Source organism: Pleurodeles waltl, chromosome 10 (assembly GCF_031143425.1).
Source record: "Pleurodeles waltl isolate 20211129_DDA chromosome 10, aPleWal1.hap1.20221129, whole genome shotgun sequence".
Taxonomy (NCBI): Eukaryota; Metazoa; Chordata; class Amphibia; order Caudata; family Salamandridae; genus Pleurodeles; species Pleurodeles waltl.
In genome coordinates this window covers 525,241,841-525,313,929 of record NC_090449.1, presented here as the reverse complement: position 1 = coordinate 525,313,929, position 72,089 = coordinate 525,241,841, and positions in this window count along the sequence as shown.

The window sequence follows — 72,089 nt, the reverse complement described above, 5'->3', positions numbered from 1 at the left end:
CCAAGCAGCCATTGAGGGGATAGATCGTTTATATGTAGGAAGGTGCCCCTTTCTGCACATAAACAATCGTTTATGGCAAGGTGGCATTTCTATGTGTGCTGCAGGATGCAGCACACATGAGAAGGGCAACGAAACAAGAAGGATGGAAAGCATTTTGCCTTTTTGCGCCATCCTGACACCACTCCTGGGGTGGTGTTGACTTCAGTCATGGTCTCTGGTGAACATGTTGTCTTGGATCTGGTGCAATGACGATATGCAATGGGTGTTGTTGTGGCACAGCCACACTAATTGCACATCCCTTAAAGGCAATGTGCTGCATATTTAAAAGGTGGTGTGGTGAAAAGCCACAGTAAGTGGCTTAAGATCACATTGTGTATTTGTCAGAGTGCATTGTGCCACCAGAGCGTCACTACAAGTATGGCTTGAGTGGCGATGGGGCATTTTGATTCAGGGCCTATGTGTCCGGATGCACCCCCTTTAGCATGCATTGAGTGTGCCCTATGTGCCTCCCCCTTCTGCCATTTGTGAGGTTCCAGATAGTCCCCCCACAACTTATTTTGCATTTGTGGTAGTCTGCTCTGTCCTGCAATTCTAGTGAGAAGCTCCTCTGGGATGAATGCTACCACCATCTCCTCAAGCTCATCCAGGTCCTCCTGTGGTGCGGGACTTCCAACTCCAGACTGCAGTACTACCTTTCGGTTCCTAGCCAGTTTCTCCATAGTTCTGTACTTGCAATTGTGCCAGCTCTTCTTCCAATCGGTGCCAGTCCTCTTCACCTGAGGCAGAAACAACAGCAGAGAATCAAATTTAATCCCCAGGTTTCTGACAACCTCCACTGTGGTGGGGGTGAGGGCTGCAGCTGGCCATTAAAGAGAGGGAATAAAGCCATTTGTACTGCCAAGTAGCATGATCTCGGTTTTATCTGAGTTACACTTATGGTCAGTAGCATGTATCAACTTGATAAGGGCAGTCAAGCAATTTTTAAAGTTCAGCCCTGAACCCAGAGAAGATTAATCTAATGATAATACCAACTGGGTATCATCTGCATATGAGATGGCATCTATTCCAAATTATGTTACAGGGGAAATTAAAGGAGCCATGTAGATATTAAACAATACCCAGCTTAGTGAAGAGCCCTGTGGAATGCCAGAGGTGACTGTGGTTTCTTCCAACTTTTAAGGGCCAAAATTCACCAGCTGTTTCCTTAACCAAGAAAAGGCCACCCCTCCAATCCCACACTCTCTGGTATGATGGAGAAAGATGTCATGGGAGATGGTATCTGTTAGAAATGGGATCCGTAGTTGGCAGTCAGTTTACACCCTGTCCAAGTAGGGACAATCATTCTAGTCAAGGTAAGGGAAATACCCAGCTCAGGTAACCTCTGCTCACCCCCTGGGTAGCTAGGTACGAGCAGTCAGGCTTATCTCAGAAGCAATGTTTAAACCATTTACACATAACACACACAGTAATACAGTGAAAACACTACAAAAGGACACCACATCAGCTTTAGAAAAATAACCAATATTTATCTGTGTAAAACAAGACCAAAACGAGAAAAATCTAGCATACAGTAATAAAGATACGGATTTTGCAAGAATGAATTAGCAATACAGTTCCTTGCAGTCAATAGCTCTGTCTGGAGCTATCACGGCATTGTGAACAACAAATCGAACAGTTTAGGCCGACTGCGGGGTCTCCAGATCACGGTGCAGGCAGCGGTATGACATGGGGTGGGTTCTGTGCAGGCCCACAGATCAAGGTGCAGACAGGGGCATCTGTTGACGATGCTGGAGTCGATGGTGCTGGCGTCAGTGGGCCAGGGCTGGAGTGCAGGATAGGACAGTGCTTCTTGTACCTTATGAGCAGTGTCCTCAGTCGACAGTGTAGGCAGTGGCATTGGTGTCAGCATTGAATAGCAGTGTCAGGGATACCAGGGCTGTGGTGTGAGCGAGATGATGTGGAGTGTGGGGCCCACAGGCCACGGTGCAAGCAGCAGCTCAGTGATGGGGTCAGGTGGCAGTGGAATTGGCAGTGTGACCAGGGTTGCTGTGGAAAGTGGGGCACGGCTCCGTGCGGCCTCGTAAGGTCACGGTGCAGGCTCTGGCATAATTGACGGCGTTGTGGTTTTTCTTCTGTTGCAGCACAAAAAACATAGGGGGTCATTACGACCCTGGCGGTCATGGACCGCCAGGGCCGGGGACCGCGGATGCACCGCCAACAGGCTGACGGTGCATCCAGGCCTATTCTGACCGCGGCGGTAAAGCCGCGGTCAGAAAAGGGAAACCGGCGGTTTCCCGCCGGTTTTCCCCTGGCCTGAGGAATCCTCCATGGCGGCGCTGCAGGCAGCGCCGCCATGGGGATTCCGACCCCCTTACCGTCAGCCTGGTTCTGGTGGTTTTGACCGCCAGAACCTGGTTGGCGGTAACGGGTGTCGTGGGGCCCCTGGGGGCCCCTGCAGTGCCCATGCCAATGGCATGGGCACTGCAGGGGCCCCCTAACAGGGCCCCACCAAGATTTTCAGTGTCTGCATAGCAGACACTGAAAATCGCGACGGGTGCAACTGCACCCGTCGCACCCTTTCCACTCCGCCGGCTCCATTCAGAGCCGGCATCCTCGTGGAAGGGGGTTTCCAGCTGGACTGGCGGGAGGCCTTCTGGCGGTCGCCCGCCAGCCCAGCGGGAAACTCAGAATTACTGCGGCGGTCTTTTGACCGCGCAGCGGTATTCTGACGGCGGTACTTTGGCGGGCGGCCTCTGCCGCCCGCCAAAGTCAGAATGAGGCCCATAGTTCTCAGTGCTATAGGGAGATGAACCTGAAGTCTTTGATATCCCTGAGACTTCCAACAGGAGGCAAGCTCTACTTCAAGACCTTGGAGAAACCTCACCAGCAGGATACACAGCAAAGTGCAGTCTTTTTCCTCTTTAATGCAGAAGCAGCAACTACAGGCCAACCCAGCAAAGCACACACAGCAAAGGGTCAGTATTTCTCCTCTAGCTCTTCAGCTCCTCTCCTTGGCAGAGGTTACTCTTGATCTAGAAGTGTTCTAGAAGTCTGGGGTTTTGGGTTCACTACTTGTACTCATTTCTGCCTTTGAAGTAAGCAAACTTCAAAGGAAAGTCTCTGTTGTTCCCAAGATCCTGCCTTGTCCAGGCCTGGCCCCAGACACACTCCAGGGGGTTGGAGACTGCATTGTGTGAGGTGCCAGCTCCTCCCTCCCTACTCTAGCCCAGGAAGACTCATCAGGATATACAGGACATACCTCAGCTACCTTTGTAACACTGTTTAAAGGGAATTCACAAACAGCTCAACTGTCAGTCCATGGATTCCACAGGCAGGCAGAGGCACAGAATGGTTAAGCAAGAAAATGACCACTTTTTAAAAGTGGTATTTTCAAACAGACAATCTAAAAACCAACTCTACCAAAATATGTATTTTTAAATTGTGAGTTCAGAGACCCCAAACTCCAAATCTCTATCATCTCCCAAATAGGAAGCTACATTTAAAAGATATTTAAAGGTAGTGCCCATGTTAACCTATGGGAGTGCAATAGTAAAAAATTTATTTGGCAGTATTTCACTATCAGGACATGTAAAACACACCAGCACATGCCCTACTTTTTAAATACACTGCACCCTACCCATGGGGCTAACTAGGACCTACCTTAGGGGTGACTTACATGTAGTAAAAGGGAAGGTTTGGGTTCTGGCAAGTGAGTACACTTGCCAGTTCGAATTGGCAGAGCAAAATTACACACACACACAGATACTGCAATGGCAGGTCTGAGACATGTTTGAAAGCTACTCATGTGGGTAGCACAATCAGTACTATTGGCCCACTAGTAGCATGTGATATATAGACCCTGGTTACCTCTAGTGTATTTTACTAGGGACTTACTAGTACCTCAAATCTGCCAATCAGGGATAAACTAATCACCAATACAAGTTATACAGGGAACATGTGCACTTTAGCACTGATCTGCAGTGGTAAAGTGTGCAGAAACAATAAACCAGCAAAAACCAAGTCCAACATACCATAAAAACAGGAGGTCAGAAGGCAAAAAGACTGGGGAAGCAGGCCAAAAGATGCCAGGACTAACAGTATTGAATGCTGCCGATAGGGCTAATAAAATCAGAACAGCATTCTTCCCCGCATCAAGTGTTAGTTTTAAGGTGTCTGCGATTTCCAGCAGACCTGGTTAGTTGAGTGCTTAGGGTAGAAACTTGATTGAAGGGGATGAAGTACATTGGCCTTTTCTGTAAAGGCTATTAGTTGGATGTTTCTCAATTATTTTACTCATAATTGGCAGCAAAGATATAGGGCATAAATTAAATAAAGCTGTGGGGTTTGCAAGAGGTTTTTTATTTATATGTTTGACTGCTGCCAACTTCCAGTCCTCCAGGACCTCTGTTGTCACCAGGGAGTTGTTCAGAATTTGATTTATCACTGGGTTAACTATGTATACCAACTTGTAAACGATCAAGGGGGGACAAGGGTTGTTGGGCAATCCTGATTTACAAGCCAGAATGGCCTGACGGGACCGGGCCAATGACGTTGTTTGAAAAGTCGTCAATTTGCTCATACTTTCACTCAACGGTTTATTTGCCTCAATACCTATAGAAGGGGGACCAGGTGTGATTAAATTGCTTGTGTTATGCTGTACTTTCTCGATAAAGTAAGATGAAATCTGGTTGCATAATGTCTGAGATGGTGGGATCTGCTTGTCCAGTGTCTTCGGTTTAAGGAAGTAGTTTGAAATCTTAAAAATAAGCTTTTGATCAAATTTGGCATCCTCTATTTGGGTGGAAAAGTAGGCTTTTTCAGCATTGTAATCTGCTTATGACAGACTTTCAGTGCTGTTCTGAATTGCACTATGACTTCTGAATCATATGCCTTATGCCATTTCCTTTCAAATTGCTTACAGACCAAATGTTGCTCTTGTAGGGCTGATTCAAACCAAGGGGCTGAAGGTTAAGAGTTTGGCATTTTCTTGTGTGGTATAATGGGTGTTAATCTGGTGGCTGCTTGACATATTCACCAATTGAAGGATTCAACATTATCAGAGGTTCAACCTTGTAGTGTGGGAGTAGATTCAAGTAGAGATTTCGAGTATCTGGGATACATAGCCAGCTTTCTCCACCTTCAAGTAGTGGAGGGAACCATGTAAGGGTCTATGGAGGGCTGATTGTCCTGCTCAAAGGTGATTTTAAAGGGAATTAACACATGATCTGACCAGCTGAGCTGAATAGAAACTTCTGCATCTAGATTGGTGTTATTAGTGCAGATAGAGCCTAGCGTGAGGCTGTGTTCATGAGTAGGTCCTGAAACCAGATTGCATAATCCTAGGGTGCTTAGGATATCAAGGAAATTGCTTTCCTCCAGGTCATTTGCATACTCAAGGTGAAAATTAAAGTCTCCAAGAATGGTGAAATTAGAGTATCGAAGAACCAGGGGAGACCAAGCTTCACCAAGTGAGGCCAGGAACATTGAGCCTGTGCCAGGCAGATGATAGATCAGAGCTAACGCAAAGGGCTGGGAGGGGCTGATCCTAAAACAGAACACTAAACTTTCAGCTCCTGATAGGGAGCTTACATTGAAAGTGTCTACCTGGAAAGTGTCTCTGAAGATAATAGCAAGCCCTCCTCACTGACGACCAGGCCTGTCGTGCCTGGAGATAGTGTAACCTGGTGGAAGAGCAAGAGCAATATCAGTGTTACTCCATTCCTTTAACCAGGATTCAGTAACAAACAAGAAGTAAACCTGCAGCTCTGTGATGAGGTTGTAGCCTTCTTAGGTATGTTTACTGAGGGAACGGGCTTTAATCAGGAGACCCTGCAGTGTGCATGTATTTTGAACCAACGAAGGTGTTGGAATAAGGGATCTAATTTCCCAAAGTGTGCTTTACATTTCGTACAAGAAACAGGACGCTCTGGTTCACTTAGGGAGATAGTAATATCACTATGTAAAGTAACTTTATGAAAAGTTTTTTTAAAGTTTGTTGACATAGGAATACCTGGTAGAAAAGGGGCACCGTGGATGGCGTTGGTCGCATCCGGTCGGGGATGGGCGCAGACAGGCTTGCCTTTGCGCAGCAGCACACTTCCACGTTTTTTGGCAAATTAAATAAGGAAGTTTCAAGCATTTAGGAAAAGGCTAGAGCACCCAGAACCAATATGGTGGCTCTTCACGGCTTCCTAGGGAATCAGGAAGTGAGGTAAAGGAGTGGGTGCAAAGTAAAAAATGTCAGGTGGCCAAAAACATTCAAAAGTGACTTTCTTTTTAAAATAAAATTCTTCCACCATAAAAATCCCAAAATGTCTAAAGTTATCACAATTGTCAGGGATTTCAAAGTTAGGGGATTGTTTTAGCAGCGGGCTCACCAGTTAAAAATCAGGCTGTCCACTGCACGTCCATAGCATTTGGGAATTTAAATAGGGAAGTTGAAAGCACTTAAGAAAAGACCAGTGTGCTCAAAACCAATATGGTGACTCTGTATGGCTTCCTTGGGAACCAGGAAGTGAGGTAAAGATGTGTGTGCAAAGTAAAAATTATCAGGTGCCTAAAAATACTTTAAACTTACTTTCTTTTTAAAAGGATTTTCCCACCATCACATTCCAAAAATTCACATAGTTATCACAATTGTCAGGGATCGCAAAGTTAGGGGATCATTTCAGCAGTGGGCTCACCAGTTAAAATTCAGGCTATCTGCTGCTCTTCCACATCATGTGACAATTTAAATAGGGAAGTTGCAAGTACTTAGAAAAAGACTAAAGCATCCGAAACTAATATGGCAACTCTGGGGGTCATTCTGACCTCGGCGGTAAAAGGCGCTTACCGCCGGTCAGAAGACCGCCATAACACCGCCGCGGCCGCGGGAAACCGCCACGGTCATTCTGACCCGCAACAGGCAAAACGCCAAAAACCCGACATCCACAAAAGTCCGCCACACCAACGGCCAGCGAGAAACTGGCGATGACCAAACCTCCACCGTCACGCCAACAGAAATACGCCCATTCCATTCCGCCCCACGAATCCACGCAGCGGTCTTTCAACTGCGGTATTTCATTGGCGGTACACACCGCCGCGGTCAAAATACACACACAGCTCCAAAACACTGCCACATTGGTCATTTTGAAACACACACACCTGATACACATACAAACACCACTCCCACACACCCAACACAATATAAAACACACACCCACATCACCCACAAACCCCTACGACCACCATTTATTGACTAAGGCCAGAGAGAGACACCACCAGCTAGTACAGAGCATTCACAGGCACATAACACCATCACTCACACAACATCCACGCACAAAACACCACACACCACCACACTCACCACACTCATCACCACAAACGCCACCCCACACCTCATCCACACCACCCCATGGCACCCCAAAGACACCCCAGGTTTTCAGACGCTGAACTCAGGGTCATGGTGGAGGAAATAGTTCGGGTAGAGCCCCAGCTCTTCGGGGCACAGGTGCAGCACAACACCATTGCCAGGAAGATGGAGCTATGGCAAAGAATAGTGGACAGGGTCAACGCTGTGGGACAGCATCCACGAAATCGGGACGACATCAGGAAGCGGTGGAACGACCTACGGGGAAAGGTGCATTCCATGGTATCCACACACAACATCGCGGTGCAGAAGACTGGCGGCGGACCCCCACCTCAACCCCCAGAATTTACAACATGGGAGGAACAGGTCTTGGCATTCCTGCATCCTGAGGGCCTCGCAGGAGTATGCGGAGGAATGGACTCTGGTAAGTTTAATCTCAACTACTTCATCCCCCCACACCCACCGGCATGCCAAATCATACCCCCACCCTCCGCCCCCACCCCCATCACACATCCTCCTTGCTAATGTCTCACCATCACAACCCACCCATCCCAACACCAAGCCCTGCATGCGACCACAAACCATGGACACCCCTCACCTAAGCATGCCCACTGCACATACCCATCCCCCCCAAACCACTGTCACAACAGCCCCCACAAGGGAATGCCAGCACTGGGGTACACGGGCACCCACCCATTGCACGCTATGGCACACATAGAAGCAATAACTATACTCTTATACCCCTGCAGGACCCGAACGCCACGATACCGCCCAGGAGTGTCCAGAAATGTCCATTCCACCCCCAGAAGAGGCCCACAGTGATGACAGCAGCTCTGTCTCCCTTGACCCAGATGACCAGCCCGGCCCATCGGGGACCTCGAGACAGTCGGTTCCCCTCAGACAGCCACAGGCCACAGCAGACCTACCCCCCTCTGGGAACACCAGCACAGCACCCACCCAGCGGGCCCATGCCTCTGTCTCCAGGACACGTCAATCAGCGGTGTGTCCACCACTACAGGGCACCCAGGTTAACCCACCACCCCAACAACAACAGGGACCTGGGGGCAGTGGTAGTGGGCACACGGTCCAGGGGACAGAGGCCCAGGGAAACAGGGCAACTGGGAGGGCTACTGTGCGACAGGGGGAGGACAGGCCAAGGGAACCCACTCTCCACGAGGCCCTATCCTCCATCATGGGAGCATACCACCGCTCCCAGGAGACGATGGCGACGGTCCTGGCCAGGTTCCAGGAGATCCAGGTACTGCAGGAGGAACAGTTTATGGGGTTCAGGGAAGAACTCAGAAATATCAGTTCCGCAATGGGCACCATCGTTGTGGCTCTCAATCAGATTGTCAGCACATTACGGGACCATGTGGCACCACAAAGGGCCCCTGTCACTAGCATGGACCAAGAACAGGCTACCACCTCCGCCGGCGCTAGTGGACAGGAGGCCCCGACACAAGAACAACAGGCCACCAGAACCCCACCCCCTGCAGAAGGAGAACCACCCCGCAAGCGGTGCCTGAGATCTAGGAAGAAGACAGAGTAGGATGCCAAGACCCCCGCCAGAAAAGGATACCCCCTGATTGTCATCCCACTGTCCCACATTGTCACCCTGTCCAACCTTAAACTGCCCCTGCTCCACCTTCAACAGGCATATGGACAATGCACCTGTGAGACTCAAAATCTGGACTCTGCCATGGACATTCCTCCACCATCACCCATCACCGAATTGCAACCATTACCCAAAATTGAGCAATTTAATAAACACACTTATTGCACAAAAATAATCTGGAGTCTGTCTGTATTTTTGAACAAATGTATTACACAGAACTGTGCCAAAATGTCCAGTTACATTGTGATGACAATATACCACTGTCACACAGCTGTAGTCCATGGGGAAACAAAGCAGAGGTCACGGAGTGGGGCCCACATCTCTGAAATTGGAAGGGAAAGACACAACTCAGTGAACATACACTGGGTGGAAACTCAGACAGTAGAGAGGCAGGAGACTTTAAGTAAATGTAAATTCCGGTGTTGATTCTTACCTGCATGTTATTGGAAATACTGCTGTATTACTCTGTACCTGTTGTCTGTGTCGTCCTCTTCGTCTTCCTCCTCTTCACTCTCCGCAAGCTCCACTGCTGCCACAACACCACCATCTGGACCATCCTCCTGCAGGAAAGGCACCTGGCGGCGCAAAGCCAGGTTGTGAAGCATACAGCAGGCCACGATGATATGGCACACCTTCTTTGGTGAGTACATTAGGGATCCACCTGTCATATGGAGGCACCTAAACCTGGCCTTCAGGAGGCCGAAGGTCCGCTCGATCACCCTCCTAGTACGCCCATGGGACTCATTGTACCGTTCCTCTGCCCTTGTCCTGGGATTCCTCACTGGGGTCAGTAGCCATGACAGGTTAGGGTAACCAGAGTCACCAATTAGCCACACACGGTGTCTCTGAAGTAGTTCCATCAGGTAAGGGATGCTGCTATTTCGCATGATGTACGTGTCATGCACTGACCCAGGGAACTTGGCATTTACATGGGAGATGTACCGGTCAGCCAAACAGACCACCTGGACATTCATGGAATGATAACTTTTTCTGTTCCTGCACACCTGTTCACTCGTGCTGGGGGGGACCAAAGCAACATGTGTCCCATCAATTGACCAATGATGTTGGGAATATGTCCAAGTGCATAGAAATCACCCTTCACCGTAGCCAAATCGCCCACCTCAGGGAAAACAATGTAGCTCTGCATGTATTTCAACAGGGCAGACAACACTCTGGACAACACCTTGGAAAACATAGGCTGTGACATCCCTGATGAAATGGCCACTGTAGTTTGGAATGACCCACTTGCCAAGAAATGGAGTACTGACAGAACCTGCACTAGAGGGGGAATCCCTGTGGGTTGGCGGATGGGTGACATCAGGTCTGGCTCCAGTTGGGCACACAGTTCCTGTATAGTGGCTCTGTCAAGCCTGTATGTCAGTATGACATGTCTTTCTTCCATTGTCGACAGGTCCACCAGCGGTCTGTACACGGGAAGATTCCTCCATCTCCTCGCAAGTCCCAGCGGACGGTGCCTAGGGAGGACAACATGGAGCACAGAGTCAATCAACCCACAGGTACGTTCCCACAGCTTGCACAGTACACGATTCTCAATGCATTGAATGGCTTGTATGAGTGTTGATGCAAGGCCTAGGTATGTGTGACGCAGTAGATTTTAAGCCATGTGGGCCCTTGAAATGGCGGCTGCCTGACCTGTGAAGTGCGACAGTGGGATGTCAGGTCAATGCGCTGGCGTGGCACACCGTGGCGGGAGGCTGTCGAAGACCGCGGCGCAAAGCCGCATTGGTTAACATTGAACCCTATGGGTCTCAGGAGCCAATGACGATGTGCGCCGGCGGTCGCAGTACGCACCGCCGCGGTACGCACCGCCGCGGGCGTGACCGCCATTTTCTATCTGCTTAATCACTCGATACCTGATCATCCACAGGAGAGGACCTATACTGCAAGTGCTGCTGTGACCTTGGTCTGGAAGAGACAATGGCTGCTGCGATTGGGAAAGGGCCCCTACCTTCACTTCTGAAGAATTGGAGAAACTCGTGGATGGGGTCCTCCCCCAGTATGCGCTACTCTACGGTCCTCCAGACCAACAGGTAAGTACACTGGGACCATGCTTTGTGGCCAATGGCTGGGTTGAGTTGGGTGAATGGATGATGGTGGGGAGAGGAGCGAATGAGGCATGCATCAAACGACAGATGAGAGCATGTGCCACATGGCAAGGGTGGGGATGGGGGCCACTCACATCGAGCATGCAGAAAAAGATTGTTTATTTTTCTCCCCCTGTACATGTCACATAGGTCAGCGCCCATCATTAAATCGACATTTGGCGTGCCATCGCCAAGGACGTACGGACCCTGGGGGTCCACAACAGACGGGGCACCCACTGCCGCAAGAGGTGGGAGGACATCCGCCGCGGGAGCAGGAAGACCACGGAGGCTCTGCTGGGGATGGCCTCCCAACGTAGGAGGGGTGGCACTCGTCAATTGATCCCCCTGATGTCCCGGATTCTGGCGGTGGCCTACCCCGATGTGGATGGGCGCGTGAGGACATCACAGCAGACACAAGGGGGTGAGTACAAGCACATTCTGCTGACTTTGCGCGCAGTGGAGGTGTCTGGGTGGGGGAGGAGGGCTGAGGCTAACCCTAGGCCAGCGCGATTTCCGTAGGCTAGGCCCCTCCGTTAGGCATGGCCCTGTGCCCCCGCCCCCCACCTCTGTAGGTTGCCTAGTACAGCTAATCATGGCCCTGTGTCACCTATGTGTGGATTTGTCATCCATAGGCTTGTAGGCCATGTCCCACGGATTGAGTAGTGTACCCCAAGTGCGCGGCGTAGTGCAGGGGGCTTCTGTGTCTGTCCTCTCTGCCAACTGTGTCGCCAATGCATGCACTCAACATGCCTTTATTTCTCCCCCCCCCTTCTTTTGGTGGTCTTCCTGTTCATGTGTGCATTTGCATCATCAGGCGGAGGAGAAGTGGCATCGGAGCACGAGGGAGCTGCATCTCACATGGCCATGGAGGGCCATGCAACCGACTCGGAGTTCACCAGTGAGACGGAGGGCGATGGGAGCTCCACAGCGGGGACACGTGGTGACACCAGCGACACAGACACGTCCTCGGAAGGGAGCTCCCTTGTGGTGGCGGCAACATCCGTGCCCACCGCAACAACAGGTACAGCCGCCACCCAGCGCACCTGCTCCGCCCTCCCAGCAGCCCCTCAGCCTTCGCCCCGTGCCCTCTCACCCAGGAAGGTGGGCATCTCCTTCGCCCCAGGCACCTCAGGCCCTGCCCCAGTTACCCCTGCTGCCCTCAGTGAGGAGGTCATTGACCTGCTGAGGACGCTCATTGTTGGGCAGTCTACCCTTTTGAATGCCATCCAGGGTGTAGAAAGGGACATGCACCGGAGTAATGCATACCTGGAGGGCATTCATTCGGGTCAGGCTGCCCATCAGCGATCGTTCAACGCTCTGGCCTCAGCACTGACGGCAGCCATTGTCCCTGTCTCCTGCCTCCCTCCTCCAACTTCCTCAACCCAGTCCCACTCCCGTGTACCTCTGCCTATCCCAGACATACCTACAGACCAGCCTGCACACACCTCAACACCCAAGGGAAGCTCATCCAGACATAAGCACCACACATCACACAAGCATTCACCCAAGCAACATCCACATGCAGACATGCCAACAGCCACTGCCTCCTCTGTGTCCCCCTCCTCCTCGTCTCCCTCCTCCCTCCTTGTGACGTCTCCACTCACACTTGCATGCACAACATCATCAGCCACTACGTCCATTACCAGCACACCCACCAGAACACTCCGCACACGTGCAGTCACCACCCCCACTACCATTTACACGTCCCCTGTGTCCTCTCCCAGTGTGTCTGTCACCCCCTCTTCCAAACCACACAGACGCAGGCAGCCACCCACCCAACAGCCATCCACCTCACGACAGCCTCCAGCACAAGCACCTGCACCCAAAGACACCAGACTTGACTCACCTACAACCACATCCTCTTCCTCCACTCCCATACCCACTACACCTACCCTTCCCACTGCTCCCAAAAAGTTTTTCCTGTCCAAAATTAACCTCTTTCCATCACCTGACCCACACCCCATTTCTCATAAGACTCCAACCAGCACCTCAGCCACCACAAAACCTGGACCTACAAGGACAATAGTCCAAGGATTTTGGAGTCCACCACCTTCAAGGCCAGCTACTTCGGCTAGCAGTAAAGATACAGCCAGCCCACCCCCTGGAAAGAAAGCCAAAAAAGCCAGTGCCCCGCGCGAGAGGCCAGAGACAGCAGGCTCCAAGGGCACTACCCTGGCACCATCAGGAAGTGGGGTGCCACCTGGCACACCAACAAAGGGAGGAAAGGGCCACAGAGGAGCAGGGAAGGGTGGGAAGGGCAACACGCCCGACAAGTCCGGCAGCAGGCGAGCTGCCCAGGAGGGCCCCACCAGCCCCATTCCAGGGGTGAAGGAGGACACCCACGGGCCTGGGACGGCAGCACAGGAGGGCCCGCAAGCGAGAAGACAGATGTGTACGAAGGGCACGGCAGCCACATGTCGGGTGGCGAGTGAGATCCATGTCATGGCCGGATCGGTTGCCCTGGAGACACATGTCAAGCACCGCTGAACAGGGCACCGCCGTCTCAAGAACCGCTGAACAGGGCCCTTCAAGACAAGCACCGCTGAACAGGGAACCGCCGTCTCAAGAACCGCTAAACAGGGCACTGCCGTCTCAAGAACCGCTGAACAGGGCCCTTCAAGACAACAACCGCTGAACAGGGCACGGCCGTCTCAAGAACCGCTGAACAGGGCACCGCTGTCTCAAGAACCGCTGAACAGGGCCCTTCAAGACAAGCACCGCTGAACAGGGCACCGCCGTCTCAAGAACCGCTGAACAGGGCCCTTCAAGTCAAGCACCGCTCGGCTGGGCACCGCCGTCTCTGCACCGCTCGGCTAGGCCCTTCAAGTCAAGCACCGCTCCCCTGGGCCCTTCAAGTCAAGCACCGCTCCGCTGGGCCCTTCAAGTCAAGCACCGCTCCGCTGGGCCCCGCCGTCTCTGCACCGCTCCGCTGGGCCCTTCAAGTCAAGGACCGCTCCGCTGGGCCCTTCAAGTCAAGCACCGCTCCGCTGGGCCCTTCAAGTCAAGCACCGCTCCGCTGCGCCCCGCCGTCTCTGCACCGCTCCTCTGGGCCCTTCAAGTCAAGCACTGCTCCGCTGGGCCCTTCAAGTCAAGCACCGCTCCGCTGGGCACCGCCATCTCTGCACCGCTCCGCTGGGCCCTTCAAGTCAAGCAGCGCTCCACTGGGCCCTTCAAGTCAAGCACTGCTCCGCTGGGCCCTTCAAGTCAAGCAGCGCTCCGCTGGGCCCCGCCGTCTCTGCACCGCTCCGCTGGGCCCTTCAAGTCAAGCACCGCTCCGCTGGGCCCTTCAAGTCAAGCACCGCTCCGCTGGGCCCTTCAAGTCAAGCACCGCTGGACAGGGCACCGCAGTCTCATGCACCGCTGGCCCATTGGCAGAAGGGGCAGGGCCGGATCTGTGTCGGGCAGGGCTGCACGAAGCACTCTGGGCACCATGCCTCCTCCAGAACCAGTGGAGTCTGTAATCCACTTGATTGACTTTGGCTTTGCACTCCCCAGGATGGCACAGTGGGCAATCCACCCACTGTAGAGACTTGTGAGACTGTGGCTTTGCACTCCCCAGGATGGCACAGTGGGCAATCCACCCACTGTAGTGACTTGTGAGACTGTGGCTTTGCACTCCCCAGGATGGCACAGTGGGCAATCCACCCACTGTAGAGACTTGTGAGACAGTGGCTTTGCACTCCCCAGGATGGCACAGTGGGCAATCCACCCACTGTAGAGACTTGTGAGACTGTGGCTTTGCACTCCCCAGGATGGCACAGTGGGCAATCCACCCACTGTAGTGACTTGTGAGACTGTGGCTTTGCACTCCCCAGGATTGAACAGTGGGCACGGAGGCCCCTCGTGGATCTGGCGCCGTGGACTCATCTGGCTGAGGTGCCCCCCCTTCCCTTCCCCCTGAGGTGCCTGTAGTTTTGCTATCTGATGCCCCTGCAGTGTTCTCTCCAATGGATTCGGGTATCGTGTGTGGGCTTTGCCCATGTGTTTAGGCCCATTGGCCCACGAACAATGGCTGATACCCAATTTGCACAGGACAATTTACATTTGCATATATGGTTATAGATGTTGGATATATTTTTTTACTTAGCCGTTCAATATACTTCAAAATTCATGAACATTTTATTTTGGCTTTGCATTCTTCCGAGGGGTTTGGGGGGTGTCACTCTGAGTTGTTGCTCTGCATTGATGTGTATGTAGTTGTGGGTGAGGGTGGGTGTGTCGTGTATGTGTGTCCCCGTAATTTTTTCCCTCCCCTGTGTCGTAGGTGCAGTACTCACCGGTGTCTTCTGCGCCGGCGTTCGTGCTCCTGGTAGAGGAGCAGGAAGACAATAGCTGGTAGGATGTGTAGTTCGGGTTCCATGCTGTCCAGATTCCTCGTGGAGTGTGTAGAGGTGTGCGTTTTCCGTTCGTAATGTCTGTTTCCGCCGTGTTTTTATCGGCGGGGCTACCACCCCGGAAAAGGTGGCGGATTGGTGGGTTGTGATAGGGTGGGCGGTACATTGGCTCCCGTCTGTCTGTTGCCGGTGACCGTCGCGCTGTTTGTTTGTCCCGCCGTGGCGGTCGGAGTGTTAAAGTGGCGGTCTGTGTTGGCGGATCCCGCCAGGGTCAGAATTCCATTTTTTTTACCGCCTGCCTGTTGGCGGGTTGGCCGCCGCTTTAACACCGACCGCCAGGGTTGGAATGACCCCCTCTGTATGGCTTCCTGGGGATCCAGGTAGTGAGGTAAAGGTCTTTTAGGGATACCTACTGACAACAAGGAGAATAATAAATCCCCAACATATATGTTGCCAGAAGTCATGTATTGGAGTGTGTAAGAAAATGCCTCTTTTTGTATGGTCACTCCCATTTTTTTTTTCTGATTCTGCTGATTTGTTTTAACTTTTTCAGATAGGACACAATACAACTTTCAGCAGGTGGACCTAACAGTGTTTTGTGCCAGAGACCAAAGAGCTATAGTATATTATTAATTCATACTAGCATGTAAACTGGTCTTTCTACATGGTACAAGGGTGTTACCAGTGAGCAATTACTTAAGTTATAATAAAATGATTATATGAGAACATCATTCTTTTGGCCCTGATCACCCCCCCTTGTTTTACTGATACCGGTGGTTACTGACTCTAACTGTGCCCTGGGCTCAGCTAAAAACAGGCCCAGGGCCAGTGCTCTGTTTAAAAGGTATATACTAATTAGGTATAATTATAATTGACTCTGACAACCCAAACAACCTGTAAGTCCCTAGTATATGGTAGGGCATGTGGGCTTAAGGACCCCCATGGGTGCACTGCTGTGGTGTCTTGTGTTATTCTAGAGGCAGACCTGCCTTGTTTTCTGCTTTAAAAAAAGGTTAAGCCCTAATTCGACTTTGGAAATAAAGGTACGTCCTAAGTCTTAAACTACCTTAGTTTTACATATGTCACTCCTAATGTCTGCCCTAGGTACCCCAAGTGTAGGGTGCAGTGTAAATATAAACAGGGACATTATACAAGTTGTTTTATAGGTCTTGGTGAGGAAAAAACTGCAATTTTTGTTTTTCCTCATTATAGTCCCTTAGCTTCATAGGCTAACATTAGAAGGCTTTGTTGTAAATTGATTCAGTTTTATTGTGGATAGGAATGAGCTAAATATGTCAATCAAGATACCTAATTCATGGTTAGACTATATACACCAACTTGCCAATGTTGGATTTATCATAACTATTGTAGTGAAAGAGTTTAAGATCTCTTTCAAAAAGTCACCTAAATCTCTGTAGTAGACTTTTCTGATTGAGCTGAATCAAGCTACCTTAATGAGGTGTGAGGTGGCCTGGGCTGTGACAATCGAAGGATCTGTTGGGTAGATATCTGCAACAGCAGGTGGCAGAGCAGGAAGGGGGCTGGTTTGCCAAACTGGTCTTCACAGGAGGGAGACACATTCAGGAGAGAAACCAGACCACCCCCATTTCGTGCCCCCTGGCCACATGGGAGCCCCCATAATTAGATTAGGAGAGGGGCTGAAAGAGAGTGTTAGAGAAAGTTAGCCAAACCAGTGGGTGGGCCTAGCCAGACCTGCACCTCCAGGAGAGATTTTCTGCATCTTGGATTTTTAAGGAACAGTGCTCTCTGGGAATGAATTTTGACACAGTTGACAGGAAGTGGTCACCCCATAGGGTGGCACCCTGCACCCTATTGGTCTGGGCCCCCCGCTGCTTGTGAACCCAGAAGGATTAATAAATATGTGAGGGATGCCCAACAACTCAAATCCCCACAGGATGAAAATCATAAGAAGAAGGACTGCCTAGCTGAACATCTGGCTGTTACCTGAAGTACTATGCTCACAGGGACTGCACCAGCTGCACTCTGGGCTTTTCTCACAAAAATAACTTTGCCTTGCTTCTAAAGAATGAGGAGTGGACTCCTTGTAAGCAACATGTACATAGGAGCTACCAAGAGTCCTCTGTATCAAGTCCTGCAAGAAGAGTCCATCTGACCAGCGTCCAGTGGCCTTTTGAGGATTCTGAGCAGGTGCAATCGGGGAATTATAGTCCAAACTCCCAAGGAGCAACTCAGAGCTTCTGGAACCTTGAACCAAGTTTGTGGACACTGCAGGACCCTAAAAAGGACTTCTGGAAGAAGATCTAGAAGTTTGGAGCAACTTTGGGAAAAAGCTCCATAAGGTGACCTACCTGTTGACAAGGATCAAGCGTGTGACGTAGAACCGCGACCCAGCCTGATTTTTCAGGTTCATCCCGCTGAAGCTCTGGAGCTTCTCCCCATCAACTTAACTTCCAGGAGTTGACAGGGACCTCACGCTGAGCCCAGCCACTGTCGTCACATTGAAAGCCGACCTGGAGAGAAGCCTCACTCAATGACAAGAGAAAAAGCTCCAGAAAAAAATTGATGGTTATACCGCTGTCCCGCTGCCACCGCAGTCCCAAGTACTCTATCAAGCTGAAGGTGTTCTGACCACTGTATTTAGATCGAATGGCTGTTTAACTGCCATCCAGATTGACAGAGTGTACTCCATCATGCTAGCTGCATCCCGCAGCTGATGTGGCAGACTCTGATGCTGGTGAATATCACACTATCGCCGTCAGGACGGCGGCATTGCACTGACCATATTTAGATAACCACAATTGTGCTGGTGGTGTACCAGCGGTGGTCCCACGACAACGGCAGGCCGTTGTGGGATCCATTCAACATTTGTCTCTGACTGTGGCTATTGGATGGATGTTAGCGGTCCTCACCTGATGTATATTGGACCATTGTGAACACCTTCAAAACACACTATAAAGAACACTCCATTTCCGACTATGATCCTTTGTCATTCCACTGCTGACCACCAATCCGAGGATGACCTTGCCACTGAACAGTCAGGTTAGTTTCTTTTATCACTTCTCCCTCTGTTTTTTTCACTTTTTTCACTTTTCACTTTTTTATTTTTTCATTATTTTACAAATCACTTTAGGGGCAATAGTATATATTTTTGTAATCACTATAACAGGGAGGAGGAAAACACGTTTTTACAGAAGGAGAACTGACAGTCATGGTGGATGAAACTATTAGAGTAGAGCCACAACTGTTTGGAGCATAAGTACCAAATAAGACCATATCTCAGAAGAGGCAAATGTAGGCCAGAATAGTCAACACAGGGAATGCTGTAGCTAACAATCTGCGCATACAGGAGGAAATTAGTAAGAGGTGGAACAACCTGCGGGGAGAGTCTGCTCCTCAGCCTCCAAGTGTCACCAGGAGGACTAGAGGATGGGTGGTGGTTCTCCCATCTCCCATTACAGCTCTTTCCCTGGGAGGAGAAGGTCTTGCAGATCCTACATCCTGGTGGCTTGACAGGAATCACTGGGGGGGTGAAGAGTAGTATGTTACACCTATGCATGTCTCACCAGTCACAAATGGAGGCCTTGCCCTTAACCTGTCTGTTCAGAATGTTTCTAGACACCTATCAAAACATATATATATTTGAACTTCAGTTTCAAATATTTCTTGTTATCCAAATTAGTAGCATTACGGTTGTTTCTATCGGATCTACCTTATGAGGTTCCTGGCGTACATATGGGAGAACCATCTGATACATTCTTTCAGAATTAAACACTTTGTTGGACTTATTATTCCTGCTTTGATGTCTCATTATTTTCCTTCATGGGCATTCAGTACCCATGAAAGACATTAGAATCTTGCTATCTGATTATCAAGTCCTATTTTTACTGAGGTCTCCTCCAATGAGGAACCCCCTTCTTTAGATGTGGATTTGTTGAAGAGACTGTTAGTCAAGATGGTGTTTTAAGTTATGCTGCTTGTAGGATATTATGCTCTGGGTTACAGCCTCCATGTGTATTACCTTTCTATATCCGTTAGTGCCCTGAAGAACTTGGCTCCCACTGTGCGGCTCCACCAAAACGTGTGCTGTTTGACACACGGGATGAAAGGATCACTAATTATTTATTGGTTGTTGTATCTATTCCATGCATATATATACCAGAATAGGACCTGTACCTAAATACGTGTTATATTGTCTAGTTTTTGCTATATGGACTAAATTAATTTTAAAATGTGTACATTATTCACATTGTGATTTTTTGTTTTTGTGGATGTATTTGTCTTATATGCTATATTGTTAGACCTGACAGCCTTAGGGTGGTCAACCCCCAACTTTTTACCTACCTCCCTCCCTCCCTTTTTCGGACCCTATTTTTGCTGGTTTTAGGACTCTGCGCACTTTACCACTTCTGACCAGTGCTAAAGTGTATGTGCTTTCTCCCCAAATACTGTAACATTGGTTCCTACCCAATTGGCATATTTAATTTACTTGTAAGTCCCTAGTAAGTGTGCACTAGGGGTGCCCAGGGCCTGTAAATGAAATGCTTCTAGTGGTCCTGCAGCACTGGTTGTGCCACCCACATAAGTAGCCCCTTAACCATGTCTCAGGCCCTTCATTGCAAGGCCGGTGTTTGCAGTTTCACTGCCACCTCAGCTTGCCATTTAAAACTACTTTCCAAGCCTTAAACTCTTTTTTTTTCTGTATATAAGTCACCCCTAAGGCAGGCCCTAGGTAAACCATAGGACAGTGTGCTATGTAAGTAAAAGGCAGGACATGTACCTATGTGTTTTACATGTCCTGGTAGAGGCAAACTTACAAATCCATTTTCCACTGCTGTAAGGCCTGCTCCTCTCGTAGGTCAGCGTTACAACTGCCCTTATATACTTTTAAGTGGTAGATTCTGATCTGAAAGGAGTAGCCCTGTCATGTTTATTATGGCCAGAATGGTAATAGAAAGTCGTGCTCATTGGTGAAGTTGGATTTAATATTACTATTTTAGAAATGCCACTTATGGAAAGTGGACATTTCTCTGCGCTTACTGCCATCTGTGCCTTACAACACAGTCTACAATCCACGTCAGGCCAGTGCTTGTTGACAGCACTCCTTGTGCATTCCACCCAAGACAGCCATAAACACAAGATACTCAGTCGCTTCTGCATTCATTTGCATACTGAATGGGTCTCCCTGAGCAGGAAGGGTGGAGGGTCTCTCTCTTACACTTCAAAGGTCAGTGGCCTGTCCCCCCACAAAGGACTGATATCCCCGCCCAGGGATCCTGGCAGACAGGACTGGGATGAAAGGGAAAGTTGTGTACTTCAGAACCACTCTTTGAATCTTCCCCCTATTTCAAAGGCATTTGTGGGTCTATATACTGGGTTTCTGACCACACCAAATCAGACACTTCTGGATCTACACCTGGACTCTGTTAGAGGGTCTGCCTGGCTGCCAAAAGAACCCATGTGGACTGCTTTGCTCAGAAGGACTTCTGCCCTGCTTGTCGCCATGTTGCCTGCTGGCCACTGACTCTGCTGAAATGACTCTACCTTCCCCACAAGTGTTCTCCAAAGGCATGGATTGAGCCTACCTCCTGCTCTGAAGTCTCAAGGCCACAAAGACTTCACCCCAGAGAAGGAAATCCCTGTGCATTGGAAAATTGATGCAATGCCTGCAGAAATTGATGCAGCACCTTCCTCGTGGCTAAAGATTCACCTCATCACTTACCGGATCAATGCACCACCTGCTTCTTCTACCAGCGAGTCAAGGATTTTCAACGCATCATCCTGGGCATCAAAATACCCTTGCATCCCAGTGAGGAACCAAGCCTGTTCTCATGGAAATTGATGCATCACCTTGTAACGTGGAAAGAAAGCGACACATCATCTGTGCTCCTCTGGAAAATCTGATGCAGCGCCTTATTTTTCAATGCATTTCCTCCTCTGCAGCTCCCATGCATCGTTATTTTTGACGCATCTCAGGTACTGTGTGTTACAAGGATACAACCACTGATTCTTAAGGATTGAGACTCATTTAAACCTTTAAAAAGTGATAGCTTGACTTGTGCATATTGTTTTTTTTGTCATTTTGATCTTATTGTATTCAGATACATTTTATCTATTTATCTACAGTGGTGTGGAGGTTTTTTGTGGTGTTTTCACTGTGTTACTGTATGAGTTATTGCACAAAAACTTTACACATTGCCATCTAAGTTAACCCTGCCTGTTCTGTGCCAAGCTACCAGAGGGCGAGCACAGGTTAATTTCGATTGTGTTGTAGCTCACCCTGATTAGGATTGTGGTCCCTATTTGGACAAGGGTGTATACCTCTGCCTATTAGAGACTCAATTTCTACATATATGTAATAGTGACCTTAATTTACCCCTGTACATGATTAGTATTGTTTTAATTCTGGCTTGAAGATATGTTGTTTTGGTTGTGTATGGGGTATGTTTGTATGTGAGTGCTTGAATGGTGTATTTATACATTAGAAGTGTCTGTTTCCCAGACATTTAGACATATTAGTGGAATTCAGGGTAGTCTTTCTAGCTCAAATCTATGTTTACATATTCATAAAAAGAAATTATGCAAATTGATGATTTATTGTGATATATGTTTGTGTGCTGTAATGAAATTATGCATCTAATAACATTATGTGATACGCAGGTTTGTTTCTAATTTTACTTTGGTTGCTACAGTGAGAGATATTATTTAGATAATATTTATCTATTTATACAAATTGTTCTCTTTTAGTTTAAGGTTGGAAGGTTGTTTATGTTGTTGTTGATTTGTTTCTCCCTATTTAATGATAAACAGTATGTATTTTCAGATTGTGTGTTGCTCTCCATGGATTACCCCTTGCATTTCCCTGCCCCCTTGCTTTATCTGAATGTAGGTTGTTGTGCTCCAATAAACAAGTTCCAAACCCCATCCACATGCACATGAAGAGATAGTGCTTGAAAGTGGTGTGTTAACCTATTCACATTACACACATATGTGTGTACATATTATATATGTGCTCATTTTCACTGTAGTAATTTATATAGGTATGTTGCTCACTTTTTCACAAGTGTTGGCAATGGTGTTTTAAAATCACTATACCTACAATGATGCCCTGCTTTTGTCTCTGCAAAACAATAGTGCATTGTGATGTAGCTCAACCTCTCTTTTTTTCACATATGCACAAAAGTCAAAGCTTTATGTGGTTGTCATTTACCATTTCATGGTATGTATTAGCATTTCATCTGCTGTTTTGGTCCAGTATATTGTGACCTTTGTGTTACTCCATTGAATTGATCTACTTGCTTGCATAAATCATAGTTTGTGTATTCAAATGTTTCCAATCATGTTCTCTGGCATAAGGATTATATGTAGCATTGATACACAATTTACATTGCAGTGTTCATATGATGACCAGTGCCATTTAATCCAAAAAGTAGTACCATGGTTTGTTTTTGAGGCTGCTAGGTCCTGAAATGGCTCAGTTCTCAAATCTCCTCTCTACTACAGTATGTTGAGTTGCATGTCAGGCACTTTCTAAATAACATTTTACTTTTCAGGACACCTTTCCATCATTGTTACTGAAGTTTGCATCCGTGCACATTAACCTGCATGAGTAAAAAGATCACACAAAGATCTAAATATTTTGGTAATCATGGATTTTTTTTTTTTTTTGGTTGGTTCATTTGTAGCTGAGGACACATATGAGGTACAATATAGACCTTTATAATCATGTTTTTAATAATTCATATTAGGGCCAGGGAACCGCCATCTGCAACCAAAGAGCCCTTCATTACAGGCCATGAACAAGCCTTCAGTGAGGACACCACTCTTGCATGTCCAGATGATGAGGGGATGCTTGGTCCAACTGGCTTGTCTGGGCAGACATCGCTGAGAGTGAGACACACGTGGGCCTCACCTATATCTTCTACCCCAGCAGCTCTACCAACTCAGCTTACGGATAACTCTCATTCCTATGTCCAGAGGAACACAACTCCCATCTCTTGCCCACACCCACCGATCCTGGCTACTTTTGAACAACTATGACCACCACCACCTTCAGCTGTGCCAGGACCCAGTGGAATGGGCTACACTGCCTCAAGGGTACAGGGTAGTGGGGGTAAGGGTCATGGTAGTGAATCAGTGGGCCAGCAAAGTCAAGCCACTGGCATCATTGTCATCCAGACCACCATTGGCTGAGTTTTGCGAGTACTACAACAGTCCCAAGACTCGATGGGCCAGGTTCTAGTAGAGATCTAGGACCTTACACAGGTGCAGGGGGAGCACATTGTTGAGCTACAGAATCACAAATTAAATTTGTGCTCCTTGACTGGGGTGATGATTGACATGTATCATCATTTGTGCAGGACTTTTCTTGTACCATCAACTCCTGTCTGTGGTCCTTCAACATCAGGATAAAATACACTTTACTTAGCCACAGACAGGGAGTCTCTGCCACAATAGGAAACTGCTCCACCCACCCCACTCTCTGTACATGTGCCCCACCCCTGGATAGGGGGAATTCATCTGGACCACCAGGAAAGGATGGCAAGACCACTCTTACGACCTCCAAGAGCAGCTGAACCTAATTTCCTCTAGTGTGTGTTTCCCATTCACTCTGTGCACTATTTCATGGGCACCTTTTCCTTTTTTGAGGAGAGTTGTTTTTGTACATTGAGCTCCAAACAATTTGTCCTCAACAAACATGGTTTCATCCACCATGATGGACTTCAGTTTTTGATTCTTGATCTTCTCCATTCTGATTTCAAAGATATTGCATTCATTTTTTGTTCTAAATAAATGCACATAAGACAAAGTCCAAGACTGGTGTAGTATTTATTGTGGTAATTCATTTTCCTTTTCCTTCCGTATACCATCATTTTTTAAAGCAGTCAAACAATATGATTCTAAAACAAATATTAGTTACCAACTTGGTTATGTGTTTCCCATTTTAAAAAAAGATGGAAAAAGAAACAATGAATTTACAATGTATTGGTGTCATACATTTGTAGGTGGGATGTCTGTGACAAAATCAAAGATGCTTTTTACAAACCATGCAGAACCCAAACTGTCTGCGCCATTTAGAAGTTGACACTCCAATCCTTGACAGCATGGAAGGAGGGGACTATCTCATAACATCAAATCAAATGGGCAAACTATTATTAATTCATGACCTCAGCTGGAGGCAGAAATCCTGCCCTCACAATAGGAATCCTACATCAATAACACAAAAAACTCTACATGATGGCAGTAACAAAAAGTGAGGCCTCATGACCATTTTAGGACACCGTTGCAGTATTTAGGTCAATGTCACAACCACCGTTCAGTGGGGTGCTAAAATGTTCTTTCAACTATGAGGAGATACATTAACAGCTTCCTACACTGAACCCAATTTGAAGATTTAGCCAATGTGAAGGGAGACCAGTATGCTATGGCTTGACATATACATGTGGTTAGAGCAAGTTAGGTAGCACATATTCCCTTGGTGGCAACATCCAACAGAAACAGGTCTGATACAATCTCAAGAACTTTCATTGAATCACAGTGCAAGTTGGCTCTCTGCAAGATCTGTCCATCCAAAGTGGGTGTCTGTCCCAGGACCAACCCATATTTCCTTTGTACTTTCTAAAAGCAACATGCCACTGCAAATGTTGCTACTTTAAAATGTCCAAATGAAGATGACATGGTGAAGGATCCTAAAAACTATAAAATGGGAAAATTAATTACTCTGCATATTACGTTTGACTCAAATGATGTTAGGAGGACACATTTACTTAGCACAAGCAAAGTTAATCTATGTCAATAAATATAGTAGTCAAAGTAGGGAAACCTTGATCTACAGACATATTTGACTTGGTCCTTCCTGAACTGACCATTCCTACTCAATTACCATCACAGACTGATACATTCAGTATGTCAGAAGTTGTTCTGACGTTGGATGTTACAATATGTAAGGGTACACTTACAGTAAGGTGAAGAAGTGGTCAATGACATCTTGACATAGGTCAGTTCCATCTTCTTCACCACTGTCATCTTGATTCATCATTTCAAAATCTTCACCCAGTGGCTCTATACAGTCTTCATACCCTGTATTGTCACAAGGCGATGTTGTGCAGCATGCAGCAAGAAACTGTGATTTAGCACAGCTTATCAGTAGAGCAATGGAGGGCTCTACTGGTCCTGCCCAGATACTGAAATCTGGCTTTCAGGAGCCTAAACGCCGCTCCACTGGCCTCTGTTTTTTTCCATGGGGCTCCTCAAGACGGAATTCCCATTGCGTTGTTGGAATCCTCAGCGATGCCACCAACAATGATCTGTTAGAATACCCCAAGTCTCCTACTTTAAAGCAATAAAATAGAGGATTAAAATTATTTTTTCATTTTTTTCAGATGACAGACGTGATGGGCAACAGGGCTTCCTGGCACCTTTTTAAACAATATAAGAGAAATGTTAAGTAAGGGTTTAAGAGAGACTTTTATTTACATAAGCTGATCCTGAGTTATCAGACCTCTCATTAATCATGTCTGAGCCATCATCCACTTTGATGCCTTCTGCCATGTCCTGCAGTGAGGATGTTGTTAAAAATTATTTAGATAAAGAGTAAACAAATTCTCTTAAACAAACTGTTGAAGCTATTTTTAATAAAAGAAAAAGAGGCCCACTCTCAGAGGAGGAATACTTTTCTCTATCTAAGGAGGAGTCTACTGTTGTCACTAAGAAAAGGGGTATGGCTTTAAGTAAAAGTAAACATTTATAAAGGGAGATGCCTAATGTCAATAAAGACATGAGGAAGGGTAGCCTGAGCACTACAAAAGAACAGGGTGCCCAACACGGCATAATTAGGAGGAGGGACCAATGTGGTGCAATGGAGATAGGTATCCCTCTCTGCACAAGCGGAATGAGTGACCTTCATGGCAGAAGAGATGGCTTTGTCTCCCAACATACATCTAGCGATGATTTATTTTATGACAGTGATTTGGATATAGTGAATATATATGTGTTTGATCCACAGGAAATTCTAGATACTGACTCCCTTGAGGTTGACTTGGACAGGCTTCAACTTCTAAGCCTATTAGGGATCCAATGGATGCAGATATGTTTAACCTTACTCTTATTGCAATCCCAAGGGGATCGAACTTGTGGCCTATGGACCACCTTAATTATTTTCTTACATTATTGATCTGCAAGTCTCTGGATAGAGAGTCTCATAATTTAATGAAAGCGGAGTGCCCTGGACCTTTCCTGGATAATGAGGCAGGAATTACTCCTAATCGTATTGACCTTCCTGTTCAAATCAGTAAATGATCCAAGAAAAGGACTTGAACGGTGCCTTAAGCAATGCCAAGATAGAGTGCTGGACATCCTGGGCCTCCTCTCTAGGATTTTGGATATGGCGGAAGAACCTAGTTTCAAACAAGTCCCCGTTGACTCTGAGTTATTTAGGGGTTGGAGCTAATGGGCTTCATGCCTGCTTGGCAATGCTAATGCAGGCCTTATAGCTGACAGAAGGAGGGCTATCCATATGCCAATAAATCTAGGGAATTTAGCAAACAAAGAATCGTCCATTGATCCTAATGGTCTGCTTTTTAGGGAAAGATTCATTAAGACCTTAGGAAAGTATGTTTCAACCTTTACTGCCTTTAGCAAGGCCCAATATAACATGTGTTGCATGTTCAATATAAAGTTTTTCGGAGGGCTGACAGGATGGAACTCTCTGTTGGCTTTGGTAAACAAAAGGCCCAATACTTTTACGAAGACCCACGTGGCTATGGAAGGGCTTCCCGCCCCAACTTCTTTCCTCAGAGAGGCCGCGCATCCTGCCCCGGTGGCAGAGGAAAACCTTAAGGAGCTAGAGATCATGGTAAGTGTACTTCCTTCAGTTGGTCCTTCCCACACAAAGGCAGGGGGAAAATTAATGATCTTCGCTCAAAATTGGCTAACCGTACCAAAGATTCATGGTATTTCGAACCGTGAAGGGTTTCAAAATAGATTTTTAGGATATCCCTTTCCAAATCTGTCAACCAAGAGATTTATCTTTGGATCAGGAGCAAATGCCACTGGTAGATTCAGAGGTTGCTCTCATGATACAAACAAGGGCAATTTCTGAGTTTTTGGAATCAGAGATAGGCTTTGTAAGCACTCTTTTTTTTGGTCAAGAAAAGGACAAAGGTTGGGGTCCAGTAATAAATTGAAAGGAATTAAACAAATTCCTAGTGTACAGACATTTCAAGATGGAAGGAATCCATCTTCTACGAGACATCCTGCAACACGGAGACTGGATGGTGAAGCTGGATCAAAAAGAGGCATACTTCCCAATCCCCATGGAAGCAGGCTCTCAGAGAGTTTTGCAATTCAGATGAAGAGGCATTTTTTCCAGTTCTCTTGTCAACCTTTGGGTCACTCATTGGCCCCTTGGTATTTTACCAAAGTGATTCATCCAGTGGTCACCTTTTTGAGGAAAAGGGATGGGCAACTAATAATTTATCTGAACGATATATTGCTGATGTCTCAAGATCAAGGGGAGCCTTTGAGACACATGAGGTGCATCAGAGAGCACCTGGAATCATTAGGGTTCATTATCAATTCAGAAAAGTTTACCCTTCCCTGGTTTTGGAGTTTCTGGGTTTTCAGGTAAATACCAATCTGACACAACTTTTCCTTCCTCAGAAAAAACTTTCAAAGATAAGGAAAGAAGTAGATCATGTGTTTACGAAGGTAATGGTGACCCTTAGAGATCTAGCAAGAGTGATAGGATTCTATGTCTTCCTCCATTCGTGCTGTTTCTCCCAGTCCTTTGTCCTACACTGATCTACAGAAACTGAAGATGAAGGGTTTGAGGAAGGGTCTTTGGTATGCAGATTTGGTCCCCCCATCCCAGGATGCTCAAGAGACTTAGAATGGTGGTTAAACAACCGAGGTAGTTGGAATTGCAAGGCAATATTTGGGAATGTCCCAGAATTTACTGTGGATTCGGAAGCAAGCAGCCTCGGTTGTGGTGCAAGATTAGGAGAGGCAAAGAGTAGAGGGAGATGTTCCAGGGGGGAAAGGTTGTTGCACATAAACTGTTTAGAAATGTTAGCGGGTCTGACCTCCGTGATGAATTTCAAATCTCCCTTAACAAACAGTGTAGTATTGATCCGAATGGACAGTTTCACTGGCGTATCTTACAACAGTCATTTCGGGGGACCAAGGTCAAAACGTTTGTCGGATCTAGCCAAGAAGATTTGGTATTTTTGATGGGACCAAAAATTGTGTTGAACGCAGAGTTCATTCCAAGTCAGCAGAATCAGAGTGCTGATTGGAACTCTAGGGCCCAGATTTATACTCTGTTTGCTCCAAATTTGCATACATTTTTTTAATGCAAATTTAGCGCACACGTAACTCCATACTTATACTTTGGCGCCAGACCCATCTAGAACCAAAGTTTTGGAGTTAAAGTCATTTTTTGCTTGGGGAAACTACCTAGCGTAAATGAGATGCAAGGTAGGCATTCCCATGCAAAAAATGACCATGGGGCCTTAGCGCCATAATTATCGCCCCATGCTAAAATCAAGCATGGGGAAGGGGGCCTTAAATAATAGCACTTAGCGCCATTATTTAACGCCTGGGTCAGGGCAGGCGTTAGGGGACCTGTGGGTCTATTTCCATGGTCAGAGACCATGGAATGGATCCAGAGGTGCCCTTCCCTAGCCCCAGGCACACCCCCACCCACACCAGAGGGACACAAGAGGGGGGACCCCATCTAAGGTAAGTATGGTAAGTACAGGTGAGTATTTTCAACAAAAAGATTAAGTGCCATAGGGGGCCTAACTTGGACCTCCCTACATAGCATTGGGCCCAATGGCATACCCAGGGGGCATATGTCCCCTGGGCATGGCCATTGGGGTGGTGGGCGTGACTCCTGTCTTTACTAAGACAGTAATCATGTCCATGGGGGTTGTACATCATTTTTATGCCTCTAACCAGACTAGCGTCATCCTTTGACACACAACCTCCTGTTCCCCCCAGCTAGCATCCTTTTCTAAAACGCTAGCCGGGCCTTACAGCCGGCTACCATCATTCCATAAATATGACATCTGGCTGGCATCTTGGAATGGCGCTAGACGGTTGTATACTTTTTCATGCCAAACTGCATTAGCACTGTTTTGCGTGAAAAAGTATAAACCTGGCCCACAATTTTAATTTTTTTTTGCAACTATAAGATTCCTTTTTTTTACGTCTGACATTTTTTTTCAAATAATGTGTAAATAATACACTTGAAATGTATTATATGCACATTATTTTGTATTTGTTATGCAATTTACACCACTGCTCTATCAATGTCAAACACAGTAATGGTTCACTTTTCCATGCGTCATATTTTGACAAACACAGTGTTGTATACATGTAACACTGGTATACAAAGTAGCCACCATTTTGAGTGGTGGTGATGTGCAAACAATTAAAAAATATACAGCTTCAGGTCCTAAAATGACGGGTGTCTTACCTTGCTGTTGGGACATTGGCTATCCAATGACTTGCGGAGGCAGTTGACCGCATAGTAGGTGTAACATTCCATGACAGACACTGCCATAGACTAATGTGTGTGACGGCTATGCATGAAAGCCAATGACTGTGTCCTTCTCTATTGCAGAAGGTGTACACCGTATACTTGTATGTGGCTTCTGGAAAAAAAGCTCTTTTGCTTCCTAATACTGCATCCAACAACACCTCCTCGACTTTTGCAGCTGTTACTGAACTCTGGGAGCCAGGATGCTAGGCAAAGCAAGTGACAGGGCCCCTGCCTTCTCCCCTGAGGAGTTGGAGCTTCTCACAAGGGAAATCCTGTCCTGACAGCTGTATGGGAACCCAGAGGAACAAGTACATGTTTGAGTGGTAAATGTTTTCTAAAGTAATTTGTACCTTCTTTATAAACAGGTTAATGTGTCCCTTTTTGTTCATGAGTGAAGCGTTGTTATTGGAGTGTAGTGAATTGAATGTTTTAGCTGGGTACAGAATGTTGTTTGATAATGTTAGAAATGTCTGTACATTAAAATGAAAAGTCACCTAAAAGAATAGAATTTCAGTTCATGTTACCTCACAATTCCAGATTTCATTAGACAAACTGCAGGCCCCTTACCTCCAGTACCTAGTAGACACTGTCCCACTAGTATAAGTGAAAACATACAGCCCATGTCAAAACAAGCGAAATGTTAAGTGTATGAAGAATCTTCAAAGTTGTGGAGTTGCCTGATGCTGTTCTGTCAAGTAAAATTACATCCCATATTTTGAAATAAGAGTATCTGTATGTTTCAAATGTGTCACTGTGTCACATATAGGGAAAGGTATGTCCTGTGCTGTAAGTATAAATGACACAGGTTCTCAATCATCAATGTAAGTATGTCGCATTACACACACACTTGTTCATACATCCTACAAAACTATGCTCTCACTGACACATGGCAGCACTTCTATACTGCCCTTAGTCAATGTATGGGATGCAAACCATAGTATCGGGCTGTTAGAAGATTTGGCATGAAGCCAATGTAGCTGTGCATGGGTTTATTTGCAAATAATGTACAGGTTGTTTGGCCCTTAGTAGCTCACAGTGATTTGGATTAACCAGACGTGGAGCTCATTACAGGAAAGGTTTCATTGCCTTGGCATAAATGATGTTTGTGGCCTGGACTGGTAACATGAGAAGATAGAATATGTTGAGGGTACTCAACAGATCACTGCAAATTAGTATTTCTTTGAAACGTTTAAATGTTTGAAAATATGCTATACTGACTGTTTTGGGAATGCATGTGAGAGATGCAACAAAATTGTGTCACACTACTACAGACAAAGAAAATCATTCAAAACCTAGATTTTATTTCTTCTCCTCCATACAGTTCAACACTCATCAAAAGCGTGACAACTGGAAGGCCATGGCCAAAAAGGTGTGGACCCTGGGGGTCCATAAGCGGTGCAGCCTGCATTGCTGGAAGAGGTGGTAGGATCTTTGACACTGGACTAGAAAGCAGCTGAAGTCCAGCTCAGTCTGTCCTCCCACTGAGGCAAGCATGTGTGCAACACTGTGGCTCCCCTGATGGCCCTCATCCTTGGAATGGCCTCCCCGAAGCTTGAGGGGCAGTTCAGGGCCCAACAGCAGCATCAATGAAATGAGGTATTGTTTGTAGCTATTCTTGTTGTCTAACTTTTTTTAATTACAACAATATTGTATGGCATCAACATGACAGCTGATACACATTCAGTGCCCACCAGGATTTCTGGAGGTGTAAGATTATCAGACAGTGTCTTATGCTGTGTTTGGTACATTGATTTGTGTTAAACTTTGCCACTAGATTCCTCATAACAGGCCACTTACTGTTTTGAGCAGACACATGCGAAAAAAGAAGGACCTGTATTTTTTTCTCTGTTATGAAGGAGAGTTGTACTAAACATGCCCCACTTGAGGACTGGATCAGGTGTGATGCTCTATCACAAATGTGAGTAGGTAATGTAGGCCCTATTACTAGTGATATGGCATATTAAGTGCTTACGATACAGTTGATGTTTCAGACTTTACATTATTAAGTTGGTACATTGACAAAATAATAACAAGAATCTGATAAGAAGGGATTGAAAATGTATACAATGGCATCATTACTTACCTTAACCATGTTAGAAAAATGTTTTCATAGCAAGATTCAAGTCGGTTCATGTGGACAGTAGCAGATTGGTATGTTCCCTTAGTCCTGTCTGTACCAGCCTACATGAAATTGTAAGCCAAACTGTATTGATTGAAACAGACAGGAATGTGTCAACATTTGTGACAAAGTTACACATACCCCAAACAACATTCCAATGTCCTTAGTTATGTTTTGATTACAAATCAATGATAATGCGAAATGTGATACTTAAAGGGACATCTGCAGATGGAATGTTACAGCACATATATGTTGGAGTATCCCATCTTGTAAAGTGAATATCTGGCCCAAAACATTACTTTTTTGGAAATGTGAATATGTTTTTGCTCTGTACTGAAGTGGATTAGTAATGTATGAAGACCTATGTATTTACTCATGCTGTGGAAGCAATTTGCCAATCCACCACATAAATATTTTAGTAAACATCTACAACAGCATAGGTATGTACATAGTACATATTACTATTGCTCAGCTAGTTCAGTACAGATTCCACATAACATGTGGTAGAATTGAAATATACTATAGTTACTTAAAGTGTGATACTATTGTGACATGGTCTGACAAAGGAAACATGCTTTCAGTTCACAAACGTTTTGGAACAACATTGCAGTGTTTGTGGACACACATTGATAACTATGTAACTTTTGGGGAATGTACCTGATGCAGATTATTTGACCTTATAAACACACTGTACAGATGTATTTCTGATTACAGTGAGTTTTGGGGACATATGTTCAGCATTCTAACATCAAAGGCCTAGCAATTAGAGGCGTGAAACAGTTCACAGAGACTAGGTCAAACATGATATAGGAGTTAGCATAGGGAATTTCTAAACTGTGAGCAAATGGTTTGTGGAATTCTTCCCTACATGAATGAGCTACTGATGGCAAAGAAGTCAAATTTGGGAGCCTTGAAGCTGGTTAAATATGTTGACCTGTCAAATGTTTTGTGAGCAAAGTTCATGTTCTATTCTTTTTGCACAGATACACTCACACTGTTGTCTCTGTGTGCTTTCAGCATCATATGGGCAAGTCAAGGGTGACATTGGCCACGTCGGTAAAGAAGAATCTGGGCACTGTGGTTCCAGTGCAGACACCACTGACATCGAAGGACTCAGTGCCACAAAGGGTGTGGTGACTGTTACAGAGGCGACCACTTATTTGTCATCATCTTCAAAGGCCTCCATAGAAGACCAGTCCCTAGTGGGGGAAGACTTTACTGCATCATTATTACCTGCATCATCTGCCACCCATGTTCCTATTTCCTCCCTCCCTCTTGGTCCCACCAGTTGTCTGTACCCTCCCCCCTAGAAGGGGTAGCATCAACTTCACTGCAGGCAACTCCTCCCTGCCCCTGTCTCCCAGGTTGCACTCAGTGAGGAGGTTGTTAACCTCTTGTGGACTTCTTTATAGGCCAGACTGCACTACTGAATGCCATCCATGGGCTTGATGGCCAGATGACACAAATGCTAGCTTACCTGGATTGCATTAACAGTGCCATGTCTTGCCTACAGACGTCATTCTAGGTTCTGGCCTTCTCACTGTCCATAGCCTCCAACTCATCCCAACCCACAGGCCCCAACCCCCATCCCTTCCTCATCCCAAATCCCTTTTCCCAGGCCTATCCAAAGCACACACACTCCTTTGCATACACCCACTCTGAGTCACACAAGCAGCCCATACACATCAGAAAACAGACACACACACAAAAATATAGACACCATACCCTTCACCACCACCACAAGCATACCCACAGATACCACAAACACCACCACACCCAGATGCACAGCCACCACCCCTACCCACCACCACACCCATGTGCATACCCACCACACCTGCAGACACCACACCCACCAGCACACAAACATGCACATTCACCACCACCACACCAGCAGACCCCGCACCTACCAGCAGACAAACATCTATAACCACCACCATACGCACATGCACCAGCACATCCTCAGGTGCCACAACCACACACTGCACCTCCATTGCACATCCATCTCCACACACATATACATTTGACATTACACACTCTGTACATAAATGCCCACACTCACCCAAACACATACCCAGAAAGAAACATAAACCAAAACTTACAACACATAACCAGACCCATAGGTAACTGCACCATTAACAGACACAAACACATCACTCACTGCCCATCCCTCTCCCTCTCAACCCACACTCCCTGCCACCCACCCTACCCATTTTCCCTTGGAAGATCTTCTATTTCCCCTGGCCTGACCCCTTCCACATCCAAATCACTCCTCCAAAATGAAAAATTACCCCTCCCATACCCTAACCCATGCCTCCCAAACCCCAAACCACCCCTCTCACATCCAAACCCACTCACAAATCCAAACCCACCCTCCCAAATCCAAGCCAATCCCTCCCGAAACCAAGCCCATCTATCCCAAACCCAAAGACTCCACCCCTAAGAAAGATCATAGAGGTGCCTGCTCTCTACCCAATAGATCTCCCTTCCTGAGGAGGTTGCAATTGGAGGTGCAAATAGGAGGGATGCTTTGGACATGCAACCCAGAATTAGGACTCTTAAAAAATATTTCTGTGTTATGAAAATGTATTGGCTTAAATATATGTATTGAGAGATGTATCTAAAGTTTTGATTAAAAAAAATATTTTCTTCACTATACCTATGTCGTGGCATTATTTTGACAATTTCTACTAACTGTTTACTATAATGTAATTTCTACTTATGTGTGTGCCATGCACTTACCCTCATTTCTGACAGTGACACACACAGGTTTTATTTTTTAGATATTGTTTATGTTGCATACATTTGTGTGGTACATTTGTGATGGACATGTTTTTTTTGGTGATACCATTCTTCATGTTGCTGGGCACTTACACCTAATTGTAAATGTTTCTCTTATTTTGCATGGAGAACGCAATGTGTGTTTATTTTATCATGATTTGTTACTAATATGCACATACGAATTACACAGGGAAAATGACACTTTAGAGGTAAAACACATCTAATGTTTGACATAAATTAGACAGACCAAGGGGACATGTGACTGTCATACATCTCTGACACATTTGGAGTTTAAAGCTTAGATTGGGTGTATGTTCTGTATACACTCACTTTTAACATTGTGTAGAACTTTTGATACTTTATATTGGGTTTATGCTGTTCAAATTAGGTGTCCGGTTTATCATGTTATGGTAGTTGTGGGTAAATTATTGCACACACCTGTATGGACATGTTTCTATTTGGGACTGAGGTGACATTTTGTGTAGGTGTCCATTGCCATGAAGGCAGTTAGTACAAGATTGGCAGCTGTTACAAACATATTAGGGTGTGTTTTTTAGTTGTGTCAAACAACATTACACACTGATGCATTGCACATCATTGTACTATTGCTTGCAGATATATTTTAAACATGCACAAGTCCGGTGCTAACAACACCAACAGTTTCGATACTGACAATGAATACAGTGACTTACCTTCTGTTCTGGCAACAGTGGGGTTGATTTTCATCTTGGTCTAGGACCAGCAGCAATAGCAGGGCATGTATGACAGGTTCTCAGAAGCAGGAAATGAGAAAACCTGGAGAAAATGTAGGTTTTGTTCCTACATCCCTCCAGGTACGTCAACTCTGGTGTGGAGACTTAGCTGCGACAGCTGCGTTGGCGGGAAGGCACATCATGATTGCCTCGGTGGTAAAGCTGGCTGGAGTCCGATCATCAGCTGCTTTTGCCTATTGCACCATCAACACAGGTGGCGATCCATGGTAGTGACTGGAGTTCGTCAGTGTTTTTTTGTCTGTGGGACCCCGAAATAGAATGGGTTAGCCACCAAGGCCTAGACCTAAATCAGGACCTAAGTTTGAAGGTAACATTTTGAATGAGGGCTCCCGTTCAGTGCTTCTGACTTGGTCTTCATCGTAGTTGGCCTCAAACTTTGACTTTGCTCTGGTTAAGTACAACCAGATGTCGGCACTACATTGAATGTTTGTTGATTTGGTGTCATTTAATCCCTTGGTTGCCTGGGACGAGCTGTTAGGTCCTCGGCCACGGCGCTCTGGTGCAGAGGACCTAACTAGTTCATCCTGCAAGGGGGGAGCGCTAGTGCTAAGCCCAATGGGCCTCCCAGACCCCTCCCCTGGGCAGGGATGGAAGGAGAATAACTTCCCCTTCCACCCCGTCCCCCTAAACCCCCCCAGTGACATCTGATGATGTCAGCATGCAATTGCATGCTGGTTTCATTAGAGGTCACCCCATTCACACTGCAAGCATTTCTCTTCCAATCGGAGGGTGGGGGAGATCAGAGAGGCATCAAAGGAAAATAAAGTTTTTTCCTTTCCTTTGATGTCTTACTGAGCATTCCTGCAGCACTATCGCATAGCGACCACTAGATACCGGGATGTTTGCTTGCATGATGTAAACACATGAGGGGAGCTGCCCCTTGAGCAAGAGCCGCTCCCCAAGGGGACCAATTCATTTCTAGGCCATTTCTGCCCCATCAACCTATTTTAATTAGGCTGATCTGCCCCCAAGGGGGGTAGAAAACACTAGACACAAGGGATATATATTTTTTTGTTTTCTACTCGGGAAGTGGCCCCTGAGGCGAGGGTCGCTCCCGGGGGGCCAAATGTTTTTTAGGCCATTTCTGCCCTCCTTTGGGCAGATCGGCCTATTCTAATAAGGCTGAACTCCTCCCAAGGGGAGGCAGAACCCACTAGGCACCAGGGAGAAAAAAAAATAATCTACACTATGGGAGCGGCCCCTTAGGGAACGTTCGCTCCCCTGGGGACAATTTTATTTTAGGCCATTTCTGCCCACCTTGGGGCATATCAGCCTATTTGTCTTAGGCCAACCTGCCCCAAGGGGGGCAGAAGCCACTAGATACAAAGGAGTTTTTATTTTTTACAGATAGGGAGCAATCCCTTAGGCAAGGGTCGCTCCCAAGGTAGGGCAAATTTATTTTAGGCTACACTTGGGGGCATATTGGCCTATAAACATTAGGCCCATCTGCCCCCCCTACCTCCCCCTCAGGGTGGCAGACACCACTTAGGCACCAGGGATTGGTTTGTGTCTGTGTGTGTGTTTAATTTGGGAGACAGCCCCTTGGGCAAGGGTTGCTCCCCATGGGGGCACATTACTGTTTGCCATTTCTTCCCCCCTTGGGGCAGATTGGTCTATTTTTGTAAGGCCAATCTGCCCCCAAGATGGACAGAAAGCCCACTAGCCACCAGGAAAGAATTAAAAAACAAACAAATAAACAAACAAACAAATAGGTTGGGGGTATGGCCATACTCCCACCCCAAATAAATGGGGACAAAGTTGTTCTGCCCTAAGGTGGGCAGATGAGGCAATTACCCCGATTCACTCTCTGGGGGGGGGGGGGCAGAAAACCTACTAGATGCCAAGGAATACAAAAAAATAAAAAAACAGTCGGTGGTGGCTACCAACCAGTATGGGCATGGTTATGCCCCCACCCAAACTGAAGGGGGTAACAGTCTTTCAGCTCTCCCCCACACACTAAAAGATCTTAGCACAACTGCAAGCAAGAGGACATTTGATTATTTTGGGTTTTGGTTTAACATTTGGGCCATGAGAGCTTGGCTAACTCTCCAAATCGGCCCACTTTGAATGGTGAGGGCTGCACTTTTTGGACTCTGGGTTTGCTGCCATGCAGAAAAATATATGAGACCTAGACGCATCTGAAAACTAAACATCTAGGTGAGTCCAGGGTGGTGTGCTTCAAATGCACCCGCACCATTTTTTTTTACCCACAATGCCCTGCAAACCTTCAGCTTTGCTTGAAATCACACATTTTTCCACAGATTTTTGTTATGGAATCCTCAAATCCACAAAAATCCTACCACCTAGCATTGCCACATCTATACCGATGACAAGTCTGCCCCACTTGTCAGCTGCCCTTTGTCAACAGCCCTTTTGGACCCGCTATGGTTCCCCTCAACTTGGCCTACCTACACAAGTGAGGTAAAAATTTTATCGGGACACTGATGGGAATGTTGGGTGGTAGGAAATTTGTGCCGGTGCAGTGACCCCACACAGAATTGTGAGGAAACTTTTATTTTTTAGCTAAATTTGAGGTTTGCTGAGGATTCTGGGTAAGAAAACACTGGTGGCTCCATGCAAGTCACACCTCCTTGGACTCCCTGGTATGTCTAGTTTTCAGAAATGTCTGGATTTGGTTTGTTTCCCTAGATGGCTGCTGAGCCCAGGACCAAAAACGCAGGTGCCCACCTCCTCCCTGCAAAAACAGATTGTTTTGTAATTGATAATTTTGATGTGTCCACCTAGGGTTTTGGGGTATTTCCTGCTGCAGTCACTAGGCCTACCCACACAAGTGAGGTACCATATTTATCGGGATTTGTGGAGGAATGTTGAGTAGAAGGAAGTTTATGGCTCCCCTCAGATTCCAGAACTTTGCAGCATCGAAATGTGAGGAAAAAGTGTTTTTTGCCAAATTGTGAGGTTTGCTAAGGATTATGGTTAACAAAACCAGGTAAGAGTGCTACAAGTTACCCCATCCTGGGTTTCCCTATGTGTCTAGTTTTCAGAAATATCAAGGTTTGCTAGACTTTCTTAGGTGCCGGATGAACCAGAGGCCAAAATCCACAGCTAGGCACTTTGCAAAAAACAGGAAAGTTTTCATAAGAAAAATGTGATGTGTACATGTTGTGTTTTGGGGTATTTCCTGTTGTGGGCACTAGGCCTACCCATACAAGTGAGGTACCATTTTTATCGGGAGACTTGGTGTAATGCTGGGTGGAAGGAAATTTGTGGCTCCTCTCAGATTCCAGAACTTCCTATCACCGAAATTTGAGGGAAAAGTGTATTTTTGCCAAATTTTGAGGTTTGCAAAGGATTCTGGATAACAGAACCTTGTAAGAGTGCCACACGTTACCCCATCCTGGATTCCCCTGGGTGTCTTGTTTTCAGAAATGTCCAGGTTTGGTAGTTTTTCTTAGGTGCCAGATGAGCTAGAGGCCAAAATCCATAGCCAGGCACTGTGCAAAAAAAAGGTCCGTTTTTTGGGGAAAATGTGATGTGTCCATGTTGTGTTTTGGGGAATTTCCTGTCACAGGCACTAGGCCTACCCACACAAGTGAGATACCATTTTTATTGGGAGATTTGGGGAATGCTGGGTGGAAGGAGGTTTGTGGCTCCTCTCAGATTCCAGAACTTTGCAGCATCGAAATTTGAGGGAAAAGTGTTTTTTGGCCAAATTCTGAGGTTTGCAAAGGATTCTGGGTTAAAGAGCCTGATGAGAGCCCCACAAGTCACCCCAACCTGGTTCCCTTAGGTGTCTAGAGTTAAAAAATGCACCAGTTTGCTAGGTATCCGTCGGTGCCAGCTGAGCTAGAGGCCAAAATCCACAGCTATGCACTTTCCCAAAAAACACATCAGATTTCAATGTAAGAATGTGATGTGTCCATGTTGCGTTTCCTGTCGTGGGCACTAGGCCTACCCACACAAGTGAGGTACCATCTTTATTGGGAGACTTGGGGGGAACGCAGAAAAGAAGAACAAGTGTTATTGCACCTTGTCTTTCTCTACATTTTCATTCCAAATGCAAGACAGTGAGTAAAAAAGATGTCTATTTGAGAAATGCCCTGTAATTCATATGCTAGTATTAGGACCCCAGAATTCAGAGACATGCAAATAATCACTGCTTCTCAACACCTTATTTTGTGATCATTTTCTAAATACAAATGTATTCTGATACCTATTTTTCACTCTTTATATTTCACCAAATGAATTGCTGTATACCCGGCATACAAGGAAAACCCATTGCAAGGTGCAGCTCATTTATTGGCTTTGGGTACCTAGGGTTCTTGATGAAAACACAAGCTCTATATATCCCCACAGCCAGAAGAGTGCAGCAGATGTAACGGTATATTGCTTTAAAAAATCTGCCATTGCTGAAAAAAGTTATAGGAGAAAATGTGGACAGAAATGGCTCTTTTTTCACCTCAATTCCAATACTTTTTTAAAGTTAGCTGTTACTTTCTGTAGGACAATCTTGATGGATCTACACTAATGACCCCTTGCTGAATTCAGAATTCAGAACTTTGTATACTTTTCAGAAATGTTTAGCTGTCCAGGATCCAGCACTGGTTTCACACCCATTTCTGTCACTAACTGGAAGGAGGCTGAAAGCACAAAAAATAGTAAAAATGGGGTATGTCCCAGTAAAATGCAAAAATTGTGTTTAAAAATGTGGTCCAAGCTATCAAGGGTTGAGCAAGGATTCATTTATTGAGACCTTGACTGCGCTTTATTTGAGATTTTGTCCTATTACTAAGTGTAGATACCTACCTGCCCTTACAAATAATCCATTGTCCAACAGATTAGAAAAATGTACCTTCACCGCCAAGCAAAAGTGCAAGTTGTTTACATTATTGCTTCTGCCCTTTAAATGAATATAAGCCTACCGACTCAAGACAATTCTGGATAGTTCAGTGAAATACTGTCATAATTTTATATTAAATAAACATTAACCACAAAATGCTGGGTGCAGTTTCAAAACACACATACCAAATGGGACACTGTAAGGGTTTTGTGGTCAGTAGGCCTTTGGGCCGCTTAACTTCTTGAGCCGTGGACATAAAAATTGGGTCACGAGATTGACAATGGGCCTATAATGCGTGGAGTGCTTCTGTTGTAGATTTCTCTTAGGAACCTGTCTTAATGTGCTGCCTGAAAAGTACATTCTGGATAAAAGTGAAAGAATTGATAACCTGTTGCCACCTTGGACATGCATTTCTAATCATCTTTAATTGTCTTTGCTTTCAGCATATTACTCACTTTCTTTTAAAACAGAGACTATTTTCCGTTGCCACGATTTCCTTATGATGTACTTTGCACCCTCTATTTCACTACAGGTGTTATTCTGAGAACGGTCCTAATTAATTACCATAATAAACTGGTTCTAATCTCCTTCTGTCTGTGCCTTCCTTATCAAAGCACCGATTATTAAAGGGCTATAACAAATTTTGTTTGTACTACATGTGTATATGGCTACAATTGATTTCAACCAAACCCGGTGATAGACTGCATTTTTGTTATCCCGTGATGCCACTTATATTCAAAAGGCGTGATCTAAAAATGATAATTTATCAGTTTTAATGTATCAATTTTACAGGTTGCTTTCGCTAATAACGTCCATACCTGCTAGTACAAAGGACAAGGACTAAGGATAATTTTAACCTTTTTTGCGCTTTATTCTACTGTTCTCAGCGAGAGATTGACAACATTAACCTGTGCATAATCCGGTGCAGTTATCTTCTCAGTGCCTCAATGATTGTACCAAGCAGGACAATTGTCAGCTGAACCATAGCTATCACGCAAATCTCACTACAGTTCTGCGATCTTGTAACACTGTAAATAACTAGTTCGGTGCACTGATGAACTGTTTATCAGTTTTACAAGGATAAAAGTCTGGGTCAGCAGAAAATGGATTTGAAACTGCAACCGGATGGAAGCGCAGAGGGCTCTCTAAGGAGAATTTAAATGGCAGCTCTTTTTTTTTTTTTAAAGCTATGGCTAAAAATGCAGTTTTAATTTTCCAAGATGTCAGATTGAAACTACCATCTAAAGGAGGCAAATCTACGAATCAAAGATTTACTGTAGGGAAGTTTGTTAAGTAAGGCACAAGGAAAATCATAAAATATCAGGCATTCCGCTATTTCATTACAACAGCACAAATCATACAGACATGAGATAATAACTTCTCGCATGCTCATCATAAAATGTAAGGTGTCTCTCCCTCAACCAACTGGAAAGGGAAATCACCCACTCAATCGTATAAAACTCCTATTAAACAACTTTTATGACTTTATCAGTCAAAAATACCTTAGAAAGTGAGTACAACTCGAAGGTAAATCCAAAAAACAGAATCAGATGAAGGGCCCTGTCAGGAAGGGATGTGCTGTCTACATGCAGAGCAATTTACCCATATTTTCTTTTTTTAGCCTTCGAGGTGTCTGAAATTAATAGCCATAACGCATGACCTTTAGACAGCACGAGCTAGAAACAGCAAGATGCAATACCTGCTCACTGTTTCCGACTTCTACAGTAATTCTAAGTTACATGTATTAAAGGAGACACCTCAAACACAAAAAACAAACGCTCTGCTCTGCGGCTGAACCCGCGCAGGCCTTCATGACAGAGTTCTATATATCTGAATAACATAGGTGGAGGGTCGGATCAGAAAATGTGTTTGACTGAGACTATATAAAGGGCATGTTACTGCCCTATTATTAAAGCAGAATTCTGAAGGTGGAAATTTGTAACAAGGGTGTTTTTGCTTATTTGTTATGTTGCAGAAGTGTTCTGTTGTTTGCTTTAAATTCTCTTGTGCTTTTGTACTGCATTATTGCATTGTGTTGTTGTTGTAGTGCACTACTAACCTCGTGTTCTATTTTGACTGCTGTGTTGTGCCTGGTTATGTTTTGTGCTGTTTTATTGCTTTGTGTTGTATTTTTTTTGCTTTAGAATGGTCAGGAAATGTGGCAAAAAGTTCTTGTGACAAACACATTTTTATCATTGTCAAAGGAGTAAAAACACCAGACACTAGTCAGCCAGTAGAAGAGTGGCCAGAGGGGATTTATTAGGAAATTGATTAGATGCTATGTCAAGAGAAGTGTCTTTTTTTCTTGTGGAAAAGGACTAGGAAAGGCAAATGTTCTATCATGACTGGCCTCACTATTGTTGCAGATACTCTAGAAATGACAACAAACATTCACATTAGTTTTTTCGACGTCCTGCTTTGCTTGTTTTTCACTATTGCAGCTTTGGGAGTTGTGAATGCTTCTAGAGATTCTGACTTCAGAGACCACATAAGAAAATAAATGTATTTGAGTGGAGGCAATTATAAATGTTTTGGAGTTAATGCAGAGTAATTGGCTAGTAATTCCTTTGACCAGTTGGAGTCCACAGATCAAGTGGGATGCATGCTGTCTGGAATAAACGTTTCTGAGAGGCAGAATTCTACCATTCCTGCCACAGTACATTTGTTATATAGATGTGTATGGGTCAAGAACGTTTTTACAGCAGTCCTGAATTCTGCTTCTGGAAGGAAAGGCTTTTCATTCGAAGCAGTGCTTGACGTTGTCATTCAGTTTGATATAATTTATAGCTTTTGAGAAACTGTTTGGGACATACTTTCTTTGTTCTTTTAACCCCTTAGCTGCAGGGCCTCCCCCAATGCTGATCTCTTTTTTGGCTATTTGGGGTACTGCACGCTTAGGGCTCAGAACTATTTTTTTCCACATAATGGTTTCCACACCAAACTTGTGTAGGTAGGATATAACAACATCTTGAGTTTTGTGAGAAAAATAGGGAAAAGGTGCTCCAGATGAAAGTTTCCTTTTTCCCTAAAAATGTCATCAACGAATAGTTTGCTGAAAAAGGCACCATGATTCTAGCTTAAAGGAACATGCAGCGCTGAATCAAAAAACCTAATTTAGTACCACCTTTTTGGCATTTCTCATAGAGGTACCCTGTTTTTCCTATTTTTATTGCTCTTAACGTACTTCCAGTTTGTGGTGGAAACCAGGATGAAACCCATGGGTGATGCAGGAAATCCATAGATTTCTGAAATGTAGGCAAAATTCCAAATTGATCAAAGGATCATAAGTGTCTATCCCTCAAGGTTTTCCCAAGGAAAATAACTGTTGAAATAAAATAATGAAAATGAGTTTAAAAAAAACACATTATTTGAGACAACTCTTTCATATGTGACTTTATCAAATGGTTAATTTACAAAAGCAATATACCATTACGTCCGCTAGACCCTTCTGGTGTTGGGAATATATAGAATTTGAAGGCTTTCATTGAGTACCGCATATAGACTAATTCATATAATGAAATAAGCAGAGTGAAAAATGGTTATCAAGGAAACCTATGTATTTCTGAAATGGGCACAAGATATGGAGCTTAGGAACAGTGTTTTTTATACATCTCTGAGCATTTGGACAATCATACTAGCATATAATTTAGAGGGTATTTTTCAAAGAGGCTTATTTCTTAGACTTGCTTCACATTTGCAGCAAAATCTAATTAGTAATAACAAATGTTCTATTATTCTAGGCTCCCACAAATCTTCCCCAAAAATTGCTCCTCACTTGTGTGGGCAGGGTTGGTGCCTATGAAAGGAAACATCCCAAAACGCAACATGGAAGCATTGCATTTTTCACTGAAATCTGACCCTTTATTCCATTGTGGGTAGCTCTAGGGTTTGGACCCTAGCTGAGCCAGCACCTAGAGAAACATAGCCAAACTGTATATTTTTTAAAACTAGACACCTAGGGGTATATAGGGGTGGCTGCCTTCCGTTGTTTTTACCAGGTTTTTATTACTCTGATCCCTTACAAACTTCAAACTTTGAGTAAAAAAACAAATTTTCCACACATTTCTGTGATGGAAAATTCTGGAATTTGCGGAGAGCCACAAACTTCCACCCACTCAGCATTTCCCTAAGTCTCTCAAAACAAATATACCTCACTTGTGTGGGGAGGCCTTGTGTTCGTGACAGAAGCAGATCAAACCAACATCATTGGGAGTCTTCTTGCAAGGGTTCCCATTGACTTTGTTTTGAGCTGTTCCTGTAGTGGGCACTTGGCCCCGTCACAACGGTGGGTCAGCTTTTTTATCAGCAAAAGTGGGGTAATGCTGAGTGATAGGCATTTTGTGGATTCCTGCAAATTCCGGAACTTTCTAGCACAGAAACTTTAGGCAAATGTGTGATTTCAGTCAGAGTTTGAGGTTTGTAGAGAATTGTCTGTAACAAAAACTTGTGGGATCTATGCAAAGCACACCACCCCAGGCACCCCTGGAAGTCTAGTTTTCAAAAATCTCTGTAGTTTGTAGGTTTGCATAGGTGGCGCCACAGCACTGCCACAAATACCACACCTACCCCTAGTGCTCATCTTTCAATATAGAGATTTAGGGCATTTTGTGTTGTTTTCTCTCAGGCCTTCCACACAAGTGTGTACCGTTCTTATGAGGAGACATGTGGAAACGGAGGGTGGTAGGAAATCTGTGGCTCCTTGCAGATTCTGTCTTTCTGTCACAGAAACATGATGAAAATATATCTTTCTTACCAACGTTTGATGTTTGTAAAGGTTTCCGGGTAAGATTACCTGGTGCCACGTAGGTCATGGACCTCTGGACTCCCCTGGCTGCCTAGTTTTGAAAATTGTGAACATTTCTCTAGGTAATGGCTCTGCTAGGGCCCAGAATCCACAGCTACCACTAATAATGAGAAACAAAATAAGGAGTTCTCAGTAGGAGCCATCTTACCACCACAGATATAAAACTGGTAATATTTTTTTTAAGTTAATCCACCACTTATGCTTGTTGGTTTTAGTACCTCCAGAAATGGTGGCTTCAAGGCACAAATGCTAATCACAATATCTGAAATTTGAAAGCAAGATTTCTGAAGGTGAGTCATAACGCCATGTCAAGGCACTAACCTGTTTATGGTCCATTCACACGCCATTCACTCATGAGACACAAGATTTTCATATCGCCGGCCACAGGCTAAACCCAACTGATCAGTGCACTCACATCAACATATCACCTCCACACAAGGGCCCATCACATTCGTAGGCCACAGGATGGAATCAGTTTGACTATATTTCACCACCTATCAAGCAATGGCCTCCTTCTTTCTGAACATTACAGAATACATGCCTATTCAACCTTTACTAATGGCTCTCATGACAGCTACATGAGGTTCAGGAAGACATGTCGTTCATGGGTTTTTAGCGTACTCACTGCGATAAATCTAATTCCTTCCAGTTTGTGGATGCAAGTATGCCTCGGAGGTGTCATTCCTCAAACCGAATGAGGATATCTACCTTTGAAACTAACGGACCACTGCCAACTCTTATAATATGAAAAGAAAACTTGTCATTTTTGTTTTTAAAATGCATCCTCTTTTCTTTTAAGGGAAACTGGCTGTATTTAAAAAAGAAATGCTTTATTTAAAGACAAACACTGACATGGTGGTCTGCTGACCCAACAGACCACTATCCCTGTGTTTTTAGCATTTCCCAATGTGTTGCATATTGGGACCTAACTCATGAATATTAATGAGGTATGCCAATTGCAACCCACTGGGAATAGCAAACAGTGTGAAACACACTGTTGTACATAGCTGTTTGTGATTCCCTAACCCCGAGTCACAAAAATTTGCTATTAGGAAATTACAAAGCTATGTACATCTGGCCCATTGTCTCCTGTTCACTTTTTCAATAACATTGGTAAGATGCAAGTTACTAACTGAGTTTGCACACTTTCAAAGTAAGTAGAAATTTTGGTGAATAAATCCCACAGTACATTTGTTTGACTTATTACACTTCCTCTGGATCTTGTGTGCAATCTGGGTGATCATTGTGTTGTATACATAGGTTCCCTACAAAGCAATTCTAAATCTATTGAAGTCTTTACAATTTTGCCCCACAGGATACTCCGTGACAACGTGACCTATGATCTATCCCCCATGATATGCAGTGTGGGGACTATAACACACAAGTCAATCAGCAAACAGAACACCTATCACATTCTAACCATGGATAAATGGGACGAGCAGTCCATGAGAAAGTCTATGATTTCCTCAAGTAGACAAATTAAAATTCTGTGGCTGTTTGCCAAAGTAGTGGCCCATGGTAGGTAGATATCCATGCACAGTCATAGCAAGTTTTACCTAAGGGCAGCTCCACCTCAGTTAATTTTCCTGTACTTCACTTTTTCTATGGTGCAACATCATAAAGCAAATACAAAAACACAGGGCTGGCTGAGATGGGCACTGAGGACAGTAAACACAACTCTCCTGCCTCTTTCCCTGTTTAAACCAGACCCTACAACAATGACATTGTTGAGTCTTTTTAGATGTTTCACGAATACAATCAGCAAAGTGTCGCCCCTGCAGCCTTGCAGCGTGTTCCAGAACATATGAAGTGGAAGCTGCTGTTTCTGTAGCAGCAAGACTTTCAATGATGGTGTGGGGAAATTTATCTGATTGCAGAAGCCACCTCACTTTTTGCCCTAATGTTTAGCTGATTCAGGCATTTTCTGATCCTGACTGTGCTCTGGGCACTGCTAACCAGTCCCAGGGCCAGTGATCTATTTAAAATGGTATATGCAAATTAGGCCTAATTATAATTGGCTCTGACAACCTAACTGTATGTCCCAAGTACATGGTAGGACATGTGAGTTACAGACCCCAGGATAGGCAGGGCACCCCTGGGTATACTGCTGTGGTCCCTGGTGTCAGTGTAAAGGCAGGCCTTCCTTGATGGCTGCTTTTAAGTTAAAATTAACCCTACATTTGACTTTGGAATTAAAGTACTTTGAAAGTCTCATACTACCTTATTTTTGCATATGGGTTACCCCTAAGCTCTGCCCTTGGTGCCCCCAGGGTTGGGTAAAGTGTAAATATAAGCAGAGACTGTATAAAAGATGTTTTATAAGCCCTGGTGGGGGAAAATCGCACATTTGTTTCCCCATTGTAGGGAAAGGGCCCCATAGGCTAACATGGAAAGACTTTAGTTTAAAACTAATAATGTGTTATTTCACATATAGATGAGCTAAATTCAGCAAGTTTGATATCAAAGGAAGTATCTGGTGGGTGGGGAACTGCTGCAGCAGATGACAGAGCAGGATGTGGGAGAAGAGACAAACTGGTTTTCAAAGGAGGAAAAGCCACGTTGGACAGAAACTGGACCTCTCCCATTTCCTGCTTCCCCAGCCAGGCAGGAGCCCCACTAATTAGGTTATAATTAGAAGAGGGTCTGGAGGAGGTGTGTTTGAGAAACATGATCACACCAGTGGGTGGGCTCAGCCAGATGTAACCTTCAAAAAGTGATTTCCTCCATGTTGGATTTTTAACCCCTTCGCTGCCAGGCCTTTTCCCCCCTCCAATGCCGAGCCTTTTTTTGGCTATTTGGGTCAGTTTGCGCTTTGGCCCTCATAACTTTTTCTCCACATAAGCTACCCACCCCAAATCTGCGTCCTTTTTTTCCCAACATCATAGGGATTCTAGAGGTACCCAGACTTTGTGGGTTTCCCTGAAGGAGACCAAGAAATTAGCCAAAATACAGCAAAAAATCATTTTTTTTTTAAATGCGAAAAAAGGGCTGAAGAAGAAGGCTTGTGGTTTTTCCCCTGAAAATGGCATCAACAAAGGGTTTGCGGTGCTAAAACCACATCTTCCCAGCTTTCAGGAACAGGCAGACTTGAATCAGAAAACCCAATTTCTCAACACAATTTGGGCATTTTACTGAAACATACCCCATTTTTACTATTTTCTGCGCTTTCAGCCTCCTTCCAGTTAGTGACAGAAATGGGTGTGAAACCAATGCTGGATCGCAGACAGCTAAACATTTCTGAAAAGTAGATAAAATTCTGAATTCAGCAAGGGGTCATTTGTGTAGATCCCACAAGGGTTTCCTACAGAAAATAACAGATGAAATAAAAAAATATTGAAATTGAGGTGAAAAAAACAGCAATTTTTCTCCACGTTTTACTCTGTAACTTTTTCCTGCAGTGTCAGATTCTTAAAAGCAATATACCGTTACGTCAGCTGGACTCTTCTGGTTGCGGGGATATATAGGGCTTGTAGGTTCATCAAGAACCCTAGGTAACCAGAGCCAATAAATGAGCTGCACCTTGCAATGGGTTTTCATTCTATACCGGGTATACAGCAATTAATTTGCTGAAATATAAAAAGTGAAAAATAGGTATCAAGAAAACCTTTGTATTTCCAAAATGTCCACAAGATAAGGTGTTGATAAGCAGTGGTTATTTGCACATCTCTGAATTCTGGGGTCCCCATACTAGCATGTGAATTACAGAACATTTCTCAAATAGACGTCTTTTTTACACATTGTCTTACATTTGGAAGGAAAAAATGTAGAGATAGACAAGGGACAATAACACTTGTTTTGCTATTCTGTGTTCCCCCAAGTCTCCTGATAAAAATGGTACCTCACTTGTGGGGCTCTGACCAGGTTCTGTTACCCAGAATCCTTTGCAAACCTCAAAATTTGGCAAATAAACACTTTTTCTTGTCATTTCGGTGACAGAAAGTTCTGGAATCTGAGAGGAGCCACAAATTTCCTTCAACCCAGTGTTCCCCCAAGTCTCCTGATAAAAATTATACCTCACTTGTGTGGGTAGGCCAATCGCCCGCGACAGGAAATGCCCCAAAGCACAACGTGGACACATCCCATTTTTTGACAGAAAACAGAGCTGTTTTTTGCAAAGTGCCTACCAGTAGATTTTGGCCTCTAGCTCAGCCGGCACCTAGGGAAACCTACCAAACCTGTGCATTTTTGAAAACTAGAGACCTAGGGAAATCCAAGATGGGGTGACTTGTGGGGCTCTGACCAGGTTCTGTTACCCAGAATCCTTTGCAAACCTCAACATTTGGCTAAAAAAACACATTTTCCTCACATTTCGGTGACAGAAAGTTCTGGAATCTGAGAGGAGCCACAAATTTCCTTCCACCCAGCGTTCCCCCAAGTCTCCCGGTAAAAATGATACCTCACTTGTGTGGGTGGGCAAGGTGCCTGCAACAGAATAAGGCCCAAAACTTATAGAGATAGAGGGGATGGCACAGCGAGTTTATAAGGACATATTCTTCTTTTATACATCTTTAGGCTGACTCTGCTTTGGGGACCCACATAAGTGAGGTGTCATTTTACTTGGGAGACTGAGGGGAACACTGGGGAGTAGGAATTTTGTGCTGGAGCAGTGATGGTACAAACGAAAGTTAGGAAAATATGCTTTTTTAAGCAATTTTGAGGTTTACAGAGGAGTCTGGGTAAGAAAATGTTGGGGATCCACCTTGGGGTGTCTAGTTTTAAAAAATGTCTGGGTTTGGTAGGTTTCCCTAGATGAAGGCCACACCCAGGACCAAAAACATAGGTTCCCCCTCCCCCCCAAACACAGGTAGTTTTGTAATATATCATTTTGATGTGTCCACATACATCTGTGATGTGCCAAACACTAAAATTGTGAAAAGAAACACACTTAGGTTATGTGAAAAAGACCCCTCAGCCACCAACCAAGTTGGTGGCATGCTTCATCATCGGGGTCCCACCCGAGGCACCTAGCGTGTCACAGGTGTGCTGCGACGCCTGATTACAGCGGAGCAGGTTTTGTCATTTTTTACCACACATACTGGTTGGATTTGGCACAAGGGTGAGTGATGGTTCAGTGGATAAAATTTTATTAACAAGAGATTTCACAAAAAAGGAAATGCACTGTTAATAACTGAAAGGCAAAAAACTGAACCAATGACTCACAGTTCGTGAGCTGTAAAGCCGCGACAAGGCACCAACTGCTTTACAGTCCATTTACACACCTTTCATACATGACACGCACAAGACCATTCACACCGCCAGCCACGGGCCCAGCACATTACAACACTCATATCAACAGACAGCGCCACTCAAGGGCCCATCACTTACATACGCCCACATGCCTGATACAACAATCACACCAGCTGATGGGAGTGTGTGGACTGGTGTTTTGGCAGGCAGTGTGTTGCAGTAGCCAACAGCAAGTCAATATGTATACTATGTACACCCTCAGCCAAGCCCCACTCCACACACAATGGCATCATTTTATTTTTATTTTTTTTAAACAGAGGAACCCCTAACTAAGTAGAAATAATTACAAAACTACAAACACAAAAGCTCTAACTAAGTACATGACAGAAATGCTAACCATGAAACTGAACACATGAAAATACAAAACAGACATGAGTTTACACTCATGGTTGTTCCCAGTAATTCTTCTGGGTGTGGTAATTCTTAAAACAACCACCCACACACAGCCCAGGCTTTGAATGACATTTCTTAGCTGGAAAATATTTTTTGGGTGTGGGAGGAATGTGCTCAGCAAAGTGGCGATCTTTCAATCTAGCAACATCCCCCACCACTGCTTCTCTAGGAACTCTGGCCTGTTCCACCACAATAAGGCTCTCTATCACTGACTCCTGAAATTTCACAAATGTCATCTTTGACTATGGAGACCTATCCTTAAACACAATAAAAGCATTAAAGGTTGCTAAGTGGAAGAGGTAAATTGCTAACTTCTTATACCAAACGTAAGACTTACGACTAGTAGTATAAGGTTCCAACCTCTGATCAACTCTATCTACACCTCCCATGTGCTTATTATAATCTAAAATGCACACAGGTTTGCACACTTCAGCAACCTGGCCCCAAACAGTCACGGGGGAAGTACTCTTATCATGGATGGTACTTAGCATGTAGACATCCCTCTTGTCTGAAAATGTCAAAGCTAGCAGCTCATCATTCCACAAGGCACAGCACTGTCCCCTCTCAATTTTTTTTACAAACAAGCTCCCTTGGATAGCCTTTCCGGTTACAACGAGTTGTGCCACAAGCAACAGTGTCCACTTTAAACAATTCCTTGAACAACTGCACTCCAGTGTAGAAGTTATCTACATACAAATGGTGACCTTTGTTGAACAGTCGTCTACCAAGATCCCACACAATTTTCTCAGTGGCTCCAAAAGTGGGAGGACAACCAGGGGGGTCAATATTGGAATCCCTACCAGTGTAGACACAGAAACTATACACATATCCTGTACTACTTTCAGACAGCATATACAATTTAATTCCGTATCGTGCCCTTTTGCTAGGAATGTACTGCCTAAAAACCAAACGACCCTTGAAGAGGACCAAAGACTCGTCCACACTTATCTCTTTGCCTGGAACATAGACCTCCGAAAACCGATCTACAAAATGATCAAGGACAGGCCTAATCTTAAAAAGACGTTCAGAATCAGGGTGATCTCGTGGCAAGGCTAATGCATTGTCAACAAAATGCAGCATCCTAAGAAGAAGCAAATACCGATTACGACTCATGGTCACAGGAAATATAGCTGTTGCCATCAAGGGACTAGTAGACCAATAAGAAGCCAGTGACGGCTTCCCTATCAACCCCATCAAAAAAGTAAAACCCAAAAACTTTTTTATCTCCTCCAAATGGGTGGGAATCCACTGGGCAGCTCTAGAGTGTGGCCTAAGTCTAGCAGCGTTGTCCCTCAAATGCTGGTCTGCATACAAATTAGTCTGCTCAACAATCTCTTCCAAAAACACATCATCCATGAATAACTCAAAGAAATTGACAGGCAAAAAGTTCTCGGTATTGGCGCTACACCCCGGGAGACCAGTAAAGGCAGGCAACTCTGGCTGCTCCATGTTTGGGGCAACCCAGAGATCAGGTCTTATAGCGGGAAACCTTTCAGCCCCAGGTCGCTGCACTAATGGCACATCAGTGTCCTCCTCTAAAACAGGCCCTTCATCTGCACTGAGTGTGGCTTCCTCATCAGAAGATTCCTCTCCAACAGAAACATCACTGCCAGAATCTCTCACTTCCTCCTCTGCCTTAGATGCAGAGTCCGTCTCATAATCATGATCAGACAATGACTCAAAAAGCATACCAACTACCTGCTGAGCGGTCATCCTGCGGCTAGCCATGATCTTTCCTACTAAAATTAACTGGACAAATTCACCACCAACAACCAGCACTGTGTAAGATAAGTAATAAAGTGTAGCTTTATTAGTAAGAGTTATAAACTCAAAAACTATACCGCTCACTTGCCTGAAAAAGCTTGAATCACCAGAAACTACTCTGCAAAGACACAGCAAGCACCAATGATATCCCACTAAAAAGAAAAAAGAAAGGCAAATTAGAAATAAGACAAAACAAATATCATTGTGCACAAATCTAAGGACAATTTCACACCCAATCCTGCATTTAGTACACCCCCTACAAACATGTCATTCATGCATGGCAACAATACTCCTTTGGAATAAATAGTTTTTATTTACCTAAAACATGCAACTATGCAAACCGCAGGTCAACCACCGCCAAAACCGCAAGGAGCCACAGCAAATAAAGCAAAAGCTTTGAACTAGAACAAAAAGGAGGAAAATATTTTTTTATCACAAATGCAAATACTTCATCAGTTGACAAAGAACCCACCATCAAACATTTAGAAATTGGTGCCTAAGTGGATTCTACCATAGGGGCAGATGGGCCTACTAAAAAAATAGGCCTATCTGCCCCAAGGAGGGCAGAAAATACCTTTAGTAGTGTGTCCCCATGGGGAGCGACCCTTGCCCAAGGGGACAGCCCCCAAACAAAAAAATCAAAAACACACACACACACTATCCCTGGTGCCTAAGTGGCTTCTGCCCCCCTTCGGGGCAGATGGGCCTAAAACAATAAGCCCATCTGCTCCCAAGGGGGGCAGAAATGGCCAACAGGTCAATGCCCCCCACAAAAATAAACATTAAAAAAATCCCTGGCTTTCTAATGGTTTCTGCCCCCCCTTGGGGGCAGATCAGCCTAAAAATAATAGGCCGATCTGTCCCCAAGGGGTGCAGAAATGGCCTTGGTACATGTGCCCCCAAAGGGGGGGGTGACCCTTTCCCATGGGCCCTCCCTCCCATCCACTAACACACACAGAATAGGCCCATCTTCCCCCAAGGGGGACAGAAATGGCCAACAGGTCAATGCCCCGCTTGGGGGGGCACCCCTTGGCCAAGGGGATGCCCCCCCACAAAAATAAACATATAAAAAAAAATCCCTGGCGTTCTAGTGGTTTCTGCCCCCCTTGGGGGCAGATCAGTCTAAAAATAATAGGCCGATCTGTCCCCAAGGGGTGAAGAAATGGCCTTGGTACATGTGCCCCCAAAGGGGGGGGGGGGCGACCCTTGCCCAAGGGGCCACCCCCCATCCACTGACACACACACTATCCCTGGTGTCTAAGTGGCTTCTGCCCAGATGGGCCTAAACAAATAGGCCCATCTGCCCCAAGGGGGGCAGAAATGGCCAACAGGTCAATGCCCCCCTTGGGGGGGCACCCGTTGCCCAAGGGGACACCCCCCACATAAATAAACAAATAAAAAAACATCCCTGGCGTTCCTGTGGTTTCGTAAAAATAATAGGCTGATCTGCCCCCAAGGGGGGCAAAAATGGCCCTAAAAGACATGCACCCCAAAAGGGAGCGACCCTTGACCAAGGGGCTGCCCCCCCATCCACTAAACACACAATCCCTGGTGCCTAAGTGGCTTCTGCCCCCCTTGGGGGCAGATGGACCTAAACAAAATAGGCCGATCTGCGCGCTGACGTCATTATAGGGGGATTGGGGGGGCGGGGGTGGAAGGGGAAGGGCTTCCCCTTCCATCCCTGCCTTTGGGAGGTGGGGGGAAACCACACAGAGGGAGCGAGAGCGCTCCCTCTGAGCTGTGTGCCGAGGACGTAATGGTTATGCCCTCGGCACAGCAGCACTGTGCCGCAGGACGTAACCGTTACATCCGTGGCACAGAACCGGTTAAAGAGTCTTGCTTTCTGGGATTGATTTATGACACACTTCAAAGGAAGTGGTCATCCCAGTGGGTGTTGGTCTGCACTCCATTGGACAGGAGTATCCCCTGCTTCTCACTCCCAGGAGCAAGGATAAACATGGCAGAGCTGCCTCACAATTCAGAGTCCCCTGCTGTAAGAAGATACTGAAGAAGAAGGACTGCCATGCTGAGCCCCTGCTCTGCACCTTAAGAACTGCACTCTCAACCAGCTGTACACTTTGGACTTAACCAAGAAAAAGGACTTTGCCTTTGTTCTGCAACTCCAGGAGTGGAGTCCCTGTAAGCTACAGGTACAAAGGAACTTACCGGAGTCCCCTGCATCAATTCCTGCAAGGAGAGCCCAGCTGGCCATAGTCCAGTGGCCATTTGAGGATTCTGACTAGGTGCATTCTGGGAATTATAGTCCCAACTCCCAAGGAGCTACTCAGAGCTTTTGGGACCTTTGATCAAGTTTGTGGACACTTCCAGGACCCAGAAAGGATCTGTCAAAATAAGCAACAGATGACAATGTTAAAGAGGTAGCTTTTACAAATTAAAAAGAGGGATCTGTGTGAGGAATGTACAAGATAACATCAGTAGGGGTGGCCCAGCAAAACTTTGTCTGCTTCTGGAACTCTGTGGAATTCCACTCAGTTTTTCAGTAACACTCCGTAATTCCGCAGAGTAAAACTATGCGAGGTCCACCTATGCCCAATAATGTCAAAAGCACTGCATGCATTTACATATGCAACTCATCGGGAGTCCTTTCTCTGTTTCCACACTATCTGTACAGCCTGTGTCTTATGAAAATGGCTGCTGTTCTAAAATGGAATAAAATAAAAAAATCCCACTGTGCCAAATAAATATATGTTCAGTCAAATTATAACCCACAAAAAAAAAGCATTCCAAAACATACTTTGTATTACTTTAACTTATGGAATTCCACTAAAACATATAAATTGAGCAGTCCACCATTTTGTGCTCGGTGATACACTGACATCACTGGTGACCACATGCTGCTGAGGTATGAGCTAAGTACTGCCAGTTTGTGGTGGAGAGACTGCCTCCTGTCTACAGAAGTAAGTAAAACAATTACAATAATCACATGTAGAAAACATCTGAGTTATCAGAAATCATAGTAAATACATTTATTATCTTAACAAATTGCACGTTTATCAGAGAACACCGGGACCCATACTAGATATCAAAACAAAGCCTGCAGGTCAACCAATGTAAATCCAATCTTTTTTATTAAATAAACTTAAAAATGACCTTTTCCTCCTCAAAAAAGGTGCTGGACAGTGAGTGGGTACAACATTATTTTTACTACTATTTTTGGTGTTCTAAGTCTGCCACGAGCATCCCTCAGTGCAGTTGCGGGACAGTGATGGAGGTTCATTTACTATTCTAACCCTGCCGGGGGCACACTTCAGGGCAAGTACTGCACAGTGACTGGGGACAAATATGCTATTCTAACTCTGCTGGAGGCATACCTTAGGGTAGGAACTGGACAGTGACTGGGGCATATTTACTATTGCCAGGGGCATACCTCAGGGTAGGAACTGGACAGAGATTGGGGGCATATTTACTATTCTAACTCCGCTGGCGGCATATCTCAAGGGAGGTGATGGACAGTGACTAGGGGCAAATTTACTATTCTAACTCTGCCGAGGGCATACCTCATACATCATTGCAAAAACATAACAAACATTCCTGAAACATATCTTTCTACTCATCTATAGATATCTCACCAAAGGGCATTTCCAGCTTTGACAGAAAGAATACCAAGAGAATAATTGAAACAAATACCAGTAAAACTTGAATAATTTCATCCCAAAAAAGCTCCAGGTATAAATGAAACCAACTTGTATTGGTCAAATACTTATGTTTCCTTCCACAACAAAAAAGCTGTAAAACAAGGAAACTTGTTCTTTTTTAACAGGGCACCTTAACATTATCTTCTCTCAACCAAGTTTCAGTAATTACAAATATTTTTCACTTTATCCATGTAGGCTAAAAGCATATGTAAAAGCCTAACAATTCTATACATTCTTTTTCAGATCAACCTCACAAAAACCATGAAAGGTGCAACACACCCCAAAAAAGAAGCTCAGGAATACCCTCGCCTTCCAAATTTACACATCTTAGAATAACAGACAATTGAATGTAAATTTCATCAAAAAAACTGTCCTCATAAACAAGTAACTTTCTTTTTCCAGGCATCAAATACTAACTCAGTTTTCTGTTTCAATAGTCAATTGGCAGTCTAATAATAACCTAAAGAGCATTTTACTTTAATGTACAGGTTGCAAGTAAAGCACTTTTTTTTAACCAAACAATTAGACAAATTTCTTCTTTTCCTTCTGTTTCTACAGACATATACAGAATGGCACCCAGAAACAGGATAGCTATGTCCAATCCAAGAGAGAAAATAGACTTCTCAAGTACAGTGGCTACCTTTAATGTAAGAAGAGATTAACTCAGCCCAGGAGTAATTCGAGGTTTGTGCAATATTTCTCATCACATTGCAGAGGCAGAGCGGTTACTCTTGGTGACACTGTTGAGAGGACAATCGAGAATAACGTATCTGCCTCTGCAATGGAGATTGAAGTTAGACAAAACATTGAACAAATAAAAACACTTGCATGCACCACCAATCAACCCTTCGGCTCAGTATGAGGGAGGTATCCCAAAACATTCCTATGCATGTAGCCAGTTGTATGCCCACACTTCATAATCTTAATAGAATTATACAGAGATATAAACAGGCAAGTAACCCACAATGTGTAACACCACAGACCTACTCAGATGTTAACCTTCCAGCTAATCTAATTGGAACCTTTACTATTGAAACTTTCTGTTAGAAATGGGGTCTTTGGTTGGCAGTCAGTTTGCACTCTGTCCAAGCAGGGACCCTCACTCTAATCAGGGCAATGGAGATACAAACTTAATATAACCTCTGCTCACCCCCTTGGTAGCTTGGCACAAGCAATCAGTCTTATCTCAAAGGCAATGTGTAAACTATTTTTACCCACACACACAGTAATACAGTGAAAACACTACACAATGGAAACCACAACAGGTTAGAAAAATAGCCAATATTTATCTAAACCAAACAAAGACAAAAAATCCAACATACACAAGTAAAGTTATGAATTTTTAAAATATAAGAGTCTTACTCCATAGAAAACACAGGTGAGCGTGCATAAGAAAAATCAGCAATGTGTTGATTCCTTACTTGCAAATGAGGCCATGTGTTGTTTCTTCTTTGATTGGGTAGGTGATGCGTCCTTTTTCTCTCCCGGGTTTGGCAAAGTTCACATGGATTTTGACACCGATCGACGACGTGTGCGAAATCTGGCCACACGAGGATCTGCGCTGCGTTGGGTGTGCATAGTTTTCAGCAGCTGCAAGCAGGTGTTGTTTTATTTCTCCAGCTGCAATGCAGGTGATGCGTCGATTTCCTACCCGCAATGCAGTTGGGGTATGAATTGCAGCCACAATGATGTTGACATTTTTACAGCCACATTGTAGGTGGTGCATCAATATGTTCCCCGCACAGCTCCTGTGCTTGGATTTCTACCTTGGTTCTACCAGCTTCACCTTTCAAGGGCCCAGGGGCTGGATAGCGCACCACTTGACAGGGTAAGAGTCTCAGCAGAGAGTCCAGGTGCTGGCAGAGGAAGTCTTTTATGGCCCTGAGACTTCAAAATAGGAGGCAAGCTCAGTCGAAGCCCTTGGAGACACTTCACATGCACTTCTCCTCATCCCGCTCTTCAGCTCTTTTCCTTTGCAAATCTGGGCTTTTGGGTACTCTACTTATACCCCTTTTGGCCTTTGAAGTAGGCAAACTTCAAAGGAAAGTCTTTATTGTTCACAAGATCCTGCCTTGCCCAGGTCCCAGACACCCACCAGGAGGTTGGAGACTGCATTGTTTAAGGGCAGGCACATCCCATTCAGGTATAAGTGGTAGCTCCTCCCTCCACTCTTACCCAGAGGACCCATCAGGATATGCAGATACACTCATCTCCCTTTGTGTCACTGTCTAGTGGAGATTCAAAAACATCCCAACTGTCAATCGGGACCAGACAGGTAATACACAAGCAGGCAGAGTCACAGAATGATTTAAGCAAGGAAATGCCCACTTTCTAAAAGTGGTGTTTTCAAACTGACAAATACAAAATCAACTTTCCCAAAAGATGTATTTTAAATTGTGAGTTCAGAGACCCCAAGCTCTATATCTCTATCTGCTGACAAAGGGAAACTCACTTAAAAGTTTTTTAAATGCAGCCTCCATAATAACCAATGAGAGAGATGGGCCTTGAAACATTGAAAAACAAATTTGACTGTATTTCACTGTCAGGACATGCAAAACACATCAGTACATGTACTACCTTTAACATACACTGCACTCTGCCCCAGGAGCAACCGATGGCCTACCTTAGGGGGACCTTACATGTATAAGTAGGGAAGGTTTGGGCCTGACAAGTGGGTACACTTGCCAGGTTGAATTGGCAGTTTAATACTGCACACACTGATACTGCAGAGACAGGTCTGACCACGTTTACAGGGCTACTCATGTGGGTGGCACAATCAGTGCTACAGGCCCACTAGTAGCATTTGATTTACAGGCCCTGGGCACCTCTAGTACACTTTACTCAGGACTTACTAGTAAATCAAATATGCCAATCATGGCTAAACCAATCACTAATACCATTACATAGAGAGCATAGGCACTTTAGCGATGGTTAAAGGAAGGAGGCAAAAAGTTTGGGGATAATGCAGCAAAAAGGGCCTTGCTCAACACTTTCCTATTACACAACAACAAAAACCCTCAAAAAAGAATACTAATCCTTAGTACATTCCATAATCTCGTCATAAAGGAGAATAGTGATATTTGGATGATAGATGGCACCTTCAAATCCACACCTCATCCATTTGCCCAAATGTACACTATTCACGGCAACAACAATAACACCACAGTTACTTTAGTTTACTGCCAGATAAGCATACCTCAACCTATACTGAATATTTGACAGAGGTAAAATCGAAAACACTAGATAAAGTCCTAGAAAAGTAATAATTAATTTTGAATTAACCATGATTAATACTATCACTTAATGATATCCTGATACCCAAAGATGTTTCTTTCACTTTTCACAGGCATATTGGCAGAGAATTCTGAAGAAATCCTTAGTAGTGGATTATGCATCTAACAGTAAACTGCTATTTTAACAAAAAAAAAACTAACTGCATTATGCTTTGTACCTTCTGACAGTTTTGATGAATTGTACACTTCAGTTACTGAATCAGAATATTTTGTAGAACATGAAGGCAAATTGACACCATTATAAAATTATTTTGAGGACATATGGATTTGCCATCTAAGCAAGTTGGGTCACAGGAAGAAGCCACAGTTCTCAATTCAGTGTGGGAAATTGTTACACAACCTGATTAGAGGGAGGTGCAAAAACTAACAATGCCATTGAGGTTTGGCACAACTCCTTCAACAAAATCTATTGGTAGACCACACCCCAACTTCTATAATTTTTTGGAACTTTTGAAGAAGTTTTCTAAGATATGAGAACAGCACAGACTTTAACAGGTAGTCTAAATGCACATGTTTAAAACAATGCAAAGAAATGTCTGAGCCCAAATATTGGCCCAAATTCAACAATTTTCATTGATGGTGGCTTCACACTAACCTGAAAATATTGCACACATACTACATTCCTAAAACACACTAACACATTGCTCAAAACACATGTTTGACAAAAATAAAACAAATTCATCCCGATGTGGGCCTACAACCGCTACCTGCATAGGAATTGAATTGTGATTGCAACATCAAAAACAATACATAATAAATTAACATACATTTAACTACCTCCCCCCTTAGAGAGAACAATGCAACCTATAGCCTTAGAATTATAAGTATTTTTCTTACCTGGATGCAGCATTTCCTTCCATCTCATCTTGACTGCGACATTCCGCCAACTGTACAAACAGACCCACAACCACATACGCACGTCAAGTCAAAAAGTAAAAAGTAAAACAGGACAATATTCCCCACTGACTATAACGGTAAAGTGTGGGAAAAATCTTTAATAAATATTTTTAAAAATACTCTAATGTTTATAAAAATGTTACACTATTTTTAAGAAATAGTTTATGCTCTTAAGTATTTATTGCATTTTTGGAATTTTTTTAAACATTGTTATGTATTGAGAAAATGCTAATAAAAGTTTTAAAAAATATTGTATTACTTTATGTGTGGTGGCTGTATTTTGCATTTCATTATTTTTAACATTTTATTACTTTTGTGGTTCTAATGTTACCAATAAACGTACTTAGTTAATGTGTTATCACAATTTCTTAAATTAGTTTTAATGTTTATTGTCAGTCAAAATTATTTCTTTCTTTCAAATATATCAGCCATAAAAGCACAATTAAATCACTTTAAAAGGTTAATACAATAAATACCAGCATGCCATAAAAACAAAAAAAAAAACAATCTAAGACAATCAAATAAATTAGAATTAATATTCATAAAAGCTTCTTAATTTGATTGCAATCATCATGTAATTCAGGAAAGCAACACAGGATTCCAAAGTCAACAATGACTGTAAAAGATAAAAAACCTCTTTATATGAGTTACTCAGATTAGAGAGAAAAAAGTGCGCAAGAATCAAGTCAGGGGCGATTCATATAACAAACAAAATAATATAAGGTGCAGGATGGATTGCTGCGATTTAGAGTCACTGGGCAACAAGGAAGGGACGGATGCCACTTGTTCATGGTTGGGAATGCTACTAAAAAATGAACAGTATATAACTGGAAAGATGTGAGCTAAAACCTGTGTTGAGAATGTGCAAACCACATTAATAGTGTTCAAGTGTTGAAGGAGGAGAACTCGACATGTCAGCTGTTATTGAGGGCTTGTCTAAGGCGCCTATGATCCTTATCTCCTCTCTATGAGACATAAAGGCTTCCTTCATATGTACCTGTGATTTTTATTTAATAGTTTCCAGTTCACAAAAAAAAAAAGCTTGAAACCCAGGATTGTCAGGTTTTCCTTGATGTAAGCTATCCAGGGAATTGCCAGCTTTTTCAAAACTGAGGCAGTCAACCAGGACTTGTCTAGAAAATGTCACATTTGGAGTGCCCATAACTTAAACCACAATGATAAGGGTGCAAACATGATGTCATCCTTCAGATACCTTAATCCTGCTTCAGCAAGATAAAGATGGCTGTTGATCTTGAAAGGGCTAAAGGTTTACACAAAAAAAGTTTGTGGCTACCTGGAGTTTGCCCACTGGACCGTGACCCCATGCCCCAGCACCATATGAGCTCACCGCTCAACACTTTCTATATAGTTGGATTAAGTCCCTGATTGTTTTTTGTGCCATACTTTTTCCAAACCTAAAAGTGGCATTCATAGCTGCTTCCATTTTTTGGGCCTGATTCACCACTAGAGCGTCCAAACACCCACCTACATGCAATACAATACCTAAATAATTAAAGGTCTTAACACTCTAAATTGTATTGCCTCCACAAGAAAACGTTTTTGCTGTGCTCTTGGTAGGCTTCCAAACCATAGAGAAAGACTTCTCATGGTTTATTTCTAAACTAAGATCTGACATAAAGTTTGAAAACCCAGATAACGTTTTTTGCAGACCATTACCTGTGCGTGCCAGCAGAACAGCATCATCCACATAAAGTAACACAGGTAATGGTTGGGAGACAATCCTAGGGACATCCTCTGAGTATGCAACTAAATGGGGTGCAAATTAATTAATGTACACCAGAAAAAAAAAGGGGCTAGAACACATCCTTGTCTGATACCCCTTTTCACTCCTATTGAATCAGTGCAAACACCCAAAAGAGAGGGGGGGCCTAAATACCTGCCTGACCTGATGAGTTCCATAGCCTCTCCCGGTTAACAAAATCAAAGCACAGGAGAGGTCCATGAAAGCCATATACATTGCTCCTGTCTTGGCCAGGACATTTTTGTCTTTAATAAGTACTATATTAAGGGGCTCATTATGAGTTTGGTGGTCGGAAACATCCAAACGACAAACTCTCGATGGGGAGACTGCCACAGTTCTGGCGGTCTCTCCACTGGTCCCATTACAACTTTCCCACTGGGCTGATGGGCAGGAACCAAGGTTTCTGCCAATCAGCCCAGTGGGAAAGGTGCAGCAGCATTATTCCCAGCTCATAATGGAGCTGGCAGCAATGTTCTGCACGCAGTGTGCACCAGCATACTTGAAATGGCACTGCCTGCACAGCAGACAGTGTGCATTTCAAGGGTGCTGGGCAGCGGGAACCCTGCACTGGCCATGCCCCCCTGTGGGCTGCGCATCTCATTCAGACCACCATGAAAATGCTGGCAGAGGACAAGGTTGTAATCAGCATGGTGGTGCTGACTTCAGCAACGCCCTGCCTGATCACAACCAAGCTGGTCATCATACTGTCGGGATGAGAGATCCTGGTGGAGACGGCGGTCCCCTGGTAGTCTGACTGCCAGGGTCATAACATGGCAGTCACCACAGCCGCAGGCATCCGACAATCACTGTTAGTCTGGCGGTCCTGAGACCGCCACACTCGCAATCAGGCCTGAAGTGCCTGCTCCACTGTGCCTATGCCCATTCGAAAGCCATACTGAAAGGGACAGAAACATTAATTTTCCTCCACCCACACATCTAGCCTCCCTCGAGGTTTTAATGTTTATAAAGGAATATTCCAGTATTAAAATTAATACCTAGGTATTAGTACACTTCCCCACCCAGTACCCCTATACCCCTCACATCCTGTGCTTAAAGGTGTGTATTGCACCGTTTTTAAAACAAATCAGAAAATATTTTTGACTTTTTTCTTTTCATTACATATAAATTATTAAAATTAATTTCTGTGTATTAAAAACCCCTTCCACACCCAATATTCCTTTATCCCTGACATCTCTTCCCTAAAGGTGTGTAGTACACCCTTTAAAAAAAAAATCTGACTTTTAGTAAATACTTCTTCTTTTTACTAAATATTAAATATAAATGAATACACAGGTATTAACATTTAAAAAAACAAATATGAACCAAATACTTACCAAAACACTATCCCACAAAAGTCAATGCGTTGTATGCACGGTAATGAAATTTTTGTGGTAATGGCGCTCATGGGAAGGATATGGGTGGTAATAGTAAACTGCGTTGTAATGACTTCTTTGTAACAATAGTTTGTGGTAATGTCCACATTGTAATGGTTGTTTCCCCCGACAGGGCGATGGAGTATTTTACTCTGTCACCCTGACAGAGTAATTAACTTGCTCTAAAGTCTAAATCACGGGTGCGACACACGGTGGATGGCAGTGGGAGGAGGTCTAAAATGTAATACAATGTTTTTTTAAAATAAACACTTACCTTCTCAATGGTGCGCCACGCTCTTCTGCTGGCTGCTCTCAAGTACAAGCTCCCAGCCTGCAATGCGGCCAATCCTTATGCTGCTGAGAGCAGTGTCAGGATTGGCTTGGAGCACCCATCCAGAGCATTCCCAGGCAGACTGGGAACCTGTGCAAGTTCTCTCCAGTCCGGCCACTGTGTTGCTGGACTAGAGAGAGCCTACAGCTCATGTGTGTTTGGCCAGCCCGAGATGATCGGCCAAACACACATGCACTCTGAGGGGGAGTGCTTGTACTAACCCTCACTGCTCCTCACCTCAGATGCCCCGCCCCTTTCACAATGAGGGGATAATAAACAGAGTCCTATATTTATACTTTTTGACGCAAAACTGCACAAATGCAGTTTTGCATCAAAAAGTATAGCACCGGCCTGCGTCATTCCAGAGCACCAGCCGGGCACCAAAATTATGGAATCCCACAAGCAGGCCCAAAGGATGAGCTAGCGTAAACACAAATGACGTTAGCCGGGTAGGAGTGGTGGTATGGGAGCAGGCGGTTTTGCACCAAAAAAGACGTTAGGCTGGTTAGAGGCAAACAAAAAGCCTTTAACCAGCATAGTATCATTTTCTGACGCAAAACCATCCATACCACATGACTCCTGTCTTATGACAGACAGGCATCATGCCCACCACGTTAATGGCCAGCAAAGGGGATGAGGGTCCCCTAGGATGGCCATTGCACCCAGTGCCACGTAGGGGGGCCCATTTCAGGGCCCCCAATAGCACTTTGAAAAAGTTTTAAAAATACTTACCTCTAAATACCCTACTTACCTGGGATGACGTCCCCCACCCTCTGGTGTCCCTCTGGTAGGGGGTGGGGTGTTCCTGGGGCTTGGGGAGGGCACCTGTGGACCATGTGGTGTCTGACCATGGAAATGGGTCCCCAGGTCCCCTAACTCCTGGTCTGACCCAGGCATTAAATAATGGTGCAGAGCAAGCCCTGCACCATTATTTGGCCCCTCCTCCCACCCGTGCGTCTTTTTAGCACGGGAGGATGAATATGGGGCTTTGGGTACAGCACCATTTTTTAGATGGGAACACCTACCTTGCATCTCATGACGCAAGGTATCTAAAAAATGACCATGCATCTAAAAAATGGTGCAAACTCCAATATTTTGTAGTTCGACGTGTCCAACGTCAAAATATAAATATGGAGTGAAGTTTGCGCCGCATTTGCGTCAAACAAATTACTCAAAAGGGTCACAAAAAGTATAAATATGGGCTATCGTTTATTATCCCCTTATATAAAGTTTTGCAGCTCCTGCTACTGGGGGGGGGTAACGCTCCTCCACCCTAACGGAGGAACCGCCCCAGTAATTAAACAGCATGTAGAGAAAAACAATCTATGAAAACAAGAATTCATTTTAAAAGAAGCATTTTGTTCTCTTGACAAAGTATTTTCTTTGTTTTTTAATTTTAACCTATCATGTATTCTCTTTGTGTCTTCTGGAAAGTGGATTATCAGTAAGAGCAGGTAGACACCTACACTTAGTAACAGGACACATTCCCACACTAGGTCCAGTCAAGGTCTCAATCAATTAATCCTTTCTCAACTCGTGGTAACTTGGCCCATGAGCAGTTAGGCATAACTTAGGAGTCAGTTATGTAAAGCATTTAATATCAACAAAACAGCAAATAAGTAAAGCACAACACACAATAAAAATCCAACAGCAATTTGTAACAATAGGAAATATTTGTATCTTTAAAAAGTCACTGTAATGACAAAAACCATTGTAGGGAACCAGAGATTTGAATTTTTAAAGAATAAAGTAAAACTAATGCATAGAAGCAAATAGAACTCACAAAGTTTAAAAAGGTTATGCTGGATCGGGACACAATTAAGAGTTCCAGCCGTCTGTGATGTAACAGTTTTCACTTACTTCCAGAAGTGTTCTTGATGCCGAAAAGTGGTCCACATCCCCACTCCAAGGTTCCAGAATCTTTAAGTTGTCCTTGGGACTACAATTCCCACAATGCACCGGGCCAAATCCTTAAAAGTCTACTTAACGCTGTCCAGCTGGGCTCTTCTTAAAGGAATTGATGCAGATAACTATTGGTAGCGCCTTTAAACCTGTCGCTTACAGGGAGTCCACTCCTGAATCCATTAGAAGCCAGGCAAAGTCCTCTTTTGGGAAGCCCAGAGTGTGCAGCTGGTGCAGTCCTTGTGAGTGCAGTCATTATTGATGCAGACCAGGTGTTGAGCAGGGCAGTCCTTCTTCTTCTTTCCAGGTGGGGATCTTTGGGCGCCCACAACACCAGTACAAGGGTCTAGAAGCTCTGAGGTGGTTCTTGGGATGGTCGTACTCTGTTTCCCAGAATGCACCTGACCAATTCCTTCAAAGGCCACTTGCGGCTGTCTAGCTGGGGTATTCTTGATAAAGATGATGCAGGTGAAGTTCTGTTAACCTGTTGCTGTCAGGGAGTCCGCTCCACTCCTGAAGCCAGGCAAAGTCCTTAGAGCTGTAGTTCTTCAGTGTGTAGAAGGTGCAGTACTTTGGGGTGCAGACCAGAGTTCCACAAAGCAGTCCATCTTCTCCTTGTGGTTCAGGCAGAGTTCTGAACTGTTGGGCAGCTCTGACGCATGTATCCTTGCTCCGGGCTTGGTAAGCTGGAGAGTACCTCTGACCAATGGGGTGCAGGGTGCCACCCACTAAGGTGACCACTTCCACGAAGTATGGCCTAAATCAATCCCAGAAAGCAACATTCTTTCAAAATCCAACATGTAGAAAATCTCTCCCTAAATGTTAAATCTGGCTGAGCCCACTCACTGGTGTTGCTATGTTTCCCTAACAAACTCCTTCCACCCCCTCTCCTAATCTAATTACTGGGGCTCCCATCTGTCTGGGGGAGCAGGAAATGGGGTAGCTCTAGTTTCTGTCCCAGGTGGCTTTCCCTCCTTTGAAAATCAGTTTGGCCACTCTACCCCCATCATTCCCTGACATCTGCTGCAGCAGGGCTCTTCCCACCAGATGATTTTTTTGATTCAGTCCAGGCCACTTCACACCTCATTAAGGCTCATGTTGCCAAAGACTGTCCAAATAGGAAAGGGCACTTAAGGGCTGATTTTGGTAACTTTAAGAAAGAGTTTTATAAATCTTCCTTTGCACTAGTTATAATAAATTCAACCTTGGTAAGTAGTTGGATTTATTTTACCTTTTAATTTGATACCAAACTTGACAGATTTAGTTCTTTTCTAGTGGAAATGAGACTTTATTAATTTTAAACAATGCCTCCCAGTGTTAGCCTATGGAGCTAACGTACTACAATGGGGAAAATAAATTTGGCTGTTTTTCCCTCAACAGGGCTAATAAAACAACTTGTATAAAGTCCCAGCTTATATTTCTAATTCACCCACCCCTGGGTGACCTAGGGAAGACCGTAGGGCTGAAATATCAGTAAAAATAAAGTAGTTTAGAACTTTGGAACTATATTTAATTCCAATGAAGAATTTGAGGTTAATTTTAATTCAAAAACCGCCTACAAGGCAGGCCTGCCTGCCTTGACAATGGCACCAGAAACCACAACAGTTCACCCATAGGTGTTCTGGCTACATTGGGGTCCCTACACCATCATGCCCTACAACATACTAAGGATTTATAGGTAGGTTGTCAGAGCCAATTATATTATTGCCTCATTTTAATATTGCATTTTAATCAAAACATAGGCCAAGCGATGTGTTAGCATTGCCCAGGGCACAATCAGAGTCAGAAAACACTAGTATTAGTTAAAAATGAGGGCAAAAAATGAGGGTGCTTCTGCAATCAGCGCAGTTTCCTCACAGTGTCCACCACCAAACTTTCCTAATGGGAGGTCACCCCTTTGAGCTGTGAAATTGCTGCTGCCATCATTTGCAGATAATCAGTTAGCCTTCTCAATGAATATTACAAACACTGAGAAGTTTCAAATAACTAACCATAATGCTGGAACTTCATTTTAATAATCACATAAGCACCGGGATCATTAAAAAAATGAATGGCTACATATTACATAATCCTTAATCATGAGAATCCACTTCATTGGTATGAAATTTAGGATTTTGCTTCTTTTTCCTACACCTACTGTGGCTTCTTTGCAAATTATATATTACTTTTCAACTTGTTTTTTTTTTGCATCTTGGCAAAAATTTAAAGCATGGCCTTTTAATTCATTTATGTGCTTATTTAATATTATAATTTCCATAGGAAACACACTAAATAGCGATATGACACAGAAACATGATATTTTATAAAGTGTAAATTTCAAACAAATTCTGAGCATGACTGATAAACTGCAAAGCAGAGGCGTACTTGTCAAGACAACTAATCAGATAATATGTTATATTCTGCAGAGTTATACAGCACACAATCACCACAGAGGTTATTGTGGCCCTGAATGGTACTTTAAAAGGGAGACAAAAATGAATCTGTTGACAATAAATATTTCCGGGGCTTTAGTGAATTGAGCGAGTAGAGGCAGTAGACAATATTTGACAGAAAAAAGCGTTTACCAAATAAAGAGGAGCCAGTGAGAAAAATGTGACTTAAAAGTTAATGAGACAGGATTGAACCTGATTTATTATATGGAGGGTGGTGGTTGAAATTTTAGTCTGGTGGACAGAGTGGGTTAGCTCCTCTGAAGATAGAACTAATTTAAACTGGGAATGAAAATAGACAGGAGGATAGAATCGGAATACATTTTTTGTGCAGGTTACTTTTGGTGCCCCAATTACGAGCTTCATACATTGCTCATGACCAACTGGGGATGGGGCACCTCTTAGACCACTTGAGAATATGAAACGTTACCACAGATTTCTTCTGAATAGTTTTAGGCTAAATCTTTTACACTGGTTGTTAACCACCCCTTCTTGGGACATACAAACTGGAGGATGTGTGCCCCTGTGTCTGCGACAATTTTTCTTTACAAGATACTGTATTGCTTTGCAACCGTTATTGTGTTTCATATTAATGGTTCATTGTGTCACTCCCAAAGGGGAACTGCTGCGATTAGATGTAGGAAAAGGCAGGCCCATAAGGTCAATACAGGGATCTACTTTTACTTAGCTGTGGCTAAGATACGAGATTTTAATTCTGGATCTTTTGTGTATATTTTTAATTGGGAGTTGATTTTATTTATTTGTCAATTTTGTTTGTATTCTTTGCACTTGAATTTAATGAGGTGATGTTTTTACCATGTGATTTGTTTTTATCACACTAAATATTTATACAGTGCTATGTTATATAAGTGTGCTGTTATGGTTTTAATCAACCGAATAATGCTATTCTGACTGACTGATTGACTGACTGACTGGATAGGATCAAGATTGAAAATGTACTGGGAACAGGGTCAAGATGGCAAGGGGTGATCAGTAGAGAGACAACTGACAATGAAGGGTCCCATGTGAAGTGAAAGGTGCATCTTAGTCTTCCCCTGGGATTCTTCATGAGCACAGAGTGGGCCAGTGACAGGATAGGTAGTTCAATGGGCGGGGGTGGTGTTAGCTGAGGGTATCTTTGGTGATGGAAGGTGGGAACTTCCTCTTTGGCACCTGCACCACTGGGGAGGCAGAAATTGTTGTGGCTAATGTGTTGCATTGCAGTTATCAATGCGGATAGCATGCAGGCTGAGGCAGTGAGGAATGCCTTGCACATGTTGGGTGAGGAGTTCCTGCGGCCCAGTGTTTTGGAGGAGGCATGGGTAGGCATGTGTCAGCCCACCCGCAGAGCATCTCGCAGCATCTTATATGTCGTATGCAGAAGCGGGTAGGGGCGAAGCAGTAGCTAGGAGCACACTGGCCCCTCTAATGCAGAAGGGTCTACGGACCTAACAGTCTAATCAGCACAGGGGGCATAAGTGCCATGGAAATGCCCCACAGAGAGGTTCCCAGACACAAGCCAGGAGGGGAAACAGAGTAGAGGGTGAGGTGGGGCAAAGAGGACCAGGTGGTCTATAGACCCACTAATGGGTGGCACAGAATGGCTGATGGGGACAGTGCAAAAGGGGTCAGGAGGGCAGGAAGAAGGTACTGAGCATCCTCACATGTGGTTATGGTCAGACCGGAGGGCCCAGGCTAGGCCCCTGTTCATGAATAGCAACACATTGGTATTGAGACAAGAATTAGGGAAGAGAGGAGGGCCTTAGCTGATGCAGAATAGCAATTGCAATGCTGTTATTAGGATGATTCATGGTTGGAGAGAGAGCCTCAACAGCCAGTGAAAGGGAGGGAGCAGTTTTGCATGCATCGGGATGCAGAGTTAGGCACCTCCATCGACAGAGGTTGTTGGGTATGGGTGCCAGAGACAGATCACAGAGACTCATCTGAGCAGGGAGCTAGTGTGGCTCGGGGGCCCAGTAGTGCTGTCTATCAGTCTGGTTAGTGCTGCCAGGAGATAGACATCCCCAGCAATCATATGGCAGTGGCAGCTGATGGGACCATGGTTATACCAATGCGGCACATCACAGCCCCTACACATTGGTCGAAAGCAATAGGTCTCCAGTGGCTCACCCTACAACATAGGCTTGCAAGCCCAGTACCAGCAATGACTTTCCCTCTCAGTGGGAGGGGGGAGACAACTTCTATGGTGGATGTTGTTGGATGGTCAGATAGGAGTGAGTGGATAAATGCATACAGGGTCATGCATGAGGTATCTACAGGTGTTGATGACTTTAAACTGGATTATGACAATGGCCTCAATGAATGGGAGGATGGTGAAATACAGGAAAGGAGTGAGGTGAATGTGTTGGTGGGGGCAGCCAAGATTGGGGAAACAACTAAGATCTCAGTTGGTGTTCTACAGAGACCAAGAGTGGGTGATGGAGACACCACGGGGGAAGAAAGGAGAATTAATTGAGACAGGGTAGGACAGACTGAAGCTGAGTTGTAGCAGGCAAAAAGGAATGGTGGTCGATGAAAGAGGCGGGAAGATAAGAGGTTGACAGCAAGGTGTGTAAGTCAGTCGTGGTGGGAGATGGGTTGATCGGAGAGGGAGTACCATGTACAGATTTGGTGAAAGGGGGTATACAGCAGAGCAAATCACTTGATGGGAAAGGCACCGGGGAGTCAGGCGCCCAGAGAGACACTCACGCGCAGGTAAGGAAGAGGAGAACGTGGGCAGAAAGGACAGTGGGGGACACAAGAAGCAGCTATCTTACATTGGCTTGGCAATGCCATTGGATTGGCATACTTCAGATATAACAAAGAATAAGATATGGCAAGACAAGTATGTAGACATGTTCAAAGTCCTTCATACGGACATCCAAGCCAAGGAAGATTCCAAAGAGGAGAAATGGGGGCTAGCTAGGTAGCCGTGGATCCCCATTACTACAGAGAACTGATTTCAGCGTTTTTGATTTACGCAAGCATATATTGTGAGTTATACGCTGACAAAGCCATTGCCCTTTTCAAATACATGGGCATTAGAAGGAAGGTGCAAATGCCTTTTGTGGGTTTCGCCTGGCTAAGTTATGTCATGGAATTTAGGGTTAGCATGAGTTTGAACTCAGACAAACCATGAGGGTATGCTGATTCAGAGTTGTGGATGCAGCAAATGTCTTCCACTGAATCTACAACATCGACCCATACTGCAAGTGGCCTCCTAATCACCTATAAACATTTCTTCCAGAGTCCTGCCCATCAAGGGGCAGGTAATGGATCAAGGGCAACGGGTAGTAACACTGGAGCTTGATGGAATTTTAACAAGGGTTTCTGCTCTAGATACTCATGCGAGTTCAAGCATGAGTGTTAAAAATTTCGGGGCAAGCATCCAATTCCACAGTGTTACACCCTGGCCAGCCCCTCCGAACAATGGAGGGAGTCCAGGAAAAAGGGACATCAGGGGGGTCCTGGGGATCCTGGGGAAAAAATTGCATACACCAATTAAATTGGAAAAGATGCTGATATGGTTATCAATAGCCAGACAGGGAGATAGCTTTGAAACTGGAATGGGACTTTAATGAAGGGTTTCAGGTTGACTATCAAGGTCAAAGGAACAGGAGATGGGCTGACAATTTGTGGTCAACAAAGGGTGCCCCAGAGGTGGCTGCAGCCAAGATTGAGAAAGAAGTCAGTAAACAAAGAATTGCAGGACCTTTCTTTGACTAGCCCTTGGGGGATCTGACTATCTCTCACTTGGTGTGTTTCCCGAGAAAGTTGATAGGGATTTCCGCGTGATTGAACAATTGTCATGGCTGGAGGGGACATTGGTGAATTACGTTAT